Source organism: Camellia sinensis, chromosome 3, assembly GCF_055761805.1.
Source record: "Camellia sinensis isolate YWXY chromosome 3, ASM5576180v1, whole genome shotgun sequence".
In the NCBI taxonomy this organism is placed as follows: domain Eukaryota; kingdom Viridiplantae; phylum Streptophyta; class Magnoliopsida; order Ericales; family Theaceae; genus Camellia; species Camellia sinensis.
Genome location: NC_138963.1, coordinates 70,614,995 through 70,687,083, shown reverse-complemented (window position 1 = coordinate 70,687,083; position 72,089 = coordinate 70,614,995). Strand labels below are relative to the sequence as shown.

General features: G+C 37.0%; 2 protein-coding genes and 2 non-coding genes across 6 annotated transcripts; 3 read left to right on the top strand and 1 right to left on the bottom strand.

The window, feature by feature from the left end:
- The first annotated feature begins 32,756 nt into the window (after positions 1-32,756).
- UBA1 (ubiquitin-activating enzyme 1) lies at positions 32,757-44,863 on the top strand. Of its 2 annotated transcripts, none has more exons than XM_082919988.1 (7): positions 32,757-33,032; positions 33,274-33,659; positions 34,474-34,691; positions 40,958-41,752; positions 41,995-42,863; positions 42,948-43,380; positions 44,084-44,863. In XM_082919988.1, exons 2-7 carry the CDS (start codon positions 33,287-33,289, stop codon positions 44,678-44,680), a joined length of 3,285 nt encoding a protein of 1,094 aa, XP_082776114.1. In that variant the 5' UTR covers positions 32,757-33,032; positions 33,274-33,286; the 3' UTR covers positions 44,681-44,863. The 2 variants fall into 2 exon arrangements, with proteins under 2 accessions (XP_082776114.1, XP_028073934.2); XM_028218133.2 differs by having other exon boundaries at positions 32,797-33,032; positions 33,271-33,659.
- Positions 44,864-45,555: 692 nt separating this feature from the next.
- On the bottom strand, positions 45,556-57,763 carry LOC114276345 (LRR/ubiquitin-like domain protein). 2 transcript variants are annotated; one of them, XM_082919989.1, is made up of 10 exons: positions 57,545-57,763; positions 56,068-56,574; positions 55,682-55,849; positions 55,426-55,536; positions 55,222-55,322; positions 54,072-54,209; positions 53,579-53,627; positions 53,365-53,430; positions 46,050-46,169; positions 45,556-45,966 (listed from the first exon to the last, which is right to left on the bottom strand). In XM_082919989.1, the coding sequence occupies exons 2-10, from the start codon at positions 56,311-56,313 to the stop codon at positions 45,850-45,852; spliced, it is 1,116 nt and encodes a 371-aa protein (XP_082776115.1). In that variant the 5' UTR covers positions 56,314-56,574; positions 57,545-57,763; the 3' UTR covers positions 45,556-45,849. The 2 variants fall into 2 exon arrangements, with proteins under 2 accessions (XP_082776115.1, XP_082776116.1); XM_082919990.1 differs by lacking the exon at positions 57,545-57,763 and adding an exon at positions 56,993-57,505.
- Positions 57,764-63,679: 5,916 nt separating this feature from the next.
- LOC145823166 (small nucleolar RNA R12) lies at positions 63,680-63,766 on the top strand. Its single transcript, XR_014365402.1, has one exon. It is a non-coding gene; the product is annotated as a small nucleolar RNA R12 (small nucleolar RNA).
- A 108-nt stretch (positions 63,767-63,874) lies between these two features.
- Positions 63,875-63,969, top strand: LOC145823164 (small nucleolar RNA SNORD24). The gene has a single exon (XR_014365399.1). It is a non-coding gene; the product is annotated as a small nucleolar RNA SNORD24 (small nucleolar RNA).
- Positions 63,970-72,089: the final 8,120 nt, after the last annotated feature.

Below are 72,089 nucleotides of genomic sequence, written 5' to 3'. Positions count from 1 at the left end.
TTACCACTATTGACCACTACAAAAAATTAAGATTTTAGAAATCAAAATTTAGAGACAAAATTATTTGTTAAGGACTAAATATTTTTGTTGCGAAAAGTGTCATTATATTTTTGGCAACGAAAATCAAACATTAGTGATGAATTTTTATCCTTTTGAGACCAAATTTTTAGTCTAAAAAATAAACCATTTTGAAACCGAATTATTTTATCCCTAAAAGTCTATTTATTAGTGATATTTTTAAAATTTTATCGCTAAAAGCCTTATTTTTTATTTTTCGAGACGACTTTTTAATCTCATGACGATAGAAATTGGTCTCTAAATATCTTTTGCAACAAAATTATCTCTTTTAGAGATTAAAATATTTAATTTTTAAAACTCTTATATGTTGTAATGAACACAATCACCACCACCCTATACAACACTCTAAAACTTGCATGAGTATAAGTAGGGGTGTGCATAATACCGCCGAAACCGCACTGAGCCGCACCGCCAAGGCAAATTCGTTATTATTTGCCAATCGAACCGTCGATTTTTTGTAAGAAAAATGGCAAATTCTAGTGACACTTTTATCAATCCGCCGGTTTCTATTTTTCTTCCAAACCGCACTGACCCGCACCGCTATGAAATCATGTTTTATAAGATTCTAAAAATTCTTTTTTACTTAAGTTTGTTTGTTGTTCTATACCTTACAATATAGTATTACATTACTGCTCGAGGGGAATTCAAGATGTCAATAATCCAAAATAAAGTTGGATTCCAATTCACTTTTCAATTTTTTTTTTTTTTTTTTCTGGCCATGTTGTAAACTTGCATCAGCTCACTTTTCAATCTAAATACTTTTCAACAGTAAACATTTTCAATATATTGTAAACCCTGAATGATATTAATTTTATATATTGTATTTGATTATTGTAGCTTCCACAGATGCTTGTAATGAACTGATGGCATAGTCGTTGATATTATCATGTTGTTGCTTCACTTGCTGCATCAGAAGAAAGCTTCGCAAGATGTTTAACATCATGGTATCTCTCGTCTTTTTTTTACTCTTTGATTTAAGTTTTATAATTTGAATTATATTTTTTATAAACCGCCAATCCGCTCGAACTGTCAAGGTAAATCTGTCATTATTTGCCAACTGAACTGTCGATTTTTTATAAGAAAAATGACAAATTCTAGTGACACTTTTATCAATCCGCCACCCGTCATACGGTTTCTATTTTTCTCTCAAACCGCACCGACCCGCACCGCGCACATCCCTAAGTATAAGACTCCGACTGATGTTAAGAGTAATCTTAGCCAATGGAGCTTCCTTAAAATTTATAAGATAAACTAGTCGAATTAATAGATGAGAAGTTCACTTCAAATTTATGAAGTATTAGGTATAATGTCAAGTTTGAGTTTTATTGTTGCAAGCACAGTACAGCTACTCTTATCCTATTCTTCTTTGAAAATTGTTTGAGGGCTCGAAATCGTTGGCTTGAAATTGGCTTGAAACCCAAAACAACGTCATTTTAGTTTTTTTTTCTTCTTCTTCTTTTTTTCTCTTTTTCTTCCTTTTCTTGCTTTTTTTTTTTTTCTTCGTGTTTTTGAACACAGACAGACAGAGGCGAGAGAGAGAGAAAGGAGAGAAGAAAAGAGAAGAGAAGAGGAAGACAGAAGAAGGAGAAAAGATGGGGAGAAGGAGGAGGAAGAGAAGAAGACGGTGATGGTGGTGATGGCGGAAGAGGAAGATCAACAGTGATGGCGATGATCGGAGATTTAGATCTGAATCTTTTTTTTTTTTTTTTTGGTGATGATGATGTGTTGATGATGATGATGTTGATGAAGATGTTGTTGTTGATGATGATGATGATGAAGATGTTGTTGATATATATATATATATATATTTCCTTTTTTTTTCTAGTGAATCTGAGCTGAAGATGATGATGTGTTGATGATGTTGATGAAGATGTTGTTGTTGATGATGTGTTGACGAAGATGTTGATGTTCTTCTTCTTCTTCCTCTTCTCTTTTCTTCTTTTTCTTCTTCTGTTCTCTTTTCATCTTCAAAAGAGAAAATTCCAAAACGAAAGAAAAAAAAAAGAAAAAAAAATCCAATACGACATCGTTTTAGATTCGAGGCAAATTCGAGCCTGAAAATTTTGGGCCTTGTAGCAGCTCTGTTCTTCTTTTACCGATTGTTTAAAAATAATAAAAAGATTAAAAAAAGAAAGAAGAGCTGATGTTAAGAGACTCTTTGCTACTGACATCGGTGTGCAACATAAAATGGGCTAGGTAATGAAATTTCTAAGTTCCAAAAATTTACTTGAAGAAAGAATCCCATGAAATTTCCAATTTTTTTTTGGGTACAACTTTTGCTTGACTCATTAAGTATTTCAAATACATGCTCAACACGACTTAATTACATAAGCCAAACTATAACTTGATATTTTAAGCTGATTAAGATTTTAAAAAGAGAAGAATATAAACGATTGCTCAGTATTAATAAACCTTATCAATTAAATCTGTAAATTTAGACAAACACCAAATACAAATAAAATTATAAAAATATAAACGATTTGTTTACTTCACTAAACGAACAAAAATCAAACAAACTTTAAATGAGTCAAACTTGAACTATTCATAAACAACTCGCTTTATTTGCAATCCTAAACAAATCGGAATGTAGAATTATTGTGTACATATATAATAATATTATTGGGCAAACTTCACTTTACCCCTTGTGGTTTTGGTCATATGTGATTTACCCCCTTAACATTTAGAAATGGTCATATAACCCCTACGTGATTTGTAGACTGAAATGCACTATTAGGCCTGTTAACGATTTAATGAAAAAGACCAAAATATCCATGTATTTTCATCACTTGTTTGGAAGGCAATGTGCACTTTAACCCCATATGCGATTTACCCCCCTTAAAATTTGAAAATGAGCCTGTAATCCTTTAATGTCTGTCACGTGTTTGACACTTACTATTAAGTTGAACAAAATGTTTAACGATGTTTAATGATGCACTTTAGTCTACAAACTATGTAAGAGTTATGTGGTCATTTCTAAATATTAAGGAAAATGTCTCGTAGCTCAAATTTTGTGGCTCAAAAGTGGTTCAAATGGCCAAAACAACGTCGTTTTTGCCATTTTTATGTTGTTCTGTACTCAAAACGACGTCGTTTTGGCCATTTGAGCCACTTTTGAGCCACAAAATTTGAGTTACGTAGCATTGTCGAAATATTAAAAGGGTAAACCGCACATGACTCAAACCATAAAGGGTTAAAGTGAAGTTTGCCTATAATATTTCATATTATAGCTGAGCTTTACTACCAAGTGGAGCTTATTTCAGCTCAAACTCAGCCCATTTATTAATCCAGCTCAAATTTGGGCCAAGCTTGGCCTTTGATGAACCTGCTTGGGCCGCCTCTTCATTCCGGCAGATTTTAACTATATTGGACCAAGCTGGGCCATTTCGTGTGTGGACATGCTTTGAGCGCTCCTTTCTCCTTCCGGATTGTAATTGGCTTCTAAAAATGAAAAATGCTTAAGACTTTTCAAAAAAAATTGCAACTTAATTTTAATGGTGTGGTATGATAAATGTCTAATGGAGTAGTGTGGACATGAATACTAATCATTGACCACTCAACCACAAATCATGATGGAGTAAGAGTATTTTGGTATTTTCATACTTGTGTCATGTTACCTTAATTTTATGGTTGAGGGGTGACGACTCTCTTGATATCTCTTGTGATTCCTTTCTTATAGTGAAAATCGCAATAGCCATGAAACGTAGGAAGAAGGGTCACTGTTGTGCGGCTTGTACATAAGTGATTGTTATGCGACTCATGGAAATTATTTCGGACTTTATTTTCATCATCCGAGCCGTTTAATTTTTAAAGAATATCAAGTAGAATATACCTATAAAAAAATCAAGTTGATCAGATATCGATAGACCCTTCATCAATTCACATTTTTATTCAGTTTAATACTTATATATTTATTTTTTATATATACAAATTCGAGTTGATAAAAGGTCTATTGATATCCGATCAACTTGATTGTTTACAGGTATATTCTACTCGATATTCTTTAAAAATTGAATGGCTCAAATGATGAAAATAAAGTCCGCAATAATTTCCATGAGTTGCACAGCATGTCACTGCTGTCTTTCTGAAACGTAACCCTAGTTTTGAGGTGAACCACGTAAATTTATGTGTGCTTGTTTTGTTTTTTGTTGTTTTCTTTTCTTTTCTTTTCTTTTTCTTTCTTTTTTTTTCTGGTGTTTCGTATCTCACTGATCCAAGTTTAAGTGTATCAATTCCTACCAGTGTCAACTTTTGATTTGTTATACATTCATTGTGAATAAATTTGAAATAAAAATTGTGAATTTATAACATTTTGTTTTAAAAAATTGCATGAGCCATTCGTGTGAGAATTTAACCTACTCTAACCTGCCTCTTACAATTAGCATATAATTACTAGGGATGTAAAAATGTCTCGTGGGCAACCCGAAATTCGTTTGTGGCACAGGGTGGGCCAGGCTTGATTAGGCCCGAGCCTGAACCCAGTCAAGGACCATGGGCTTGGGCCTAGATCGTTATTTTGAAACCCGACCCGACTAAATTTAATATAGATAGATATAAATTTTAAAATTAAAATTATTTTTTAAAAGACCATGAGTTCAGAAAATTTAAAAATATTATTATACTGATGAATAACTCAACAATGATATTTTTTTTTTTTTGAATTTTGAAAAGTTAAAATATTTAACTTAATTGCTATATATATTGAATGTTTTAAAAGAGTTAAGATAAAATATCAATTTTAATACTACCATATTGATTGAATTAACAATGTTTTAAAGGAGGTAAGATTAAATGTCTAATATATTACCATATTGATTAAATGTCTAATAATTTCATGACATGTGTATTTTTGTATTTTTAAAATTAAAAAAAATACATAGATACAACGTTTTTTCTTAAATAATAGTATATATTTTAAATTAAATGAGGTAGATAAATCAATACTTTAAAATTTATAATTAGTATTTTGGGTATCTCTTAATTTTTTCTTTTGAATTTTATGAGAGAGAATAGATTTGGGTAAATAGGAAGGAGATTATTTTATCTTTCCTTCTGAAAAATATAAATTTGGAATCATTGTTATTTTTATAATTATTGGTTTAATGGGTTAGTCAACAGTGTTTTTTAAATTATTTTTAATTAAAAAAATTCACAAATTTAATTAGAAGTGTTATAGTTTTTACAAGACTTTTCGCGAAAAGTCTTTTTTGTTTAATATATAGTACAAATATATAGATGGATAGATAAATTTAAAAATTTACTATATTTGATGGTTAAAGATTAATGTATGAAATATAGAAAATTTATTAATTTTGTAATAAATACATTTTAGATTTTGCGACAACTGTATAATTAGAAAATAAAAGTTTAAAAAATTACTGTACTTGATGTGCAAAGGTTATTATTATTTGTAATAGTAAGGTTAGTGTATGATATATGAAATATTTATTAAATTTGTAATACATAGATTTTTTATTTTATAATGCAAATGTATTATCTATTTTTCATTTATAACTCTAGATTATGTTTGGAAATTTTAAAATATTTTCATATAAGTGACATGATGTTTATATATATTAATACTAAATTTGAAGACTTTAAAGATCTCATTTACCAAATCTTAAAAAATAGATCTCATTTACTTTCATAAATTTGAGCTAATTAAAATATATTGTCTTGAAAATCAAACAATCAATAACATTGCAACATGTGTATTTTTATATTTAAAAAATTCAAAATTATGAGAAATAAGAATTGAAGCTTTAAATTTCAAACACTCTATAACATTTTTACTTATATTATATAATTATACAATCGGGTGAAACAAATACAATCGGGTGGAGCAATTTCTCCATTTCTACGTGTGCGGCAGGATTCTTCTACATGATTTCTAGTCATGCCCAATAACCACTCTAGCACGCCCACCTAATTTAGATTTATGAAGTTTACTTTTTTTTTTATTTTTTATTTTTTAATATTAGACTATAAAACAATAGTATGATGATTATTTAAAGGGTAAACTATACCTATTATTCTTATATTTTTATCAAAATTTTGTTTTAGCCTTTTTATTTTCAATTATAACGTCGTCTCTTTTCATTTTAAGTCAAGTTTTAATCTTACTATTTCGTCCATCTACCATTAATAAAGCTAACTGAAATTGAAAATTAAGAGACTAAAATGAGATTTTGATGAAAGTGTAAGGATACTAATGAGATAACAAAAAATCACAAGTTCCAAATGACAGATTCTATCAACTTTGTTAATGGTAAATAAATGACAAGGTGCGTTTATAACTTGATTTAAAGCGCAAAGGATTGACCATTACAATTGAAAATAAATATATTAAAAATAAAATTTTAATGAAAATTTAGAGATATTTTTTGGACGATTTGTCTGATTTGTTAATTCAAAAGGTGTTTTTTTAGTTTAATTATAATTTCTTGGATAAATCACACTTACACCCTGGGTGTATTTGTTTGAACGGACTGAATAAGGGGGGATTATAATCCATTGGACTATTAGTCCTGGGATACATTGTCCCGGGACTATTTGGTTAGACTAAATTTGTATCATATGTTTGTTTAGTCATGGGATTAAATGTCTGGATTGGACTATTTTTAGTTTTTCAATGTTTGTTTGGGATATTATGGAGAAGGATAAATACTCAAATGACTATTTTATCATTTTCAATTATTTACTAAGTAATAGCAATATTAAACATAGCTTTAATATTTTAATTATTTTTAGCTAGATTAAATAAAAATTTGTTTTATTTTATTTTTTGCACAATATTTTAATTATTTTAATTTATTATTTTCAATTAAATTAAATTTATAATTTATAATTTATATTTTTTATTTAATATATAATTTTAAATTAACGACAATAAAAAATAATTTTATTTAATATATAAATTAAATTTTCAACAACACTAAAAAAATTTAATTTATAAGGCCATAATTTATAATTTATTATTTTTAAATAAATTTAATTTATAATTTATATTTTTTATTTAATATATAATTTTAAATTAACAACACTAAAAAAATAATTTAATTTAATATGTAAATTTAATTTTTTAACAACACTAAAAAAAAATTAATTTATAAGGCCATAATTTATTATTTTTAATTAAATTTAATTTATAATTTATAATTTATAATTCAAAATTTTTTACTTAATATATAATTTTAAATTAACAACACTAAAAAAATAATTTATAAATGTTCAAAAGACTATTTTATCATTTTCTAATTATTTGCTAAGTAATAACATGGAGGGTAAAATGGACATTTTACAAAATAATCCCATGGGATACCAATCCCATGATTTCTATCACACCCCCCATGGGATAGGATAGTCTCATATTTGTGAGACGGAAAATGATTTTCCCCCCGAATTTTGTCCCTCCGAATCCCCCAACCTCCCAAAACGACGTCGTTTTGGACAGTTTTTTTCTTTTTTTTTTCTTTTTTTTTTCTCCTTATGCAGTCTGAAGGTCTAAAACAGAAGAAGAGAGAAAGAGGGAGAGAAGAGAGAAGAAGAGAAGAGAAGAGAAAGAGGAGGGGAAGAGGAAATGGAGGGGAAGAGGGAATGGAGAGAGAGAGAGAGCTCCTCCGGTTCCGCCGATCGATTGCAGATCGCCCGGTTGATCGTCGTAGCTCGTCGACCGATCGTCGCAGCCCCGTCTCCGCCTCTGCCTCTGCCCGCCATCGCCTCCGCCTCTGCCTCTTTCTACTTCTTCTCTTCTTCTTCTTTGTTCTTCTCTTCTTCTTTCTTTCTTATTCTTCTTATTTTCTGATTGAAAAAAAAAATTCAAAATGACGAAACGACGTCGTTTTGAGTTCAGGGGATTTGGAAGAAGAAAGGATTCGAGCTACGTAGCATAATTGTTTGTGGGACTAATAGTTCGGGGGGACTATTAGTCCGGAACAAAAAAAATGAAACAAACAATGGACTATTAATCCGGTGGGACTAATAGTTCAATCCCACCCCCCTAATCCTTCAAAACAAACACACCCTATGAGATTTGGATTTAATACATATTATCCCATGACGTTTGAAAAATTACACAAATCCCCTGTCATTGTAATTATTTAGACGAAATGAAAATATTGAACTCATATACTCCCTATTTTCTTACTTTGCTTTACTTCCTTTGTTTTTTTTGTTTTTTTTCCTTTCCTTTGCTTTCCTTTTTTTCCCCCCAATATAATCTCCTTTATTTTTTTATTAAGAATTGTTGCTTTTTATATAAACAGGAGATTTGTGAAATGAGACTATTAACGACAGGATGGGAATGTAATTTCCAAAACGTCAGGAAATGGGATGTAATTGGACCAAATCTTAGGGAGTTTTAGTGTAATTTACCCTAATTTCTTTTACTTGAATGAACACCCATCTAAGGAGCAATTAATGCTTTCATTTTGTTAACAATGAAGTCTCGTTTGACATGCGAGTGTTTTAGGTTAAAAGTCAAAAAATTACTAAAAAAAATAAGAAACTTATAGCATATATCAAAAAATAAAAGATTCTTTTTACTTTTTACACATCTTTTCATAAAAAATCAAAAAATTATTCCAAACATATTAATTTTTTTTATCTCATATTTTAGTCAAAAAAAACTTAAAAAATTACTAAAATACCCTATTCTCAAATGAGGCAGGTGTTTTGTTCTCCGTGGACCCCTATTAATGATGGGTGATGCTATTGTTGAGTTGGAACCCCCAAGTGTGCTTTTGCAATTTGAACTTGTGTTTCTGGTTTTTTGGGCAAGGGTGTTTTTATGTGAAATTTACAACATACACACAATCTGTAATTTTGTACAAATTTTACCCTCGTGTATAACGTCTATAAAAATATTGTTAGGTTTCATTGCTCAATATTGTTAGGTTTAATTTTTGATTTGTTATTAATGAGAATCTCGCAAATAAGTGGGTTGGTGTTTTGTATAGTGGTGGTGGTGGCAATAATTGATTATGATAAGAGATAGAGAGGTGGCAAAGAGTGGTAGTATTAAAAGATAAATTATGAGAATGTTTTAATAATTAGACTTAATTTTCATTAAAGTTCTATTGAAAGTTAGTCTTAATAAAATTATTACTAAAAATAATTTTTTGTTATGACTTTTTACACATACTAAAAATTGATAATTAATAATTGAGTAGTGCTGGAGATCCCAAATATTCTACCAAAAATTTTACCAAATGTCTCACATGGGTGTGGGACCCACACAATGTGGGTCTCATGTGAGTCCCACACCCATGTGAGACATTTGGTAAAACTTTTGGTAGAATTTTTGGGACCTCTAGCATTTTTGTTAATAATTTTTTTAATAATATTTAATAAAAAACACTATCGATTGTTATAGAATTTATGAGATAATAAATCCATCTATTAAGACTTACATTTAAATCTCCCAATTATAAATAGATCAGGATTGGATGACAGTGGAAAAGTGTGCTAGCGAAAGGTAGGGGTAAATGCGAAAGAAAGAGGTAGGAATGTTTGGTTTTAATGTTAATTAATGGATCCAGATTGTTTGGTTACAAGGATATAAAGTACCACATTGCGTTTGGTGATTGGTATTATGATTGGTTAAATATTTTTTTGTTTGTGTTTCTAATTATAAGGTGTTTTTGTCATTTGATTGTAACATTTAACATCTTCACATACTTAGCTTGTTTTGGGTATGATTTAAAAAATGATTTTTTTTACTTAGTATAAAAAGATGTACAAAAAAATAAAAATATGATGTGATCTAAATAAGCCAATAAATCAATATATATATATATATATATTTTTTTTTGTTATACCCAAAAGAGGCCAAGCTGGTTTGAGAATTATTTTTTTTAGACCCCTTTTGAATACACAAGAAAAGTCAACTTATTAACTTATTTGGATCACATAACTTTTTTACTTCTTTGCATGTCTTTTTGTAATAAGTAAAAAACTCAACTTATAAGCTATACACAAAACAACCCTTAATGACTTTTTAATTTTTTATAAAAAATCGTACAAAAAAATAGAGAATTGGTTGATTTTTTGTATTGATTTTTGAGGTGTGTAGGTTTAAATAGGTAGAATTATTATCTAATAGGTTCTTGTGGGAGCTGAATAATTCTGGATCAACAGAAGTGGACCAGTCCGGTCCAGAACATGACCTCTACTCGGTTTTAACTCTATTCAATTGAAGGGCCGAATAGATTAGCCGGCATTCCTATCAGTGAAACAAGGGCCGAGTTGTAACAACCCTCATACTGTTTACTGATTAATGACTGATTGATTACCGATAATCACCGATTACTGTTAAACGGAACTGATAATGACTGATAACTGACTGAGAATGGAACTGATTAAAGTACTGAACTGACTGACCGAAATTGAAACTGAATTGAGTGAATATATCTGTTTGAATTGCATTTTATCTGTTGACTGTTTGTTTGATCTGTTCGTGTTTTATGTTTAAACTATTAATTGAAGGCCTTATCGGCGGCCGAACCGGAAATGGGTTAGTGTATTATGATCGTCATATTTAATATGATTTTATGGTATAATTATCTGAAAACTGATTAAGTATGATTAAATTAGATTAAATATTGATCAATTGCAGAGTTGGCCTTATTTACCGAACTACCCCTAGTGGACCACTATCTCACACACACACTTGAGCCTTATACATTGAATCAAACATTTCTTTAGCCTATTTGTGAGATCCTTGGCCGACCATAGAGAGAGAGAGACTTGAGGAGTTGAGTTCATCTCATTATTGCTTAGAATTTGAAGAGAATTGAAGTGTAGATTGCTAAACTGAGCTCATAGTCTTCTAATTCAAGACCTAAGGTAGAGTAATTACCCTCTTGTTTATGAATTGAGCTTGTTCTTGCATGATTCATGTCAAATTAAGGAGCTAAGTCTTGTTTTAGTTCATACATGTTGAAATAGAACATAATTTATGCATGCATGTTTGAATTGTTGGATTTTGAGTTGAATTCGTGGCAAATTGTCACATGCATGTCCATAATTTTGTAATGGTCCATGTTTTCATCTTGTTTGTGAATCAATTGGCTCACTAGAGCATGTTTTGAAGCTTGAAAGTTATTTAAAGATCATGCATGTCATGTTTGAAGATTGTTCTTGAAAATGATTTGAAATTGAGCTTGAATTAAACACCCTTGGGCTTTGATTTCTCAAAATTGAGCTTTGAACCATGTTATACTATGTGTTTATAAATGTTTTCTAGAAAATGGGCCCAAGAGGATTGGTTTTGATGCATTTGAGTGTGAGTTGGAGCTTGGAGGTGCAATCTGGAATTCCCAGATTTTGCACTTACGCTCGAGCGGGGAAAGTGGCGCTCGAGCGTGGAATCCGAGCATCCAGCATCTCTCTGCACTGTTTTGCAGTCCGCTCGAGCGGAGGATTGGGCGCTCGAGCGGAGTCATGTCTCACGCTCGAGCGGGCGTCGAGCGGAGATTTCACCCATCCAGTACTTTTACAGTACACTCGAGCGGGAAAGTTTACGCTCGAGCGTGTACCTTTGTTGCATTACCGCTCGAGCGGGGAAACCTGAGCTCGAGCGGAACTCTGTTTTTCTTAAAATGCTTTTAAATGTGCATCTTTGCATCCTCATCCCATTCTAGGCATTCTTAGGCCTAGTTGTAGACATCTTGTTGAGGATATAGATGTAGAACACACCGAGGCATTAGGGATTAAGTTATTATCTTTCCCAGCTGTGTAGCTTAGTGTGTTCAATCTGTTAATTGTGTAGGGTTGGCGACTGGAGAGGCACGCTCTAGCATACTGTAGCCTGAACTCTGTGAGTAACGAATGTGTAAAGATATGTTCACAAATGATTATTTTCTGAACAACTGAACTGTACTGTTTTCTGAACTGATTACTGTTAACTGAATGAATGTATGTCCTATATTCTGAACTGTATTGTGGCATCCTTGGCACCTACTGCTTACTGTTACTGTGACAGAATTCTCTGTCGGTTCCCTCGTTGGAACCACTACTGTTTACTGATTGATGGCCATCATTACTGTTCGGTCTTTTAAGACCTACTGTTACTGTTATGCTAATGGATGTACCACATATGACTGTTTACTGTACTGAGCAACTGAAATACTGATTGAAATGAACTGTTTTCATTACTGTAAGGACATTCATTCTAAACCCCTTTACGCTTTATGTTATTCACTGGGCTTTAGCTCACCGCTCATATATATATGTAGGTGTACAGGCACCGGATTGAAGCTAGAGGCGTCAGGGTTACTCCTGTTTTGTCCAGCCAGCCTTTGTGCCTCACTGCGAGGTTCCGAGCCTAACGTGTTAGGGCTTAGGGGTGTTTTACAATTCCCCCTTTTGTACCGTTTCACTGTTTTGTATAGACTGGATGTTTACCGTACTGTTATCTAGGGTTGAGTCCCTAGTCTGAATAATTGTAATTATTGTGCATACCGTTCTGTACTGTTTACGTATAAATGTATGAAAAATCTTTTCATATAGACTATCGCAGCTCATTGGGCATTGTTTATTTACTGTTTTGGCTTCCGCCAGGCCTTGTACTCTGTTTTACTGTATTACTGTTCAGCAGGCCTTCGGTAATCTCGGATTACTGGCCGGTTACGGTGCCAAACCCATAGGGCCGGGTTTGGGTCGTGACACGAGTAGATATACATGTAAAGGACTAGGGTTGGGTCAGGCCCCAAGGCCCAAATAGAGTACTATAAATACAAGATCTTCAGTTCTAGAAAAGTATATGAGAACTATTATGCTTAGCTTAGAATATAAGTAATCCAGAGTGAGTAGAGACTGACTTGTCTGTCGGAGTGCTAATTCCGGCACCCCCAACCAGAGTGTTCATTTCATTTTCAGGTGACTAGCAGAGGATCATTAGCGTTCCCCATGATCAGAAAAGTATTTCCAAACCACTTTTCTACAATTGACGCCGTCTGTGGGAATACTCAAATACATCCATGGCGGGCGTAACGGAAGACCCTCCGATAGTCACTGATGAAACCATGCAGAGAGACGACCTCACTCCGGCAAACATGCATGGACCGGAGACTATCCCCGTAAGACGCGCTTTGAACTTTGCCTCACCCTCGACTTCAGAACATGAGGCAATGCAAGCGATCATGGAACAAGTAAAGCAAAACCAACAAAGGTTGGAGAACATGATCGCTGAAAATGAATGTCTCCGTCAGGATTTGGCCTTGGAGGTGGCGAAATCCAAACAAGCTGTACGCCAAGATCCGGAACGACCTGTGAGGGCAGGAGGTCGATGATCTCAAACCCGACAACAAGACACTGATAGTGACTGTTGGAACAATCTTCTGTGTAAATAAAATAAATTGAAATAAAATCAAACAAATAAATAAATAACGTACCGAATTTATTTATTGAACCGAATTAGAAGAAAATTCAAAGACCAAGTCGAATGTGTGACACTCTGTCCTTAAGACAGATTCGCCCCGCTACGGTACTTACGGTTGAGTGGCATCTATCTCCCAGCATACAATGATCTTCACAAATTGTAGTAGTACTTCAAACAATTTGTTCGGCGAACCAAACCTGTGGTCTAACTCTCTGAAATTTATACTAACTAATATGAAGAATAATGAAAAAAATGCAGAATTTAGGACAGCAAAAAGACAATCATCAGACTGAATTTCGGAGTTTTTGGATTGTTGGATTTAAGGCTATATATAGGCAAAAAACTCTGCCCCGAACAGGTTCAAAAAAGTAGTGAAAAGGTGTGCAATAAATTTGAGCCGTTGCTTGAACTCTTTTTTCAAAAAGTTTGAAAAAAGGTACCATTGGTAAGAACAAATTTTCAACCAATTTGAAAAGTGATCCGTTGGAGAACAATTAAAATAACTGTTGGACCTTTATTATTTAAACCATTTGAAATATATATATATATATATATATTAAACTATTTGAATATATATATATATATATATATATTAAACTATTAGAATAGTTTAATAAATAAAGGAAGATGTACAAACTTTAGGAAACCACTTAGGAATCTAAAATTTGAATTTAGAATTAAATTAAATTCCCATAATTACAAATTTTAGGAAACCACTCAGGAACCCAAAATTTGAATTTAGAATTAAATTAAATTCCCACAATAAATGTTAGACCCGAAAACGACGTCAACTTCCCATTCACTCATAAATGGTTTTGACGTTCCGTCTTCACCGTGTGACTTGCCACGCGGCAAGGAACACTTCACCTCTTCAGACCCACCCAAAAAGATGTTTGGGGCCCAATCAAATTTGGGCTAAAAAATATGCCTATATTAAACCATTTTTCCAACAGTGACTTCGACTTATTATCCCCGAAACCCAAGAAGAAGGGACGATCTGAAACTTCCAGTTCCTCTGAAGAGAGTCCACGCATAAGGCATAAGCGCAGACGAAACAGCTCAGATGAAGAAGACCGGCATGATCCCTTCGTACGACGGATTGCGAAGGTAGTGCTACCCAAGAAATTCAAAGCACCGTCGTTCACCTTGTAAGACGGTAAATCAGACCCCACCGATCATATCCATCATTACAAGCAAGCCATGACACTGCATGCAGATGACGAGGCTTTGATGTGCAGAATATTTTCGAGCAGTTTGGGACCACTAGCTGTCAGGTGGTGTTATAAACTAAAGCCGGCTTCGATTAAAACCTTCCACCAACTCCAAAAATCCTTCAGGGCAAGGTTTATCACTAATGAGGTCCAACCAAAGCAAGCCGATTCCCTCTAGGCAATGCAGATTCAACCGAGGAAAACCCTTCGTGCCTACTCAGTGAGGTATTGGAAATGTTTCAATCTGGTAGACGATGCTTGCAATGACTCCATGGCCATCACCACCTTCAAGATGGGGCTGCATCCCGACAGTGCCGTCCATAACTCTTTGACTAGACGGCCCCCTAAAACAATTTGGTCATTGATGAAGAAGGTTGAAGAATATTGTAAAGTGGAAGATGATGCCTTGAGGGTTAAAGCCGGAAATGTGACCAACAAGATGGCTCCTGCTGAAACTGCTCAGCCGTTAAATTCTGTAGCACCCCAAAGCCCTGAACCACGGCATCAGGCCAAACGGGACAAGAGACGGGATTCCCGCCGATCAAGCGACCAATGCTCTCACCGAGAAAATGAATAGCTGCAAGTTGACAGCAGGCGCATGAGGCGCACCGACAAGAAATATACGGAGTTGACAGAGCCGATCAGTACGGTTATGTCCAAAATCCAATACCTTCCGTTCTTCAAATGGCCGTCGAAAATGGTGGGACCTCCTGACACGAGAAGATGAGATAGACGATGTGAGTATCACAAGGACCATGGCCATGATACTGATAGCTGTTATGCATTGAATGATCTCTTGGAGGAATTGGTACAAGATGGCCGGCTCTAACAGTACGTCTGAAAAGGTAACCCAACCAAAGCAATAGTCTTAAGACAGGATTCACCTCCGCTCGGCGTAATCCACATGATATATAGTCTACCAATTTCATCCGCAGTGCATACTATTCAGTCGAATCCCGACCCCCAAAATTAACTTACTCCGGCTAAACGACCCCATGAAGCCGCAAGCATTTCTTTTGATGATTCGGATCTGGTCGGAGTGACACTTCCTCACATCGATCCCTTGGTAATTGAGTTACGCGTAAACCAATTTACCGTTGAGCGCGTACTCATTGATCCGGGGAGCACATAAGAGGTTATGTATTACAAGACATTTACCAAACTCGGGTTCTCAGAATCAGATCTCTCTCCGGCTCTTTTTCCATTATTCGGATTCAATGCCAATCCAGAATACCCATTGGGGAAAATCACACTACCAGTAGATGTGGAATTCTTGGTCGTCATGCTGCCATCGCCGTATAATCTCATCATGGGGCGATCCTGGTTGCATGTTATACAAGCCGTGCCAAGCACCTATCATTAGCTGTTACGCTTCCCCACAGACGCGGCATTGAACAAATCTGTGGCTCTCAGAAATCGGCACAAGCATGTTATCTCTTTGCTCAAAAGACGCCAAAGGAGTTGCGAGTGAACTCTATTGAGATAACAGATCGCGAGGGCCTCGACGACGTTGGGCGGCTCCCAAATGAAAAGGCCATGGAAAACCTAGATCGAATTGAAATCAACAGTAACCCAGACAGGTTCTTCATGGTCGGCGCCTCCCTCAATCAAGCCGACTGACAGAAGCTAATTTCCTTCCTGCTCAGCAACCTTGATATATTTGCGTGGAATCCATATGAGATGTCGGGTGTAGATCCGTCTGTTTCGCAAGACCGCTTAAATGTTGACCTTAAATGCAAGCCAATCATCCAGAAAAGTCGGCGATCAGCCATAGAGCACACTGTCGCAGTTGTTGAAGAGGTTGACCGGTTGCTGGATGCTGGGGCAATCAGGGAAGTCACCTACCCTACATGGCTCTCTAATACTGTGGTTGTGAAGAAGAAGGATGGGACCTGGCGAGTCTGCGTTGATTTCACAGACCTAAACAAAGCTTGCCCCAAAGACTGTTTTCCTCTCTCAATGATAGACCAACCAGTAGATGTTACAGCACGTCATCAGCGCATGAGCTTCCTCAATGCCTACAGAGGCTACCATCAAATTGCCTTGCATCTAGAAGACCAAGACAAGACTGCATTCCTCACCCCAAGAGGAACCTACTGCTACAAGGTTATGCCTTTTGGGCTGAAGAATGTAGGGGCAACTTACCAGAGACTAGTCACCACCATGTTCAAAGAGCAACTCAGCCACACTATGGAAGTATACATTGATGACATGGTGGTCAAATCCAAGAAAGAGCAGAATTATATAGCCGATCTGGAGGAGATATTCGGCATTCTACGCAAATACAAAATGAAGTTGAATGCTTCCAAATGTGCGTTCGGGATCGGCTTTGGCAAGTTCTTGGGTTACATTGTCAACCACTGAGGAATCGAGGCCAACCCGAGGCAAATCACAGCAATCTTGGAACTCGGCTCCCCTCGTTCGGTAAAAGAGGTTCAAAAGTTGATGGGGATGGTCGCCGCACTCAACAGGTTCATTAGTCGGTCTACAGATTGTTGCCGACAATTCTTTCATACACTATGGCAGGGCAAGGCTTTTGAATGGTCCGTCGAATGCGAAGTCGCTTTCAACGGGCTCAAGACCTACCTCCGCTCAGTACCACTCTTGACAACATTTGCTGCTGGTGATCTGCTCATTTTGTATCTGGCAGTTTCCAACAGGGCCGTCAGCGCCGTACTGATAAAGGAAGAGCTGGGGGAGCAGCGGCCAGTGTATTATGTGAGCAAGGCAATGGTTGACGCCGAAACACGCTACCTTCCGCTGGAAAAACTCATCCTAGCCCTAGTCATGGCAGCAAGAAAACTGAGGCATTACTTCCAAGAACATAGCATTGGGGTGTTAACAGATTATCCCTTCCGATCAGTACTACGAAGTACAGAAGCATCAGGACGTGTTTCAAAGTGGGCTCTTGAACTCGGCTAGTACGACATTCAGTTTCTACCTAGAACCTCAATCAAGGGACATGTGCTTGCTGACTTTGTTGCTGAATTCACTGGGGGTCTCGCCGATTTCAAGTCCCATAAGATTCGACCGGAGCCGAATTGGAGAATTTATGTTGGGGACATTTGGCAATTGTATTGTGATGGATCATCCATTCAGTGAGGCAGCGGAGCCGGAGTTGTAATCATGGCTCCCGACGGCGCAATAATTGAGCAGGCCGTCAAGCTCGACTTCGAAGCGTCAAATAACGAAGCCGAATATAATGCCCTTCTAGCCGGTTTGCGGAATGCACATCTTCTAGGTGCTCGGCGTTTGCTTGTATTTTGCGATTCAAAACTAGTGATTAATTAGCTAAAGGGGGAGTACGCGGCAAGAAATGACCGCATGGCGACTTACATGAAAGCGACCAACTCCTTGCTAGCAAAATTTGACCATCATGAATTGAACCAGATAACACGTGATTAGAACACACATGCAGATGCCCTTGCTTGTCTAGCCTCCACCATTAACTCAGAGATTAAACGAACCATCGAAGTAGGTTTCATCCCGGAGCCAAGCATTGGCCCTTCGGAGGAAGTCCAGGTCAGTGTTATAGAATCTGGACCAAGTTGGATGGATCCCATTGCTACATTCCTGTCTTCTGAACAGCTCCCAAAGAACAAGAAAGAGGCGCATAAGTTGCGAAACAAAGCCCTGCGATACTAGTTGGATCCGCAATGAAGGCTTTATAAAAAATCCCTCTCTGGTCCATATTTGGAATGTGTGCATCCGGACAAAATCAAGGAGTTTTTAACTGAAATACATGAAGGTAGTTGTAACGCCCATTTTGGCGGGCGGTCCTTGGCTCATCGAGCCGTGACACAGGGGTATTACTGGCCGACAATGAGAGCAGATACCGAATGCTACGTGAAAAAGTATGAACAGTGCCAGAAGTTCTCTCTTTTGACCCACTTGCCTGCTGAAGAGCTAAGCTCCATAACCAGTCCTTGGCTGTTCGCCCAATGGGGACTTGACATCGTCGGACCACTGCCTCGTGCCCCGGGTAACAAGCGATTTTTTATTGTCACGACAGATTATTTTACAAAATGGATAGAAGCGAAGGCACTAACCTACATTCGAGATACCGACGTGAAGCGTTTTGTTTGGAGAAACATCATAACACGGTTCGACATTCCAAGAGCACTTATCTTAGACAACGGCACCTAGTTCGATTGTGGCGTCTACCGAGAGTTGTGCAGCAAGTATGGTATACGGCCTTACTTTTTCACGCCGGCTTATCCACAAAGCAATGGTCAGGCTGAAGCCTCTAACAAATCTATCATGGACGGCATCAAGAAGAGGCTGGAGAAAGCTAAAGGCAAGTGGGTCGAAGAATTGCCGAGTATCTTGTGGGCTCATCGAACTACACCGAGGCGGTCTACTGGGAAAACGCCGTTTGCTCTATGCTTTGGAACCCAGGCAATCATACCCCTGAAGATCGGCCTTCCAACCTTGAAATCGACAGTTTTTGATATGGGTCAAAATGACATGATGCTGGCCTTGGATTTGGTTCTGATTGAAGAACGAAGAGACCGTGCCCTCGCATCTATGGCGCGATATCAACAGCAGCTTGCTAAGTCGTATAATCAACGTGTTCAGCTGCGCCATTACACACCAGGAGAGTTGGTCCTGAAGAAGGTACTTCCAGCTGCCAAGAAACCGGCTGATGAAAAATTGGGTCCTAACTGGGACGACCCTTATCAGATTGATTCGATTGCAGGAGTAGGGGCATATCGACTCAAAGACATGTCAGGAAGGAGTCTACCATGGCCTTGGAATTCCACGCATTTATGCAAATTTTATCATTGACCCGACTTGTGGGACATGATGCTTGTTCTGAACTGTTCACTATGTACATCTCATTTTTTGTAATACAAAGATCCGTATTTACTCACTACAAATTCCAGTTCAGCAGTGTTCCAAAAAAGCCTCCGGATTCGGAGCGCCCTTCGTGGATATCACGATTGGCCAAATAAAGTCTCCAGATTTAGAGCCCCGTCGGCGCATGACGTCTTTGGGCTGAAAAAGCCTCTGGATTCGGAGCGCCCTTCGTGGATATCATGATTGGCCAAATAAAGTCTCTGGATTCGGAGCCCCATCGGCGCATGATGTCTTTGGGCCGAAAAAGCCTCCGGATTCGGAGCGCCCTTCGTAGGTATCTGTAGACTCCCATTTTTGACCGTCCTCGAGACTTGGTTGTGCTTGCAGGTACACCCAACAACTAGCTCGACTGCTCGCCGAGTACTCGACTGTCGCGGCAGAACGTCACCGGTTCGAGCTTCCCGGACCTTGTATCATTTCTGCCCCATTTTTTTGGACCTTGGCTAGGTCCTTTCAAAGTGACCCTTTTGGTGCACTGCCGGCCATTGCTTTGCTCCTGCCGGCCACTGGTGAAGCCCTGCCGGCCATCAGCGAGCCACTGCCGGCCATTGATGATGGCCGGCACCCCCCTGTCTCAGCTGGTTTTCCTCCAGATCTTTTGAGCCAGCTAGTTTTTTGTTTGTTCCCCATCATACACGTGTATGGAGGGATGAAGCCCTTGTAAAGCTTCTTGAAGAAGCTTTGGCTTTACATTCCTCTATATAAGCAAGAGGGTTCCCTCTTTGCCAGAGGTTCTGAGTTTTGGAGAGCAAAAACTCCCTTTCTCTCTATATTGTTTGTATTTTGTGCTTAGAAATTGGATTTCCTTGCATTTTTACACTACAACACTTAGATATACACCACCACCATTGAACCAAGCTTCTTGGGAGGTCTTCTTGAGGTCTGAAAGCAAGCTTCCACCCCCTGAAATTGCTGGTTTCGAAGAGGGCCTTCAAGGGTGAGCATTTCCCCCATTTTTGTACTTTTTTGCACCTTGCTTTATCCCTCTTTTCATATTGATTTAGGCTTTGCTTATAACTAGAAAAAGTCTTGTTTTTAAGTTCTTTTTAAGTTTGGTTAAGGTCATTTTTCTGTTTGGGGCGTGTAGCCCCCTTGCATGCTTTGTTTGGCTTTGTTTTAAGCCGTATCTTGAGGCCTCCGAGCTAGCCTGGGTTTGGCCTTCCTACCACTGAAATCCAGTGGGATTTTGGTGGTAGAGGTATGGTTTTGAGGTTCTAAATCAAAGGGGGTAGCCCCCTTCTCTTTGTGTTCCTCTTTGCTTGCATTTTTGGCCTTCCAAAGGACCATCCCTCCATATATTTTTGAGGCTTGGTTCAGGCCTATTTTTGTGACTTTTAGGACCTTCCTTGGCCCTGTCCATGGTTGGTTTGGTCATATTTTTCATGCATATAGTATGTGTAGTGTAACTCCATCCATAGCTCATCAAAGTAGCATGTGTGCATAGTCTTTGTTGAGTCCATTTCAGTCCATTTTTGGTGATGTTTTACCATGCCATGAACCTGTTTTGGGTCGGTTTTGTCACTCCATGCTTGCATGATATACTTGTAATGTAAATCTCCTAAACTAGCTTCATATGCTCCATGCCATGCCATGTCATTTTAGCTTGTTTGGTTTACATTCCAGCATATATTTGGTCATCATTTGGCATGTTATAACCCTATCCATAGTTGGTTTGATCATCCTTTGCATGCTCCATATAGGTGTAGAACAAATCATGTTTACTAGCCCTTTGTGCATGATGTTTTGACTCATCATACTAGCATATTTTGGCTTCGCTCAAACTTGATTTTATGCTTATTTTAAAGTGTTCTAGGACTATTTTGGGCTGCCATGGCCATATCACTCATGCTTTGTATAGCTATAGTGTAAATGCTTAGGCTAGTCTTGGGTTTTGAGGCCCCTACCATGCCATACATGTGATGTTTGCATGCTTTGCCCTCATTCCATATGCTATTTCAGTCCATGAAATGTTGTCATACACTTGCATTTGACGTGCCTTGAATGTTTTGTATAGCTTGTGCTTTATGCCCCAAGAACGAGCTTTTGTGCATGCCATTAAGCCTAAGCCTTTGGCTCATCATTTCAGTACATTTTGGGTCCTAATATACCATGATGTAACTCTGTTTTTGGTTTCCCAAGTCATGCCATGATTGGTTCTCATAGGTGTAGTGCATTGCCTCTTTTGTAGCCTTTCATGTCCTATGTTTTAGCATTGTATGCTAGCTTGCTTTGGCTTACTTCCATGCATGTTTTAGTCTCATATCAACATGTACTAGGACTGTTTTGGGTTGCCCTTGCCATATCCTTCATGCTTCGTATAGCTGTAGTGTAATTGGCCTTGCAAGCTTCGTGTTTCGGTGATTCGCGCATGCTATCCTTGAGCTATTTAAATGATTTGGCATCATTTATCATCTCATTTCAGTGCATATAGTGTTGTTACACTTGCACATTTGTCACTTCTTAGGCACTTTTGAAAGTTGCCCTTTTAGGCCCATTTGATGAACCTTTCGCATTTTGCATGCTTGAGTGTATTGTGTGGCTTAATTCATCGCTTTGGCTACTGATTTGGACCTAGTTGAGAGCCATCCATCTTTGGTGTAAGCCCATCTTACCATGTTATCACATGCTTGTTTCATTTCGTATGTTGTCGCATACTTGTTTAGCTGTGCATACCTTGCATGCTCACATGTTTATGTTGCATTTTGTCATGTTGTCCAAGGTCATCACCTCACATCATGCTTATATGCTTGTTGCATGCTTGGTTTAGTTGCATGTTTGCACATTTAGGTCATGTTGCATGTTTGCCATGCTTATGTGTTGCATTGCTTGGATTAAGTGTTAATCCGAGCACGAGGAACGAGGGACGTTTCATACTTCGAGTGATGGAACGTGTCTCAATTCTCGGTCGTCAAAGCTCTTGATGATTCATAATAGAGTTCTAGGTTTTACTTGCTTTATTTGTGCATTCATTTTCATATTGATTTGCACAAGTTAGATCTTTGGCCATCATGCATCGGGATGCGTGATTGATGGTCGTGGATCCGACTAGGCCTCTCCCTTGATGTCTTGAGGTGATTTGGAGTGCCATGGTGCATACATGTCTTTGGGAGACCCTCCATTTCCTCTATTTTGTGCTTCGTTGCAGTTTGGTGTCACAACACCAGTGGCCGGCAGCCTGACACTGACGGCCGGCAGTGTGCCACCCTTGGCCGGCAATGGACCATATTTGGCTGGCAGTGATCCTTCCATGGCCGGCAGGCCACTGGCGACTTCCCCTGCAGTGTTTTGGTAAGGTCTAGCAACAGGCATTGGAAGACACCCTGCAAACAGAGCCTCTAAAGAGCAACCGGAAGGCGTTTCGAGCCGAAGAATCGAAGCAAGCATGCATGCCTCCTTTCTTCAAACAGAGCTGGAATAGCACCGTTTACTGCTTTCCCTACCTGCTTGTTGTCATTCATTAATTAGTTAATTAATTTGTTAATTAATTAAGTTGTGTAATAATTAGTTATAGCTAGTTATTCAATTTGGCTCTGTAATAATTAATTAGCTTGTGAGTTAGTTAATTAGGTGGCTTGTATTATTTATTCGGTCTCCCCGAGTGAGGGCAAATTTGTAATAAGTGTGGGTGCGTGTGTGTATGTCTTCCAACCCCATTTCTTTCTCCCTTTTATTTAACTGCTTATAATGGTTAGATTTAGGGCATATTTTAATTAGCATACCTTATGCTATGCATGCGTGCATTCATTCATCTGTATTGCATGCACCAGGCTCGGCACATCATACTAACTGCATAGTATTTCAAATCTAACTTGAATACATGTTATCTGTTGCATTTCACATGCCGTCCTAGGATTAGCTGAGCCTATTCTAGACTACATTTTGTATGCGATACATTAGCCATTCTAACATGGACTTGGATCATGCATGATTGCTAACGAGTTCTCTGTTTTGGCGCAGAGTACACTGTAAGTATTTATGCTTTAGCATCTCGCATGAATGTGATTGTTAACATGACATGATGCTTACCATGTGGCTATATGCTTATGTGATAAACTGCCTGAATGCCTGTGGGTGAAGGTTGGATTACTTGAATTGGGATAATTCATTGAAATCCGCATTTTAGCCTACTTGCGAGTAGCAAACTTCAAACATTTCCAAACAAACGGATATGCAATGCTTTGTTCCAAATTAGGCGATCTAGTCTATACTTGTTTTGCTGTGCGCATCACATAGTAATTCTAGCTAATTAATTGAAATAAGAACGCATAATGTTTTCAAAACTCGATATCGTGGTTAGTAGAGGCCAATCTTTGATCGGGCGAGCGGGAGTGCTCACGAAGTGACCTTCCCTAAACGTACCCAAGTTCCCGAGTCGAGGCAACTTTGGTGATGACAGACACATGGCCTTAGGCAACAAGTCAGGGTTTCCTAAATTTTTCAAAACAAAATATTTAGGTGGCGACTCTGTATCTGGCAAAGTAGTCCATGTTTGGCACTTCTTTCTAAAAATCAGTTTTTCAAAACGATTTGCCGGATTTGGACTCTTTGATGATTCATCGGTCTTGCATTGCACTCTGCGAGATTAGATACAGGATCGTGACATTGAGTCCTGAACTGTAGTGAGCCCAAATGAACAAAATGGAATTTCCCTCCCGGGACGTTCGGGGACGTCTACAGTATCACGATTGGTCAAATAGTCTCCGGATTCGGAGCCCCATCAGTGCATGACGTTCTTGGACCGAAAAAGCCTCCGGATTTGGAGCGCCCTTCGTGGATATTACGATTCAGAGCCCCATCGGCGCATGATGTCCTTGGGCCGAAAAAGCCTCCGGATTCGGAGCGCCCTTCGTGGATATCCCGATTGGCCAAATAAAGTCTCTGGATTCGGAGCCCTATCGGCGCATGACGTCTTTGGGCCGAAAAAGCCTCCGGATTCGGAACGCCCTTCGTGGATAGCACGATTGGCCAAATAGTCTCTGGATTCGGAGCCCCATCGGCGCATGACGTTCTTGGGCTAAAAAAGCCTCCGGATTCAGGCACCCTTCGTGGATATCACGATTCGGAACCCCATCAGCGCATGACGTCCTTGTGCCGAAAAAACCTCTGGATTCAGAGCGCCCTTCGTGGATGTCACGATTCGGAGCCCCCGTGCATAACATAATTATGCCGATTAAATACTTAATGTAGAATGCTCTCATATCGAGTCGGCAAAAACCCGTTTATCTCGGGCCGGTCAAACACGTGTGTGCCGAATGAAAATTACAACGAAACACATTTAAAATAGAACATTTTATTCAATCAGGCGATGATTACATAGTTTTGAATGCGATCTGCGTTTAAACATCACAATGAGTATTTTTATATATATATATGGCGTTGCCGAATCAACGCTTACATTGGATGAGCAGCGAAGCCGAATCAACGACCGACGCTCGGAGATCTGCCGCGTCTTTCGGCCGATAAAGCTTCCGGATTTGGATTCGGAGCCCCATCAGCGCATAATGTCCTTGGGCCGATTAAAGTATGGTATTCGTACAGACCGTATAAACAAAAGCCAAAAAATGCAAATTTTCAAAATGAGATTGTTCACATCGCATACACATAATCTAAAACGTGCGAACATTCAAAATAAAATGTGTACCAATATAATACGCTACAAATTGAAAACTAAGCGTTCTTATTAAAAATCAGAAAAATAAATACATAATTTCACTTAAAGTGAGCATTACAAGGTTTTCTTCTATTTGACGGCTCCTTCATCATCACTTTTCTCAATTTCAAAAGCGGAGTAGAGGAAATCATTCTATTGGTACAACGGCAACGCCGACTCCAACCCTGCTACCTGGAGAGCCTCAGCTTGCTGAAGTGCCTTGATCCAGCCGTGCTTAAATCCACGGTTTTCACACCGGCAAACTTCTTCGGCGAGTTTCTCCTTGGTCTTCTGAATTCTGACCTTTCGGCCGTCGTGGAAGCCTTTTTCATAGGCCGCGGCCCTCGCAGTCTCGATTACGAACATGCTAACCGTGTTCCGATCGGCGATCGCATCACTAATTAGCCTTTGAGTAACCGTCTCTTCAACAACTGGGTTGGGGTGGCTGGTTGATTGAAGCTCGGCAGACCTGATTTTCCTTAGCTCCCGCTCAGCCTTCTCGGTGCGAGCTTCTAACTTCCAAATCCGTTCATCTCTCTGTTCTATGTCGCGGCGAGCGGTGCGGAGACGCATGCCGATCTTATAAGCCGTGTACAGTCCCCTCACTGCTCCATGAACGCCTTCACGAAACACTTCGAAGTCCTGCTGACCTACCATCGACTGCTGAACTTCGGGTGGAAAAATCTGTTGAGCAAACTCGACTGCCACATTTGGATCTCGAACGATTGAATCCGCCTCTGTCATTAGTCTATTACCCACGAAGACTGCAAAACTCAATGGGCAAGGAGTCGCGTTGGATTCCCTTCCAAGAACGGGTTGAGGAGACTTACGTTGTGACTATTTGTCCCTCCTGGTCGACCTACTGCGACGAGGAGGAGATTGGTGCCTCTCCCGATCCCTCGACGTCCTACTGCCCGTGTGTGAAGGTTCACCGCTTCGACTCATGGCTCCTCCTAGCTCAGCTAGCGTCTTCGCTTCACCTCTGCTATTGAAGAAAAGTTTATTCGACATTCGCACTTGTTTGATCTTCCTCAAAGAGCTGGACTAAGTTGCTGACTGAGCACATAAATAGGAGCCTCGTTCATGAAGTACACGCCCATTTATTCCCTACGAGGGCAGCACCTCCGAGGCATTCTCATTAAATATTGAAGAGTCAACAGCCCGCTGCCGACTGAGTCATATGCCCCAATCGCCCCATGAACCACTGATATTCATAAGTAACGTGTTGTTCAGCGTTCTACGATCATGAACCAGCTGGGGCAAAGGCAGATTAATCAATCTAGTCGGCTTGAGTGCCCCAGCCGTTCCACGAATCGATTCATCAGTACAAGTTTCACAAGTAATGAGTTATTCGACGCTCTATGATCATGAACCAGCTGGGGCAAGGGCAGATTAATCAATCTAGTCGGCTTGAGTGCCCTAGCCATTCCATGAATCGATTCATCAGTACAAGTTTCATAAGTAACGAGTTGTTCGGCGCTCTATGATCATGAACCAGCTGGGGCAAGGGCAGATTAATCAATCTAGTCGGCTTGAGTGCCCCAGCCGTTCCACGAATCAATTCATCAGTACAAGTTTCACAAGTAATGTGTTATTCGGCGCTCTATGATCATGAACCAACTGGGGCAAGGGCAGATTAATCAATCTAGTTGGCTTGAGTGCCCCAGCCGTTCCACGAATCGATTCATCAGTACAAGCTTCACAAGTAACGTGTTATTCGGCGTTCTACGATCATGAACCGGCTGGGGCAAGGGCAGATTGATCAATCTAGTCGGCTTGAGTGCCCCAGCCGTTCCACCAATCGATTCATCAGTGCAAGTTTCATAAGTAACGTGTTTTTCGGCGTTCTATGATCATGGACCAGCTGGGGCAAGAACAGATTAATCAATCTAGTCGGCTCGAGTGCCCCAGTCGTTCCATAAATCGATTCATCAGTACAAGTTTCTTAAGTAACGAGTTATTCGGCGTCTAATGTTCATAAACCAACCGCCCCATGAACCGATTTACTAGTACATTACCCATGAACTAATCTTATTCGGCACCACGAGTTCACTGGCTGGGCCAAGGGCATACGACGGCGCCGAATGGATTTACTTATTCGGATTTACACCGTTATCTAATCGGCAACTATGCAATGGGATATTTAATTTACTCAACCCATGATCCCACTTCCTATCAGATCGATAATTAACAAGCACAACATACAATGATCATTTTATCTAAAGTAGTGAAAAGCAAAAGCAAAACTCTTCGTTAATATCAAAAACTGCGTACAATGAATTATGAAATGAAAAGGAAATTTTCATTAATAAATTAAGCGCAGGTAGTAACTAATTTATACATGAAAATTACCTCGAACTAATAGAAATCTACTAAACAAAAACATACATTGAAATTGAGAAAAACCTAACAAAACTAGAATGTCTCCCAAATCAAGTCTCAGGGTCAGACTCAAGCGGCTCAACGTCCACTTGCTCGTATGGAATTGGTGTGGCCAATGTAACTTCAGCGGCAGCAAGGGCTTTGAGCCAGCCGTGTCTGAATCCCCGATTCTCGAATTTGGGGACTTCTTCTACATAGTCATTAAGGGTGGAGCTCTTTCCAGCCTCGAACGCCACCGAAGCCTCAGAGTCGGCTTTCTCCTTAGCCTGCTTCAACTCTCCCAACTCGGTCTCCAGCTTGGCAAACGCCTCCTTGGCTAACTTGAGCGATTCCTCGCTCGCGTTTGCCTTCTCCTCGGCGTCAGATCTAAGTTGATCAGCAGTCCTGGCCCTTTCCTTCTCAGCCTCGGCCCGCGCAGTTTCCATCGTGGCTTTCATTACCTCAAACTCTGTCCTACTCCTTTGACCCTCGACTTCAAATTACAAATAGCCAATCCTTTCAACAGCGTCATGCTGGCGGCGACCCAATTCGGTGATCCTTCCAATCGTCTGCAAAACAAAGGATCGTCACTTGCCAAGAAACACCGAATGCAAACCAAACCAAAGAGTTAGTCACGTACCAGAAGAGTCGACTGGGCGGCTAATGCTATTGTCACCAAATCCGGCTCGGTACGAAAGGTCGCCTTGTCAGCCAGTAAGGAGACCGAGGCAGCCAAGCTCAGTGCCACAGCTGGATCTTTCAAAGCCGACGCTTTGGAAGAGATTAGCATGTTTTTCATCTTTGGCTCAATAACGAAAGGAGCAACCACAGTCGACTCCTCTAAGCGTGGCCATTTTTCAATGGGGCCCTCTTCGGAGCCGTCCTCGCCCTCAGCGCTTCGTTTTTCGCCCCGATCCTCCGAAATTGGCCGAACTTTTGTAATCGGGCGCTCGACCTCCTTTTCTGTCTCGGCCATGACAATGTGAGCCGTTTCCTCCACAACAGTAGGGGCAACAGATTCAGTTGGGACAAGTCCGGAACGGATGGCTACGGCCTTTTGTCGAGCGGCCATGCGTTCAGCGTTTCTTTTTCGTGCCATCTGCGTAAGATTTTTCCCAACCATATCCTCAGAAAAATCGCTGGGAAGGTCTCCCAAGTTTGTAAAAATATCCTCGAAGGCGTCCCCTCGGCCTGTTATAGACGGAGGGTCAGAAGAGTTCAATCCGGCTTCCTCGAAAGCCGAATTAATAGCTTTGTCAACTTCTGCGGCCAATCGGTCCGGGTCCTCGGCGATTGGTTCAGCCACTTGTTCTTCCATGTGTTTAGAATCAGATGATTCTAAGCCGATCTGTCTCAAGTTTTTGAAGCTGGGGAAGATGAGGGCTGTAAGACGATTGTCGCCTCGCGCGATCGAAATATTGTTTGCCGCCGAGAACGTTGTGTAAGTTGGCTCGTACCGTAGGAGAATATGGACTGCCCTCCTTTGTTTTTGAAGGTCTGGACGGCCGACGAACTGTAGCGCGGTTTTAATTTCTGCGAGTACAACGTCGTCGTCTGAAACCAACACTCTCTTCAAGTCGCTGCCTGCATAAACAAAACGATTAGATGAGCTTAGTGCCAAATACATACATATGTAAATAACAGAAACAGTGATTTGATCGGCCACCTGGTTCGCCTTGGCACAGGGTTTAGGCGATCTTCACTTTCGCCGAATTCCCAATTACCGCAGACAACGACCATCATGTCATCGATACGCTTGCCAAAGCTGGCAAGCATGGTCACTAAGTGATGATCAGTATCCAAGAAGTTCACATTGGGCTAGGAAGGGATGAGACCCCAGTACCGAAGAATGACCCTCAAAAGTGGATGGAGAGGGAAACGGACGCCGCCCTCAACAATTGATAGGAGAAGAAATACGATTGTGCTCTCATCTTTCCTCACCATATCAGTGGTGTTGTCTGCCAAAAGTGACAGATAGATGTCGTCGGAGATGGAAAAATGACGTCGAAAGCTGGAGATTCGATCCGCAGAAAGGAGCTCCTTTAGATGTTTTGCCATTTTGGCCAACCCAAGGATTATGGAAAACTAAAAACAGGTAAAGAAGGGGGATCAAAAATGAAGGAGAAGAAAACTTACAGGAGACAAAGGAGGGAGCGAGAAACAAGGGTTTGTAGAAGTCGCGGAATGTAGGAGTTGCACTAGAAGGCGAGCCAGATATCTTTGAGTATTCAAAACATACATTCAAAAAGACAAATTCAAATCGCATTAAATGGAGGCAGTGTACGAAGGGGCGAGAAAGCATTACAATGACCAAAAAGCATGTACGCGTTCTGACACGCATCGGGAAGAGGAGTAACCGCCGAATTTTTAACCTCCAGACTAGAAGCCAAACACGCCGACTAACTAATGCTAGTGGGGTGTTTGGGGGGCAATTGTGGGAGCCGAATAATTCTGGATCAACAGGAGTGGACCAGTCCGGTCCAGAACATGATCTCTACTCGGTTTTAACCCTATTCAATTAAAGGGCCGAATAGATTAGTTGGCATTTCTATTAGTGAAACAAAGGCCGAATAGATGTACATGTAAATGACTAAGGTTGAGCTAGGCCCCAAGGCCCAAAGAGAGTACTATAAATACAAGATCTTCAATTCTAGAAAGGTATGTGAGAACTATTGTGCTTAGCTTAGAATACAAGTAATCCAGAGTGAGTAGAGACTGACTTGTCCGTCGGATTGCTAATTCCGGTACCCCCGACCGGAGTGTTCATTTCCTTTTCAGGTGACTAGCAGAGGATTATTAGCGTCCCCCAGGATCAAAAGAGTATTTCCAAATCACTTCTTCACAGTTCTATAATAATTAATGACGTTTTTCATCAAATAATATTAAAAAGTGTCACTAATTGTTAATTTTTAGCAACAATTTGACAATTTTGTCATAAAAAATGCTACTAATTATAAGTTTTAGCAACAGTTTAAAAAAATAGTAAAAAAAAAGATCACTAATTTTCAACTTTCAATGACAAATTGAAAAATTCGTCATAAAAAAGTCATTAATTATTAATTTTTAGCGACATATGCAAAAAAAGGTCATAAAAAATTATGTTTAGTGACGATTTTATTGGAACTTACATTTAATAGGATTTGATTGGAATTAAATCCAACTATTAATACCTATTGATAGTTTACCCTTGATTTTTTAAAACTTTTTTTGACTAAAAATCTTACTTTCCAAACAAGGCCTAAGTTAACTGAGAAGAATTTAAGGGTGCAAATTTGGCCCGACCAGGGCTTGGGGTGGTCCATTGTCGGGTAGTGCGGGCTCCCATCAAAATTTGGGTCAGGTCCTGTGAAAAAAGATTTAGGCCCAGATCCAAGCCCATGCCTACTCAAAATAGGGTCATGGGCTTGGGTTCGGCCCTGGCGGGCCTTATTTTTTTGAGAAAAATAATTGATAGATATTATATATAGATTATTTATGAGGGATAAAAACAAAAGAAAAATTGTATTATAGTATTTTAGTTATGATTAATGAGATATTTCATTATGTTTCATGTGGTATTTAGTTGTGACTTATGTTTTTTTAGTTATGATTAAAAAGTATGAAATTATGTTATTTTTTTCTTTAGTTATGAGGCACGTATATAGTCTTTTAAAAAATAAAATAAAATGAAATAAATAATTTAATATATATCAAAATGAAACGAAATATTACAATCATTAAATTAAATAGATAAATGTTTAATGAATAACTTTTATTTCAAAATAAAATAAAATATTACAAAAAGTTTACAAAAAAATTCGAGCCAATCGGATAGAACTCATAGGTCAGGCTTGGCGGGTCGAACTTCTAAACAAATTGTTCAAACCTAGAATCAGGGTTTCAGTTTGGGTTTGGGCCACGACCTGGCCGGGTCGCACCGGATCACGGGGCGGTCAGCGAGATTTACACCCCTTGTTATCAATTAAAGTGAAAAAGTTTGATATAATTTTAAAAATGAAAGTGAAAATATGTGTAGTTGTAAGAACAATCCAGGACATCTAAATAATTGAGAGAAAAAAATATAGGAGTAATACTATCTATTGAAAAATTTCATTCAAAATTTTACTTAAATTGATTAATGCACAATTCCTTAATATACCAATTGAATTCCAATCACATTTAAAAATTAAGAAAAAAACATCATTCAGTGTATTTTTAAAAAAATAATTACACATTCATTGAAAATTTTATGATTTTAATAATTAATATTGATAAAATTTACTATTGATATATAATTAATTTTGTAAAAATCTACTAGAAAATTTCGAGCAAAAATTATGGTCACTTTTTTTTTTTTGTTTTTGAGAAAAGTAGATTTAGGCCAAGTTTGGTATCTCTTGAAAAAGATAAAAAGTCAAAAAGTCACTATCCTATTTAAGTCATATCATCTTATTTAAGTCACATTATCTCTCTAACAAATCACTTCAAACCCAACTCATATTTTATAAAAAGTCAAAAAATACACTAAATCATCCCAAACAACCCCTTACTTAAAAATATAAAGCAAAGGCCAAAATGCTTATATGGGGTCCATTAATTGCGGGTCTACCACGCCCAACTCTGTTCAATTTGGACCCGTCAGGTGTTAGTAGGTCACCGCATAGAGAATCAAGTTCTCCGAGTTGTTCTGGGCAAGTACGAATTTTTTTTTTAATTATTATTTATTTTCATATAAATATTTTTAAGAAAATATCATTTAAATAAATCAATACGTTAATTTTAAGAATTTGGATTGTCACTCCTTATATCCTTATTTATGACGGTGGAAATCCATCTTTAAATATTCAGATTCGGATCATTAAATCATTTTAAGATATATTTTCACGATTATAAATAGGGAGATAAAGAAAGAGATTAAGAAGAGGATCTAAACTCTAATTTTAACACTATATATTTCAAATAAATCCACGTTGATACTGTTTAGTCCAGTTTATTTTAAGTTAAAAGTTGATAATCAGAAAATAGAAATTAAAAGCACTCATTCTCTAACTTTTAAATAATTCAAAATTTTTAATTTATTTAAGTTATTTCTACTTAAAAAACTATAAGCTGTCATAAATTTTTAAATTAAAATAAGATATAATTATTCCTATAATCCTCACCAAACACCCCCCTTATTTGTCCAAACCCGACGTCGTTTCACGACATTTACACGTCCCATGACGTCGTTCCTTGCCACATCCTGTCATTAGCTTCTCGTGATTGTTCTCTCCACAGGCCCACAAAACCCTAGAAATCACAAATCCACAAGGATACGGATACCCCCCTTCACCTGTCTCTCTGAACTCTCTCTCTCTCTCTACAAATGACCGCAAAACACGCTTGAAAAAAATTCTCTCAAAAACGTAAAAACACCGTTCGATCAATGCCAAAACCAAAAGCTAAACACTGTTGTCTCCATCTCCCAATCTCTCTCTCTCAGATTCCATTCCTTTCCGCGCCAGAGCTCCAATCGGTACGTTCTTTAATCCCTCTCTTCTAATCATCCTTTCTCTCTCTTGATTAATCTTCCTTTCTTCCCAACTCTCCTCTCGAATCGATTTCAATATGACACTATTTAGGAGGTTAGGGTTAGGGTTTGTAGTCACAGCACCGATCGCTTTTGGATTGGTGTATAACCACTGTTTTGATCTTAATTTGTTCAATTCATTTCTGTTTTTGATCGTATCGATGGGGTTTTGTGGGGCTTTTAGCAGTTTGTTGCACTTTATGCTTCCTAGAAAGAGACCTGTTCAAGAAGGCGACTCTAGTGACGGAGAAAACTTGCTCAAGAAGCATTGTGTCGGTTGTTTCATCTCTTCATCGGAATCCTCCACCGGAAAATCAACAGCCACCGAAGCTAATACGACGCCCAAGGACTGTAACAAGAGCGATAGCAGCGTTATCGGGAGCAGCAGCAGTAACCTAAGCAGCGCTAGTATTAGAGTATTGCCGGATATGGCTTTTGGTAATGGGAATCCGATGGATATCGATGAAGATCTGCACAGCAGACAGCTAGCTGTGTACGGACGCGAGACTATGAGGCGGCTCTTCGCCTCTAACGTCCTTGTCTCCGGGATGCAAGGCCTCGGTGTCGAAATTGGTACGACTTTTGAACCTTGCTGGTTGTTAATTTTGTGTAATTTTAGTGATTAACACAATAGGATGGATTGTGTGATTTTGAACCTAGAGTAGTTTTTGACATCTGATTACGGAGTTGCAAATTCTTAACTTATGCATCAGATTTGTTTTGTTCTTCATTTATAGTTTATTTTGCTATTTATTCTCCGCTACAAAATATTGCTTGATTGCTTGCTTGTTTTTGTTGCATCTTGTTGGCTATGGTTAGGGAGATCCTAGTTTTGTATTGTATAATAATTCACTAGAAGGAAAATTTATCATGTATAGCATAAAGTAGGGCACACTACCAAGACAAACAACTGACTCTCAGCTGCGAAACAGCTAAAAACTACTAGATGCACAATCTGCTCCAATTCACTGAACTTAATAATAGCAATTAATCCACATGCTAGTCACCTGAAGCATCTGAATTTCTAAAGCATTCTAAAATCTCGATCGATGCTTCATGATATCATTTGAGATGTTCCACTCCGAACATCTTTACCAATTAACTAAAGTATTCTTCACTTTCTTCTAAGAGCAGATACTGGATATATAACATTTTAACTGTCTCTTTTTGAGAGAAGATTTTTTACCCTGCCATTTCCCAATAGCACTGATAATGTTTGTAGCTTCATTTCTTCTTTGACTGTACACTGTCTAGTTGTTAACGATTATTCTTGACGAGTTCTGACTAGTGGGACAGATCCGTAATCTAGAAATGAATTTTTAGTACTTCATGTGTTTAAACAGGATTTTATCATATGGCCGTGTAATGTTTTGTGTTTCACATGCAGCGAAGAACCTTGTACTTGCTGGTGTCAAGTCTGTCACATTGCATGATGAGGGGACAGTGGAGTTGTGGGATTTGTCCAGCAATTTTATTTTTTCAGAGAATGATGTTGGTAAGAACAGGGCCCTTGCATCTGTTCAAAAGTTGCAGGAGCTCAACAATGCTGTGGCCATTTCTACGTTAACCTCAAAATTGATGAAAGAACAACTTTCTGATTTCCAGGTAATTTACTGTGTATTTATCTCACTGATTGATCTAAACTTGCTCAGATTTTTTTTTTATATTGTTTTATGTTCTGTTCCACCAACCCCCCCCCCCCCCCCCCCCCCCCGGGCCAAAAACTTTCTGATTGTCATTTCTTGCCCCTTAGTATGCAACAATTGTTTCCATAGTTTCTATAGTTACGTAATAGGTTTATTATTTTGTAGGCCATCTGATCTGCTTGTGACCTGTAAGTACTGAACTGATATAGTGTGCATTTTGTGATATTTGTTGCTACACGAGTTGCTGAAAGCTCTTTTTTTTTTTTTTTTTAAAGTTCTGGGAAGGATCTTGAACCACCATGTTTTCTGGAATTAACTGCCTTGGTCTATTAAAATGATCCATGTTTCTAGAGGGATAATTTTCTTGTTTTATGCTATTTTATTTTGTGAGCAATCAAAATACTGCCTCAGTGCTTGTCTGTTGAAACTTTAAAGCTGATGCCTCAACTATTGATCAGCATGTGGAAAAATTATGATAGATACTGTTTCACATATTGAGTCTCATGGCCTAACATATTATGTATCCGAGGATTTTCCACATAGTGGTAATAGTGGGCCATGGTAGACCAGAAAGGTTGTGCCATTATGACTTGACCGTCATGAGTTCAAAACACAAAAACTGTCTCTCCGCATACTGGGGTAATACTGTAGATCTAACTGGTTCCATATCCTGCAGTGGTGGGAGCCTCGTGCATTGGATTGCCTTTATACTTTTCTACAAAGTGGTGCCTAATTTGTAATTTGCAAGAATCTTTTCATTGTCCAAGTTGAATGGGGTCTCAAAATAGTTTCTATATTGATAATTTTTCTTTTTGATTGGCCAAAATCTTTTACTTAAAGGAAACTAGGTCTCCTAGAGTTATAATGAATAATTGACCATACATTCCTTACCTTGCTAACAAATTAATCCTTGTTTACCAACATGGCATTGTCTAACCGACCCCATCCCATTGATACAATCCTATTTTAAGAAAAGATAATGTGAATTCTTCCCTTCGTCACTTCAATAAAGAGTTTCCTTGATATTATGGTTTGGTATGATCTCAAACCATTAACCTGCCAAGGCACATGACAATATGCTGTTTTGATCATCATTTACAGGAGTTTGTTAGTGGGTAGATATTTATCCAGGCAGCATAGTAAACTCTATTTTATTGAGGTTTGGGCCATATATGGACTTATGGAGGCAATACGATATTCCAATGCCCTGCCAAATCAAAAGCTATATATTGCTTTGCAAGTCACAAGAGCTTTGTGAATATTGAAATTCGAAATATGTTTTTGCCTCAATAGATGGATGTTCAATGCTTTGTTTCAAGCTAAGAAGCACGGACACTTGTTCTGAGGAAGCGTGTTGTGTTTGACACTCGTATCGGACACTGACGCTTTTTTGGACACTCATAAAAGCATGGCAACGCGTCTAAAATAAAAAATCAAATTCATAATATTGGATACTTATTGACATTTCAATGGCGCATTTCTTAAATACTCCGAACACATCATAGGTGATGAGTCCCATTATAATAACAATATTATGCATTATTCAGAACACAATTTATTCACTCTAAATATGTTTTGAAATATTTATAAGATGAATATATCATATGTATTGCATTGTTTGATAATTGTTTTGCATTTTTTATAATGTGATTATTACGTGAATTTGTTATGAAATATATAGCTTTTAAATATAATTAGTGTCATGTTACATATTTTTTATTATCTTTGAATAAATTTTATTATATATATGACATATAATAAATTTGTAAAAACATAAAATTTTAATGTGTCCCAAGTGTGTTGTGTCCATTTTTTGAAAATTAACGTGTCTACGCATCTGTATCATGTTGGGTGTTTCTACTACCTAGGTTTCACGTATCATTTTGCTTAGTTAAATGAAATGGTTCGTGAATCATGTGACTTTGATACAGTCATGTTTCCTCAATAGGTATCTTTCTTTGGGTCATGTTTTCTTAATTCATGTTATGTACAGCGGTGGAAAATTGTTCTCGTAAATCATGTTGACTTCCATGTGGAGTTCTTGATGTTAAATTCGGTTCATATTACCCATGATAGTGGCTCAACTCATATTCCCCTCGACATGTATTCTATGGGATTTTGAATTTTCTTGTTGCATTAGAAGACTACCATAGTACCTTATGATGAGAATATGTGGAACTCAAACATGGTGTCGTTATGTGGTTGCTTCAATGCATGGAAGTTGCGTTTTGGCCTCAATCGTTGTTGTTTGAACTTTTTTGATAACTCAGGGTGTCCGGGCCAGTTTGCGCGCACCTCGACTAATCCCTGGGGGACCAATCCTACCGTCCACTAGCGGGGGGCTCATTTAAAGCCAAAGCCAGAGCAGAGCTGCGTATGGACTGGCCCAACACAAGAGTTGATAGCATCTAAGAGATTTTGAACTTGAGACCTAGAGAGGAGCAAACTCCTAAGTCCCAAGCCTCCACCACTAGGCCAACTCGTGGGGGTTGTTGTTGTTTGAACTTTGAAGTCAATGATTATTGCAAATTGATTGGTGCTTCCACATCTAAAAACCATGTTGCCTTGATCTATTCCCCTAAATTATCTGTGCTACTTGGATGCGATTTTTCCTATGTAATGGCTACATAGTCACCCTTACGTAAACTAAAATCTTTTTAAACTGGTGAAGATGATTTTTTGATTATGTTTCCTGAAGTGGTAGTTACTAATAATTAATGGCTGCCTCTATTTTCGAAATAACAAATGTGGTCTTGTGAGCTTTAAAATTCCATGTTGCTTTTAAAATGATCATGTTACCTTGATACATATTTTCCTTGCTTTGTGGAGGCTACTTTGTTTAGGAAAAAAAAAAAAAAAAATGTTAATGCCTGAGTAGTTAGTGGTAATTTGAAATTGCTGATTCAGTGATTTGGCCCAAGTCATTAATCCTATTAATGAATTTTAAGTTGCCTAATAATTTTTAAGTCCAAAAGCATACAATTCATGAAAGATGTGAAGTACAAGACTCAAGGCGGTAGGAATTACTACCCCTTACACTGTTCACCTAACTTTGTCAAGTCTAATGCAATTTCTCCTTGCACTTGTTCTCCACTTCTCTTGGTTTTGATCCTTTGTGTCTTCTGATTCAAAAGTGCTCCACGAAACTTCTAACTCGGATTTCTATATCCAATGACTTTGTTACCAATGGCCAAAGGTTTAATGAGATAATGCAATGCAAATGTGAGTTTTTGTGTAAAAGACTCGTTCTAGAACTTGTGTGTAAATGAAAAAATGAAAATTCTTGAAAATAATGTGTAGAAAGTAAGGCCTTGTTTGGGGGTAAACTAAAAAAGCCAAAAAGTTACTAAAAAAGCTACAAAGTTTATACTATTCAAGAGTAGCTTGTGAGGGAAGCCACTAGGGAAAAATTATTATTTTGCCTTTTGAATTCAACTATCCGAAAGTCAAAAAGGGTAAAATTGTAATTTTGATTTTATTACAATATTTTATTACACATCTTTTCGTAAAAAGTCAAAAGGTTATCCCAAACATACATATTTTTTTTTTCAATTTTTTAAATCAAAAGTCAAAAAGTACACTTGTATAGCACATCCCAAACAATGTGTAATTCTCAAAGAGCTCTCTATGATGCACCGAGGTTGCTAATCTTGTGTCTTTTTAATTCTAGATAAATAAAAGAGAGTTAATAAAGGTTTAAGAGTTGAAATCTGAACAAGAAACAAATTGCACCAACTTTCGCTTGTTCACTCCATTTGAGCTGGTAGTGAATATAGCTCTTTGTATTTGCGAGTTCATAGTTGGCGCATGTGTCTGCTCGAACTCTTTATGGAGTGGACCTCTTTGGATCTCTACAGAATTAGCTTTATAGCAAACATTGTTCAATGCACACGACTTATTTCATATAAATAATGGAATACCCACCATTTGAATTCAATAAAAATATCGAAACAATTAAATTCCAAAATAGAGAAGAAAAACAAATCAACTCTCTCATCCAAGAACAAAATTCGAGTATCTGTGGAGTGGCTAAAAGTAACTTCTCAAGTATAAGGGTATTTATCCCAATTTAAGATGTTCTAGGTCCTATTTTGTAACCCCACATTACAAATATGCAAAGAGAGTAATAATGCGATATCCAAATACAAGAATTTTGATGTTTTATATGAGCACATTCTCTCACTTTTTTATTTATATATATATATATATTTTTTTTATAATCCTTTCATAGTTCCTCACTGAAAATAAGTGTTGAATATTTGACTTTCACTTGAGTCCCAATGTCTTGTTAACTAATGCAATATGTTCATGCAATTGTACATGATTTTGAACCAGGGTACACAATCCATTAATGTTGGACATCTCGACTCTTTAGCGGTTGGACACATAGACCTCTGCACCTAGCCTAGATGCTTGGCACATGTTTTGTCCATGGAAATTGTCAACACACTAAATCCTAAACCTTCTAACATGATTGATAATTGTTTCTTGTGCGAATTTTACAGGTTGCATCCCTTTGGTAACAGGATCACACGGGACCTTTACAATATTTTGTTGCCTAGTTAATTTTCCATGTTACCTTAGGCTCCATTTGGGAATTGGCTATTTTAGTTGGTTTTTTGAATTTTAATGAAAATATGTGCAGAAAAGTAGAGAGAGTGATGTGACAATTTGTAGTGGTTTTTTTGGCTAAAAACCTTAATATGAGAACCGTAAACTATCACGTTTCCATTCTTTGTTATTGCCTAGATGGATAGAAAGTATGATTGCCTCAGACATTATTGAAGTAATATGGAAAATATTCTTTTTTGCGGTCTTGATGGTATATGTAATATAGGAACTTGCCATTTTGTCTAGGTAGATATTCCTTATGTTTTTCTGTTCCATTCTTTTAATAAGTCTGGTGGCTACATATTACATTTTGAAGTTGCCATGTTACCTTGATGTATGGACCTTTAAATTACCCATTGCAATTGTAATGTAATGGCCTTGCAGCATGGAAATTGTTGTGCTTGAATAGATAATGGATGGATTGTTTTTGCCTGAAGTGATGGTTGAATGTATTGGCTGCCTCTATGTGGAACTTGCCATTTTGTCTAGATAGATATTCCTTCTGTTTTTCTCTTTCCCCCATTCTTTTAATAAGTCTGGTGGCTACATATTACATCTTGAAGTTGCCATGTTACCTTGATATATGGACCTTTAAATTACCCGTTGCTTGTAATATAATTGCCTTGCAGCATGGAAACTGTTGTGCTTGAATAGATAATGGATGTGTTGTTTTTGCCTGAAGTGATGGTTGAATGTATTGGCTGCCTCTATGTGGAAAGTAAAATATTCACTTCATTAATATTCCATTAGATGTGATATTGTGGGGCCTGAACTTCCATGCTTCCTTGTGGGAGTAAGTTAATACCTCTGGATGTGAACTTCAATGTATTATGTTGCTTGTTATATATTTGCTTTGATGTATGCATTGATTGTCTCAATTATTGTTGCCTGAAGTAGTGTTACTTTCAATCTTCTAATGGCGGTGACGTTCTATGTGGGAGTTTTCCTGTTCTTAATGTATCACTTTGATTGTGTTTTGAGCCCCTTGTTATCGCCTTTGAGTTCATGATGGCAAATCTATTTTATTTTATTTTTGTGTAACTGAGGGTTTTCTTGCTGGTTGAAGAGTTTAATCTCTAGTGTTGTTTTTGCATTGTTGTTGCTGTTTGAACCTTGATTTGAATATTTTGTTTGCACCTTTGATTTCTTAAGTACCTTTTTTTTCTTTTTGGATAACTTGTTATCCAGTTCATTGGACTGACTAATTCTGCCCATTTGATAACTTTTTTTCTTAAGTACCTTAACAAATGTTATTTCCTATGCAAGCCAGGGATGGCTGCTGCCTGCATCTATATGATCATGGGAATGTTGCTATTATTAAAACTCCTATGTGTGAACCCCGATGGAAAATGCATTGTTTTTTTTTTCTACAAGTTCTTTAAGTGCAGCTTTGCAAAATTTCAGAAGCTATTTATTTTTCTCTTATTTAAAAGGGAAAAAAATAATCATACTATGAAAGGGTTGCTGGTGTAGCCGTCTTTGTTCTCCCTGTCATGATATAGATGCACTTCTAGCGTATGTATGCATGTTTGCAATTTATGTTCTGTTTTTCTTTCTTTATTTGTCGGATTTTATTGCTAAAAGGTCAACCTTCTATATTTTCTGGTGATGCAGGCTGTGGTTTTTACTGACATTAACCAAGAGAAAGCCATTGAGTTCAATGATTACTGCCGTAATCACCAGCCTCCTATTGCATTCGTCAAGGCTGAAGTTAGAGGCCTTTTTGGAAGTGTGTTTTGTGATTTTGGACCTGAGTTTACAGTTGTTGATGTTGATGGCGAGGAACCACACACGGGTATTATTGCTTCCATCAGTAATGATAACCCTGCATTTGTGTCATGTGTTGATGATGAAAGGCTTGAGTTCCAGGATGGAGATCTTGTTGTGTTTTCTGAAGTCAAGGGAATGGCAGAACTCAATGACGGAAAGCCAAGAAAAATCAAAAGTGCAAGGCCATACTCGTTCATTCTTGAGGACGACACTACAATTTTTGGTACTTATGAGAAAGGTGGTATTGTAACACAGGTGAAGCAGCCCAAGGTGTTGAACTTTAAGTCATTGAGAGAATCACTCAAAGATCCTGGTGATTTTCTTCTGAGTGATTTCTCCAAGTTTGACCGCCCACCTCTACTGCACTTGGCATTCCAAGCGCTGGATAAGTTTGTTTCTGAACTGGGACGCTTCCCTGTTGCTGGCTCAGAAGAGGATGCTCAGAAGCTGATATCTATGGTCAGTGATATCAATGAAAGCTCTGGAGATGGGAAAGTGGAAGATATTAACCCGAAACTTTTGCGGCACTTGGCGTTCGGTGCCCGAGCAGTTTTGAATCCCATGGCTGCCATGTTTGGTGGTATCGTTGGACAGGAGGTCATGAAGGCATGCTCTGGAAAGTTCCATCCACTTTTCCAGGTGACTAATTTTACTAAAATGTTGGATTAACAAGTGTAAATTTTGTTTCCCTTGTATGTGTGCGTGCGCGTGTATGTGGATTTTCCCATTCTATTTAGAATTAACATTTTTTTTTTATTTTTAAATCCCTCTTGGAGACATAAATTTTATCGGTGTTAGTGAGTCTGACATTTTCTGTACTCGTTGAATTTGATGTCTTATCATGGTAACCTAAAACTATTTATTTCACCATGTTTCTACAGTTCTTTTACTTCGACTCAGTTGAATCACTTCCCACGGAACCTCTAGAACCCAGCGATCTCAGACCATTGAATAGCCGTTACGATGCACAGATTTCAGTTTTTGGGTCGAAACTCCAGAAGAAACTTGAGGATGCTCAGGTGTTTGTTGTGGGATCTGGCGCACTGGGCTGCGAGTTTCTGAAGAATTTAGCTCTGATGGGAGTTTCCTGCAACAGCCAAGGAAAGATGACAATTACTGACGATGATGTCATTGAGAAGAGTAATCTCAGCAGGCAGTTTCTCTTTCGTGATTGGAACATTGGGCAGGCAAAATCTACTGTTGCTGCTTCTGCTGTATCATTAATAAATCCTCGTCTCTATATAGAAGCTTTGCAGAACCGTGTGGGCCCCGAGACTGAGAATGTTTTTGATGATACCTTCTGGGAGAATCTAAATGTTGTTATTAATGCCCTCGATAACGTCAATGCCAGGCTTTATGTTGATCAGAGATGTTTATATTTCCAAAAGCCCCTTCTTGAGTCGGGAACCCTAGGTGCAAAGTGTAACACTCAGATGGTCATTCCTCACCTGACCGAAAACTATGGTGCCTCAAGAGATCCCCCAGAGAAACAAGCACCCATGTGCACTGTTCACTCATTCCCACACAACATTGATCACTGCTTGACATGGGCTCGATCAGAATTTGAAGGCTGGCTCGAGAAAACACCAGCAGAAGTGAATGCTTTTCTTTCAAATCCGAGCGAGTATGCATCTGCAATGGGGAATGCTGGTGATGCTCAGGCCAGGGATAATCTCGAACGTGTTCTGGAGTGCCTTGACAGTGAAAGATGCGAAACATTCCAAGATTGCATTACCTGGGCCCGTCTAAAGTAACTTGATTATTGATCATCTTGTTTTCTCCTTCCATTAGTATGATAGGTCTTTTTCTGACACTTCTACCCTTGTGTCTGTAGGTTTGAAGATTATTTTGCTAGCCGTGTGAAACAGTTGATTTTTACTTTCCCTGAAGATGCCGCAACCAGTACAGGGGCTCCATTTTGGTCCGCCCCTAAGCGCTTCCCCCAGCCACTGCAATTCTCCGTTGCCGATCTCAGCCACCTGCAATTTATTCTGGCAGGATCGATACTACGGGCGGAGACATTTGGCATCCCAATTCCGGATTGGGCCAAGAACCCTAGGAAGTTGGCTGAAGCTCTTGATAAAGTGATGGTCCCTGAATTTCAACCGAAGAAAGATGTGAAAATTGTGACCGATGAGAAGGCTACCAGCCTTTCCACTGCATCTATAGATGATGCAGCAGTCATCAATGAACTAATCATGAAGCTAGAACAGTGCCGGAAGAATCTGCCACCTGAGTTCAGGATGAAACCAATTCAATTTGAGAAGGTTTTTCTCATTTCCTCTCTCTTTAAATTTTAAACATATGCATATTTACTGTTCCTAATCGTTAAAGCTATTTGGTCCAAAGCTATGTTACCTAGAATGTGGATTGTTCTAGTACGGGGAATGAGAAAGGGAAGATGGTATGCATATGTTCTAAAAAGGGATATATATAGATTACACTATAAGAATTTAAGTTACTTTTGAAGTAAATTTCTTTTTAACCATTAAGCATCCGATAATATGTAATTTTTTTCCCAAATTAATCATGTAGCAGTATATTTTTAGGAGCATTATAACCGATTCTTGAAGTTTTGTTCTCACTTCTGATTTTTGTACATTATATTTGATTTTTTTCCTTCCTGGGGATAACTTTAGGTTATGTTCATTCACATTTTCCGTCTCTTACTCTTTTTTCTTCACAGATCCAATATCCAAACACGATTTTAAGAAAATATATTGAATTTTTTTTTTGAGATTGCTTTGGATTGCTAAATTTACTGTTTTGAAGCGAAAGTGTATCATGGTTTAGTATGTGCATCCCAAAATGTAATTCACTAGGGTATTGTTTTTTGGTAACACTAATCCAAAGTATGGGAGTGGTAAGGATGGATGCTTTGCATTTCCATTTTGAAAAACACAGGATTGGTGACGATTCAGATCTCTTCTCAGAATTTTAGGTTCCTAATCTTGTCGCGGGTATGTGCAGGATGATGACACGAACTACCATATGGATTTCATAGCCGGGCTTGCGAATATGAGGGCGAGGAATTACAGTATTCCTGAAGTTGATAAACTGAAAGCCAAATTCATAGCTGGAAGGATTATACCCGCAATTGCAACCTCCACGGCAATGGCCACTGGTCTCGTTTGTCTGGAGCTGTACAAGGTTCTAGATGGAGGACACAAAGTAGAGGACTATCGCAACACATTTGCCAACCTAGCACTCCCTCTGTTCTCCATGGCTGAGCCAGTCCCGCCTAAAGTCATAAAGCACCGAGACATGAGCTGGACTATTTGGGACCGTTGGATTGTTAAAGACAATCCAACTTTGAGGCAACTTCTCCAATGGCTCGAAGACAAGGGGCTGAATGCATATAGTATTTCATGTGGAAGTTGCCTGCTCTACAATAGCATGTTCCCTCGTCACAGAGAAAGGATGGACAAGAAGATGGTGGATTTGGCTAGGGAGGTGGCTAAGGTGGAACTGCCGCCGTACCGTCGGCACTTGGATGTGGTGGTGGCTTGTGAGGATGATGAAGATAATGATATCGACATCCCGCAGATTTCCATATACTACCGTTAAGGTTTGTTGTTTGAATAATCATGAAAGTGTGTTAAAGCTAGAGACTCTAGGTTGAGAATACTGTATTCACATTTGTCTTTCAATTCTGGTGTTCCAGTCGAGGATGAGCACACGAAATTGATAAAATTTACTATATTAGCTGCACATTACATATATAATCTCTGAGAGTTAAAACATTGAATACCTGTGATTTGTTTTGGCTTTTCTGTTTGCTTGTTTAATTATTTTTTCGTATCTGTTTTAGAGGGCATTATCTGATGTCTAGGTTTTATCTTAGTTACTTGCTGAGTCATAGCTTAGGTGGTTTTGAGATGTAAGGCCATGTTTGTTTGGGCAGATTGGATTAACATTTCCATGACTAATAGTCTTAGGACTACGAATCGGTTGGATTATGTATCTTATCTTAACTAATAGTTAAGTTTAAAATAATTAGTCTGTACTTCAATTGTTTAACTAAACATCGGATTAATAATTTTATTGGATTATTAGTCCAATCTCAAGCTCATGTCTACCCAAACAAATATGGCCTAACTGTATTTGTTATAAGAGCCTTATTCGCAGGAAGTAGACAACGAGCATCTGAAGTGAGCTGTTACCTTTCCAATTGTGCCTAATAGTGTATTATCTTTTGAGGATGCAACGCTTTTGTGGTTAATTATCTTTTAATGTTATATTTGGTTGCAGGATTTAGAGAGGAATTTGAAAAGGAAAAGAGAAATGAAAAAAGTGTGTAAAATTAAGTAAAATATAAATATGTTTTTATTCACATTTCACTTGTCTTTCTCATTTTCTTTTTCAAATTTTTATTCAAATCTCCTAATTAAACACAACATAAGAATGTCGTGTGGATCAAATTGACAACAGGCATCTACAAATTCTCAACAAGTCGAACTTTCATACCACATGCTCTACCTCACAAATGTATGACAAATCTGTAATTGTTTACCATTCATTATTTGCCAGTAATATAGTGAAAATTCCCCGTAAAGCAATAGAGAGAACAATTCTGTAATCCACTCCACAAAAATGAATAACATTGGACAATGCTAGGTAATGTCCAAAGGCAAATTTCTTGCTTCATCAAATCAATGCGGATCAATTTTTCTTTCACAGCTAATTTGCACAGATAAAACAGCTCTCTATCATCAGCTTTTTTAAGCACCGAACTGTCAAAAACTTTTATCAGCACCCTCATCGAACTTGGTAGATCCTCCCCCAACTCTGAAATCCAGTTGCTTCTGATGTTTTAAGCGGCGCCGCTCATCAAAATCTTCCCATCCTTCAAACTATTAATAAAATTGTTGATACCATAGCCTCGAAATAAAATATAAGCATAGTGGACCAGTCAATGTATAAGATTAGTTGATACCTGGCGGAGAACATCCATTGTTATTTGTGTGCCATGGAGATCCAGTGTTGAGAGCTGGATGCACATTTTGAACAGGGTTGATGGGAGGGATTCGAGTCCATTGTTACTTAGATACAAAGCCTGAACAACAGTTGGAAACATGACTACATTACCAGTATGCGCAGCACATGTGCCCGTAGGTATAGATACTCTTACATTGACCCATTGCATGGGCTAGCACTGCCTATACATTCTATTTAGGCAGCAGAAAACTTATTTAGGACAACCACACGGATAAATTTCAAGAGTACACACAGACGATGCATTGGATACTTGATTTTTGGAGAGAATTATTAATGACAATAAGCCATCTCATGGGATCTGTGACAGTTTGGGTGACTTAACAGTGAAAACCAAGTGCAATTAACATTAGCTAGGGAGCACGTACACGGAGATACAACTCAACATGACACAATCACCCCCAACACATCAATTTTCAAAAAACATAGGACACCACATGCTTTGTATTCATTAACATTTTATATTTTTACAAATTTATTATGTCATACATATGAATAATTTATTTAAAAATATTGAAAAGTATGTAACATAACACTAATTATATTAAAAAACTATATATTTCATTAAAATCAAGATAACATTATAATTACATTAACACTAGTTATAAAAAGCTATATATTTCATAACTTAAACATCAAGATATCATTATAATTACATTGAGAAAAATTTGGCCATAAATCCCTCTTAACTTCCTTTTCTTATTAAAATGACAGAAAAAAAATTTAGAACTTTCAAAACCCCTTTATAATAGTCCCCCTATTTATATCCTACCCCCTATGTAAGATTGAATAGTCCATTATATGTGAGATACCATATCCAGATGAATTGTTAGTCTGTACTTTAATTTTTTAACCAAACATCGGATTAATAATTTTATTGGACTATTAATCCAATTTCAATAGAGATGGCAATCGGAACCCGACCTGACGGGGACCCGATCCCGAATTGAGTGATTATTCCCTGAAAAATATCCCCGACGGGCCGGGGGTGGTATTAAAAATTAAATCCCCGATGGTATTCGGGCCGGGGACGGGGATACATGTTTCAGTCCCGGACCCGGCCCGACCCCGGCCTCGATCCCCGGCCCGGTTGCCCCCCGATATAAATTACTATTTTATCCCTGTTTATATATATAATATATGATGCCCGACCCCGGTTTTTGAACACAGTCTCATTCACACACACAAATTTCTCTCATTCTCTCATTTCTTATCATCATTATCATCATCCAAAATAGATCTGAACAGATCCGTCGAATCGATCCTCCACCACCACCGCCATGGCTTCCTCTTCGACTCCCGAACGCCTCCGCCTCCCCAACATCGATCCTCCACCACCACCGCAGCAGATCCGCAGCAGATCACTTCCTCTTCGACATCACTCATCGCCTCCTCCGTCGTAGATCTGCCGATCCTCCACCACCACCGTCCTCCGCCGCAGATCTCGACAATTTTAGATCTTTTTTTTTTTGTAAGTTGTTGATGATGATGATGATAGATACATATATATATATATATATATGTGTGTGTGTGTGTGTGTGTGTGTGTGTGTGTGTGTGTGTTGTAGAACAATTTCAGATCTGTTCTTTTTTTTTTTTGTTTAAGTTGTTGATGATGATGCGTGTGTGCTGTTGAACAATTTCAGATCTTTTTTTTTTTTTTTTAAGTTGATGATGATGATGATAGATACACACACACACACATACATATATATATATATATATATGTATATGTATGTGTGTATTGAACAATTTCAGATTATTATTATTATTATTTTTAAGTTGATTGTTGTTGATAATGATGATGAAACATTGAAAACAGATTTTTCTGTTTTTTATTTTTTATTTTTATTATTATTATGTTTAACAGAATTATATATATAAAAAAATTGGGGATTTTTCGGGGTCGGGGAAACTCGATCCCCGTTGAGAATCGGGGGCGGGGGGGGTGATGGTGTCCCCGTCGGGGGTCGGAGGCGGGGACGGGGATTTTTTTGCCTTCGGGGATCGGGGACGGGGAATGTAATCCCCGGCCCGGCCCGTTGCCATTCCTAAATCCCAAGCACATATCCACCCAAACAAATATAGCCTGAGGGGTCTATCACCAAATCCCTCTTACATTTAAGGTACAAAATAATAATAAAACATTGCAATACATATGATATATTCATCTTATAAGTGTTTCAAAGCATATTTAAAGTGCAAAAATTGCATTTTGAAGAATGCATGTGTAAGAAATAGATGTATTATTGATTGATATATGTTGTATGTTATAAATTACAAATGGTGAGAGGTTCCTTATATAGGAGATGTAGTGGAGTAGGTGATAGTAGGTGGTAGTGGTAGGTGTGTAGTAGGTGGTAGTAGGTGGTGGTAGGTGTAGTAGGTGGAGTAGGTGATGGTAGATTTTAACAGCCCCCGCAAACTCAAGGGGGATAGGAACTAACCAACTTGAGTTTGGAGAGAGTAACAAAGCAAGAAAATAATCTGAAAAATAAAAAATGGATAGGAGACACTGTATGGTCGTGTCTGACCGTTGTAGAAGACTGTATGGTTATGGCAGACCGATGTAGAAGACACTGGCTCGTGTTGGACCGATGTAGAAGACAGTTTATGGGGTCATGTCGGACCGTTGTAGCAGACAATGTTGTGACAGTTGTTGTGACAGTTTACGGAGTCTTGCTGGACCCTTGTAGAAACTAACCGGAATCAATGTCGGGACAGTTTACAGAGTCTTGTCGGACCCATGAAGGAGCTAACCGGAATCAATGTCGGGACAGTTTACTGAGTCTTGTCGGACCCATGAAGGAGCTAACCGGAATCAATGTCGGGACAGTTTACAGAGTCTTGTCGGACCCCTAAAAAGTCGCACCCTCAAAAAGTGTGCCCAATCTTTCAAAAGGCGTGCCATCAAAAGGCGTGCCCAATCCATAAAAAGGCGTACCGGACATGATGGCGAGGTGCGTGATTACCTTGGCTTGCGCGCCCGTTTTGTCGTCTGGCGTCAAGTGGCGCGCGATGCGCGGATCGGCCCTGGCTATTTAAACCAAGGTTGAGGCGGAGGCTGTGCAAACCAGTCTGAAACCGCTGAACATTTTCATTCTGAAATATCTGAATATTTGCATTCTGAAACATCTGAACAATGGCCTCTTCTTCCCGTTCAGCTACCCAGAATATGGCCTCTTCGTCCCGTGGTCTACTCACTCTCTTTCCCGACCTCAACGAGTCAACAAGAGAGATAACCAGTACGGTGGCCAGTGAACCTCAACCAAACACCTCTGGTTTTGCTCCGTTGAACTTTCCGATGCGGTCTGTGGAGCAAAAAATGGCGGTGCAAACTGATATTGAGGCCAATCAGTATACTTTGAAGTCATGCGTGGAAACCATGACTGCGGTCACAAACTTGTCGCACCGGCTGCAGAGTAGGACAAATGAGGTGCAGCAGTTAAACGCCCAACTGGCTCTGCTCCAGCGCATGTATAAGGATGCGCGAGCAGAGATAAGTGTGCTAAAGGCAGAAAACAAGGAGCTGAAGGCGAAGGCCACCGTGATGTTCCGATTTGGAGGGCCGCCATATGCTGTAGTGGAGGAGCAGGGAGGAGGCAACTTGCTTGGTGGTCTAGGAAGCATGGAGGCTGGGCAGTCACGGGACAATCAAGAGAAAAGCAAGAAGAAGAGACCCGCAGCAGAGTAGAGAAGAAAAATCCCACTGTGGGTGCGGTTGTTTTGTTTTTTGTTTTTTGTTTGTTTTTTTTTTTTTTGATGTAAAATGGTGATCGGGGTGAGCCCCGATATGAATAAAATGAGTTTGGTGTGCAGTCCGTCGGCGTCTGTTGTTGTTGTTGTTTTTTTTTTTTTTTTTTTTTTTTTTTTTTTTTTTTTTTTTTTTTGCAACTTTGAATATCAGAACAAAGAAAAAACAATGGAGAGTGTTTGGTTTGGAAGGGTAATCAAAATATATTTGGGGGTGTGTGTAAGGGTGGATAAAAAGGGTCAAAGAGCACATGGAGTCTGAGTGTGTGCATAATAAAAATAATAAAAGGAATGAGTGGAGAGTGGGTGTTATGTTTAAAGAAAAGAAGAGTGGTGGAATTGTTAGAGCTTTTGCAACCCAGTCGGCTGCCATGTTTTTGTGTCTGCTCGTCCAAGAAAAGGAGAGGTGATGCTGTGCTGCAAATTCACGAATATCCAAAAGAGGGTTTGGTGGGAGAATAGTTTAGAATAAAAAAAGATAGATAATATAGTTCGCTCTGTCCTGAAGAGAAAAAAGCTGAAAAAGAGGGAGGTGGTGATGAACGTGGACGTAGCACAACTTTTCGAACTGGACGCGTTACAAGATTGGGACTACACGTTCATGCCCACGTGTGGGACAGTTGGTGATTTCAGGTTTTGAGTAAAGTGGGTCTAGGGAGAGAAAGTAGAGAGAGAGAGAGGAACAAAGTAGTCATGATCTCTGCTCTTCTTCGTTCTGCAACATACGAACAAAATGCTGAAAATCACAAGGATCGCAACACCACCTATGGCAATCCCAACGACAAGCCCTGTCGATACACTCGATGATGAGCTCGACGGCGTCGATGGGGTGGTCGATGATGACGGCGGCGACGGAGAACTCGAGGACGACGGAGGTGGCGGCGATGGGGTCGTGGAGGTCCCAGTAGGCGGAGGCGGGCTCGGAGTCGTGGAGGCGGACGGTGAGGTAGCTGCGGGCGGCGGCAGTAACCCTTGTCTTTTGTTTCTCTGTCTAGATCGGCGAACACGCCGTAGTCCACGGATCTACGGCGGTGGCCGCCTCTATCGATCTCTACACTTACGCCTCTCTCAGCTTTCCGACTCATTCTGATAATGATGATAAATTAAAGCTCCATTTGAAGGATATGGCCTTAGAATTTGCTTGGCCAGTCGGAATCTGTGAATCTTGATTTTGGTCATCAAGGTTGGTTAATGTTTGGAGAAAATGAGCTGGAATTGGTGAACAAATGGGCTTTTGAAGGTGAAAAAATAATCCATGGGAAGCCGTCTGGTATTGACAACACAGTGAGGTGCCGAGAGGGAGAGGGAGAGGGAGGTTTGAATTGGTTGAGATTCGGCGGGCGGTCAAGGCAAGGTTGCCGCCCGCCGGAAGGCGAAGAACACCAAGATCTTTAACCTATAGCTCTGATACCATGTAAGAAATAGATGTATTATTGATTGATATATGTTGTATGTTATAAATTACAAATGGTGAGGGGTTCCTTATATAGGAGATGTAGTGGAGTAGGTGGTAGTAGGTGGTAGTGGTAGGTGTGTAGTAGGTGGTGGTAGGTGTAGTAGGTGGAGTAGGTGATGGTAGATTTTAACAGCATGACATTATTATTATGAAAGGATTCATCACATAGGACGTATTTGGAGGGTTCAAGAAATGTCACCGAAGCGTTCACAAATTGTCGGTAAAGTGTCCGATATTATGTATTCGATTTTTTAATTAAGCCACAATGAAGAAGTGTTAGACAAGCTTTAGAAATGTTCGACGAGTATCAGTGTCCAACATGGGTGTCGGACATGACATAATTCCTTCATAGAAGTGTCTATGCTTCTTAGGACATAATAATGCATACAAAATGTTTAAAAAGCTAAAATGAATCTACCCTTCCGCCAAGGTTCTAGGAAGCATAATAATGCAAACAGAAACACATGCTTCATCAAAGAATAGAACTGCAAGAAGCAACCTTTTCATCGTAAAGTTAAAAAAGGCAACATTGCGAACTTTAGAATGGAAAAGTTCAATCAAATGTGTGCCATTATCAAAAACCAATATGCTACAACTCCAAACACTGCATTCCTCTTCTAGTTGGCATGCGAAGTTGATGTTTTACCCTACTATTCTGCCATTGATATTTGCAGCAGAATTAAGATGTTGCTTGTATCTTGATGCAACCAAAAAACAAGCAACTGTTACTTTCTAACATTTAAATTTAGTTTTAACATTTCATTTAAGTTAGGTACATGTATCAATTATGCCCTGAAGTCCAACGTCTTACAGAATTCATTGGAACGTATCTTGATTTTACCCTCTTCATTCCCATATGGTAAGATGAGGTTGGCTCCTAGGGTAAAGAGGAAGTAAGATTGAATGTAGGGTATCATGGAACAGAGGCATGAAAGAGAATATAAAAAATATTTGTTGAGACGAAGTCCTTGTCTTGTGCCAAAATATGCATCGTCAAGTTCCTCCCATGGTGGTTACTTCTAGGTCCTGTGGTTGCTTTCACCATAGAAATCTCCAAGGTTCCTTGTCAGAGGGTAAATATCAAATGTAGTAAGACTTTCAGACAGAGAGATAATCAATTCACGTGGCAGCCAGCCACATTGTGGAAGCAGGAATTTCCAGCTACCTTTCTTTTTTTTTGAACAGAGAAAAAAGGATGTTTTGTTGTGTCGTCGCCGCATCTGTCAGCCCTGGCCCCAAGGTAACCAGTTGCCGGCCAGATTTAACCCAACCCATAGGAAAAGACCCATCATCGAGGCACCAATGGAGTTCAACCACACACCACAGAGAGCCCAGGGTTGATCGGAGTACAGTACGAGGTCTTAAAAAAAGCCAGCTAGGAAATTTATCCATTTCCCACTCCCCAGGATTCGAACCTAGATCACCCTTGTGGAGAGAATTGCTTTCTCCACTAGGCCACCACCCCCGGTGTTGAATTTCCAGCTACCTGGGCAGCAAGAAATCTTCATCCTAGATGTAATTCATTATGGATAAAATAGTCTTTTTCTAAGGCCTATCATAGTTTTGAAACCTAATCCTCGGAGGCCTTTGCTAATCTCTACCTCTAAGGGCTATCATAATCCTAAGGGACTATAAATCTCCTTCCCTATTTTGTAAACAAATACTATTATAATAGATCTCACATCTATCCTAATCTAATTCTGTCCACTGTCATCCAAAACAAACGGACCCATAGTATCTAATGCAGTTTATAGTGAAGATTACTATTTGTGTTCCAGTATAGCTAGATATATTTGGGTGTCCCTGAATGCTTCAAGTTCCTTTCTCAAACACAGCCAGTCTATATGCTTAATCCTCTCAAATTAATATGCTTAATTCTCTCAAATTAGTTTGTCACTCATGATTTCTCATGCATATATGACTTTCTTCCGCTTGCTTTATCTTGACACTAGGCTAAATACAGAGAACACAAGTGCTCCTTTTCCTCTTTTCTTTGTAAGGAAGAAAAGCAAAATAAGAGAAGAAATAAGAAAGTACAGAAGGTGGACCTTCAAATTTTGTAGATTGCCAAATGTCTCTGGCAAGTCCGCCAAGAGATTTGATGAAAGGTCTACCTGCACTACATCAAAACCACGTCCAGAATATCACCAGAGTAAAAAAAAAAAAAATTTATTCTCCAATCTCGAGTGAAAAACCTGGATTATTCATCACAAATAAAATTTGTAAGAATTAGATTTCGTGACAAAAGAACTAGAATCTTACCTCAGCAAGAGAAGTACATTCTCCTATACAAGTTGGGACAGTGGATATCCTGTGAAGTGATAAAAATGTAACAAGAAAAGTTCAGAACACAACTACTGGGAACTACAGGATATCATGCATAACATTTTTTAAATTAATTCAAACTAATATCCACAACATAAAAGGTCATCACACTTGGCATTTAGCAGGATCCAGTAAAATCTATAAAATTCTATGGGATGCGAAATGCCAATAAAACATGAAGTTAGGAAGCACTGCAATAGTTCACGCCCCAATGTCCCAAAAAAGAAAACAGAAATTAACATTAGGAAGACAAATCATTAGCACTTAGTCATTTATGCCAAACTAAAAGAGAAGGCAGGCAAGGGGAAATGGAATACGAAGTTAAGCCCAATAAGAAAAGCAACAAAATTATACCCCACCATAGAGTAATTACATTTTAAGTGCAAAAGTACCTTTTTTTTTTTTTTTGATAAATTAAGTGCAAAAGTACCTATTATTGTTTGCTATCAAAACTTCAAGTTGAGTCAGGCATCCTATTTCAGTCGGGAGACATGTCAGCTTGTTGTTCGCAATATGAAGTTGCCTCAGACAAGTCAAAGCACCCATGGCAGAAGGCAAAGCTGTTAAACTGCACAAGTCACATAATGAAATTCTGAAACACAAATGATAAAAAAAGTACAGGCCTCAGTAATTAAACCTGGTAGGATAATATACCTCAGTCATCTAACTACTACATGTGTGTGCCTAACACAACCATACAAAGTGCCTACATTTCTAGGGTCATAAAACTTAATACAGAGATCAAATAGATGTTTAAATTGGTCAAATAAGAGGTAAATTGAAGGAGGTCATCCATATGAGCATAAGCTATCCATGAAAATAATTTAATTATTAATGAACAAAATGTCTTTCAAAGTAGAACAAAAATCGCAATGGTAAAGCCAGAAGGTAGTTCCTTTTGTCCTTAGTATGTTATACAAAATAATACATAAAATGACCATTGTCTAGCCTCAAGAAAAATAGGAATTATATCAAATTTTTGAGTTTTGTGTGGGGGCTGGGTGCTTGTTATGCCTTAACATGAATAGCTTAGGTAAGGTAAAGCATGTTCTTTTTGAGTGATGGTGGTGGTTTGATAGCAAATGGTTGAGATCTAGTTGTTGGGTCCTGGAGAGAAAAAGTATTTTTATTTTTATTTTGAACAACTGTATTATTTACATGAAATGATATTTTTGACAGGATATTAAGGTTAATTCATGCCTCTAGTTAACAGCGTTTTTTGACACAGACTGACGGGAACTCAATGCAATTTCTGATACCACTGGGGTAAGGAGTTAATATTACCAAAACCTTAGGGGTCCGTTAATTTAAGATTTACCCCCAAAAAAACAAGTACGAACAACAAATAGGCCCAATAACCATCACTAGTTGCAGACACAAAAACGACAGTGCATACATTTGACTCTTTAGCTGTAACACCAGCATATTCAAGTTTCTGTTATAAAATTTCTGATCATATCTTGGAAGGAACATATTAAAGAAAGACTTGAGTTAAAAAACTTCAATAGTTTGAGCTCCTACTGAATATGACAATTAAAACAATAACCAAGCAAATAACATGAAGAACACTGATGACATACTGGTTTTGGTTTAGTGACAAAACAGTCAGAGACTTTAGAGATGTTACTCCTTCCCAGCTAATGGATTCGACCAATAGTTCATTTGCATTCAGGAGCAGCTTCTACAAAATAAACAAAAAACTAAAAATGTCGAAAATTCTCTAGAGAGAATAGATCAGGTAGCTTGATTACAACAACTAAAAGAGATATAAGGCATCCTGTCACCTGCAAAGCACGCAAACTGCCAATTGCAGCTGGCATGTCTTTTATAGAGTTGTGGCTGAGATCAAGTACCCTCGCAGAAGGTCCACAAGTCCATACTTCATCAGGTATAGCCTTGAAGTTCCAAAAAAGAATAATTACAGTGTGATCTTTCTGACCCAAAATATAAAATTATATAATGATACCCAGATTTGTTTCAGTGTTTCATGGATTTAACTCATGGAAGAATTGATCAAACACAAGGACTAGTAGTGTATACCCTCAAGTTGCATTCAGACAATGCTATAACCCCAGTAGCTTTCCAACGCTCAAACTGGCTCTTTTCAACAGCAGCAACATCATCCCTTTTCCCCTCCTTGCCTCGATTTGCATCGGCCATCCGCCTCAAATTCGATGAAGCCGGTGCTTCCTTCCTAATGGGACCATCCTGTGTGAATAAATTCAGCAATAATTAGCTAATTCACAGAGATTCAGAAACGCTTACACAGCCAGTTTGGATTGACTGATTTGATAACAAATAACGAGAGACAAATCTATCTTGTTACGTCCCTTTCATTTATCATATCACCCAATAAAGAAAGAAAGAAAGAAAGAGAGAAATAAAATTGGTGAGATTTAAAGGAAGAAAGAGTAGTAGTACGGTACCCCTTGGTGTAAACCTTGGGAAGCCATGAGCATGATCTTAGCCCCATCGGTGACCTGGGACGACCTCAAAGTGAGTTCATCCAGCAGAACTTTCCCTTTGAAGATGAGCTTCTGACCGCGAGGGAGGACATTGGTGAGGGGTTGGAGTATAGATTTGAGGTCTCTGACGCTGGAATCAAGAGAGAGGGACACAGGTATGGATCCTCCGCCGAACTTTATGTTCACCTTCACAACTGCCTCCTCCATTCGCCCCTCTCCCTCGTCTTTCTCTTTCGGTCGTATCTATCTGCTGATTTGCTCCCGCACGCATTAGGAATCCGGATCCTCCGTCGCCCTTTCCTGCGGCGCGTCCCTGTCGGCCTCCAAAACGACGTCGTTTTGGAGGGTTTTTTTTTTCTTCTTCTCTTTCCTTCTTCTTCTCACTGAGCCTACCTCTGTCCTGGATACCATCCGAAGCCCAAGCCCTCCTACTTCAACCTCAACCCTGTCTTCTTCTTTGGGCGGCGGCTATGTACATATATAAAAAAAAAACTTGAGGATCATAGATTCAGAATCAATCAGCAAACCATTAATACAAGTAAATTTTTTTTTTCTTTTTTCTGCAGATTTTTCATCAACACATTTTTTCTTTTTTCTCTTCATCATCTTCTGCAGATCCACAGATTTTTCATGATGAAAACAAATCTTCTGCAGATCCACAGATTTTTCACCAAAAATTTGAAAAAAAACAAATTTAGATCAACAATTTTTTTTTTTCTTTTTTCTGCGTTTTTCTGCAGATTTTTCATCAACAAATTTTTTCTTTTTTCTCTTCATCATCTTCTGCAGATCCACAGATTTTTCATGATGAAAACAAATCTTATGCAGATCCACAGATTTTTCACCAAAAATTTGAAAAAAAACAAATTTAGATCAACAAATTTACCATTTTTTTCCAGATATGGAAACCTGATTTTTACAGATTTGGAAACCTGATTCAAACATATCTACAAATCTAATTCAGAAAGATTAGCATAGCTGTTTACCATAACTGTAAAATCAAATCTACACAGATTACTTGTATTATTTTTCCGAAAAATGCTTGGGAGCATTAATTAGTGTTCCCACTAATTAGGTGGCAGTGGGTCCTGCAATTAATGATGTGATGTTTTGGTCTTGGAGTTGTATTTTTTTTTTTTTTTTACTTTTTCAATGCATTAGTGCTATTAGTGGTGATATTTTTAGTGGGATGAATCATTGTTGTATTTTTTCAAATCTGAAAAAATCCAAATAGAAATATTAATATATATATATATATATATATATATATTTTGAAAGATTTGGCGATTTTGGGGTTTTAGATCAAGGTTTTGGGTTAGACATGGTTTCAAGTGTTGGGAATTTTATGGGTTCTATTAAGAATAAGAAACTTTCACTCCCCCCAAACACACCAATTCTCACAAATTACAAGCTTCCAAACCCTCAAATTATAACTCACCGCAGCAATGTCAACAACAGCAGCCACCACTTGAATGCTCAGATGTGAAGCCTCAGATTTTCAATCCACCATTGCTAATCAATCACCACCAAGCTCACCATACCCAAAACCATGACTTGGGCACTGAGAACCGACTGAGAGAGAGAGAGAGAGAGAGAGTTATCAGTGAGAAGAAAAAGAAAAGAAAAGAAAAGGCAAGGCAAAAAAAAAAAAAAAAAAACTTCCAAAACGACGTCGTTTTGAAGGGCGACAGGGATGCCCCGCAAGAAAGGGCGACGGAGGATCCGGATTCCACGCGTTAGACTCTTTTCCCATCCGCACCTGCTACGGCCCACGTGTAAAATACTGCCTAATTCGTTATTACGGTGTCAATTCGTAGATTCGGATTAATTCGCATCGCTCAACCGATTAATCGTGGTTTAAATTTTAAAATTTATAATTTTTTTTTAAAATTATTTTACGCTGTTATAATTAATATATATATATTTTTTCAATTTATAATAAAATATTAAAGTAAAAATATGTGTGAATAATATTTTATATATAAAATTTATTATAAATTAATAGTTATATATATAAAAAATATTATATAAATTAATGTTATATATTATGTAAAAATTTGATAGTTTGTGAAAATGTCTTTCAATTCTTTAATCCGTCCAAAACTATTCAAACCATAATTTACCAATTTACCAATTTATTAATTCGCTATTTAATTTATAATTTTCCTTTCGTACCGTTCAAAACTCACCGCCACACCCCATCTACTACTCCCCTCCCCTCATTGCAAAGGAAAATGCGGGGGACCCCAGTAAGGGGTGACCCCCAGCCCACGTGGCTGTGGGTGATTGGCCGAAAAGAAAAAAAAAGAAAAGAAAGAAAATTGGCGAATGGCGTTTCGCCACGTCACTGGGGGTCGACCCCCAGTGGGGGTCTGTAGCAGGATTACATTGCAAAATGCTTAATCCCAAGATTAAAAAATAAAAAATTAAAATAAACTACAAACACACTCTTTCATATTTGTTAAAATAGGAATTATTTTGTATAATTTAAAAAATTATAAATATAATATTTTTTTATAAATAAAATTAATTGAAAAAATAATTTTTTTAATTTTTCTTTTATATAATATTAAAATAATAATGCTAGGTGTATCAATTTTTTTACTAAAAAATTCTACCAAATCAATCACATGAGTGATTTGATAGATTTTTTTAATAATTTATTTTATATCCCTACCATTTTTTATAATAAAATTACTTAAATTATTAATTAAAATATATTTATGATATTAATAAAAAAGTTAATTGAATTGATTATTTATTACTAAAATAGACCATTTGTTATGAAATTAAAAATTTTAAGAAATGAAATGTAATTTTTAAAACCATATAAAGTAATTCATATTTTAAATGAATTTTTGAAGATGAATTTGTAATTTATCCTTAAAAATAGGAGTTTGGATCTTGAATCTTAAATTTGTGCAGGGCTGGAAAAAAAACTAAGATAGTGTTTGGTTTAATTTTTAAATTAATATTTGAATCAAAAAATTAAAAAAATATATTTGATTAACAATTTTTCAAAACTATTTTCAAAATCTCTTCTCTCTCCTTCTCTTTTTTTTATTAATAAATTAATCAATCTTTTTTTTTCTCTCCCCTCTCCCTTCTCTCATTTCTTCTCTCTCATTCTCTCACATTCTACACATCAATCAATCAAATTTTCTTTCACACTCATCTATTTAATTACACAAAAAAAAAAAAAATTCCAAAATTAATTTCAAAACTCATAATCAAATAAATTTTTAATTTTCAAACATCTTTTTAACTACTTATCTTTCAAAATAGAACTCAAAACTCAATTTTTTTTTTTTCAAAAACTAAACCAAATAGAACCCTGGTTACTTGTGCTATATGTACACCATAGATTTCGTTTGAATAATTCAAACAATTAATTGTAGGGCCCTCAGTATATATTATTTATGAAAAAATTAGATCAATTCGATACATGTAGACGTCTATTTTATTTTATTTTATTTATAGACAAATATGATAAAATGATAATCGTAACAATTTTATTTTTATTGCGTTTCTCTCAAAAAAAATGAATGTCTATGATTATCAAATCAACTTAGGCATCATTTGAGAACATATTATTTTAGTAACTTTTTGAATTTTTGGGTAAAATATGAGATAAAAAAAACTAGTATGTTTGGAATAACTTTTAATTTTTTACAAAAAGATGTGCAAAAAGTAGAGAGAAAATGAAATCTTTAACTTTTTGGTATAGGTTATAGACTTTTTAATTTTTTTCGTATTTTTTGACTTTTAGGCTAAAACAGACACTTGCCAAACGAGGCCTTAGGGTTCGTTTGGGAAGAACTTTTTTAGCCTTACTTTTTAATTTTTTGGCTAATTTAACCTGGTTAAATTAGCTCCGTTTGGGAAGAATTTTTTTTTTACTTTTTTGCTTTTTTATGAGAAAAAAAGTAAAATGATTATGATTTGGATGTAACATTTTATCTTATCGATTTATGTAGCCTATATTTTATTTTTGTATTTTTTTAGTTCCAACCTAAACCTGACTCACTTGCCAAATGAGAACTTAATTTTTTTTTATGAATCATTTATATATAAAAAGTGTTACAAAATAAACGATTCGGATCATTAAAATGAGACTCATAAAAATAAGTTTCATAAACCTCTCAAGTTTTAGCAATTGTCTCTTAAAAAAATATTTATGAAAAATGAATAAAAGAAAAGGTTAATTAAATTTTTTATCTCTATATTTTTATCAAAATTTTATTTTAATTTTTCTAATTTCAATTGTGGTAGTCAAATACTTACATTTTAATTTGTAGTGTTATTCTTTCATCCATTTATTGTTAATGAGGGGAAATTCAATGATCAAAGTAACTATTTTAGCAAAAGCGCAAATAGATTTTTTAGACAATAAAAATATCACATATGACTAATATCATTTTCATTAGTCTCATTAATATTAGATAGATGAAATAATGACATTATAAGTTGTAACTTGAATTAACATATAAAGAATTGATTGTCACAATCAAAAGTAAAAGAAAAAATTCAAATTTTAGTGAAAATACATAAAATTTGAATTTAAATAATAGGGTAAGCTTGTTTCGCTCTGATTCAATTTAAGATGAAATCAAAGACCAAACCACTATCTATAGTTTTAAATAAATAAATAAAATAAAATAAAATTATCCAAATTTTTTTTTATTTTTTTTTTTATGGAAATCTGGTAATCAAATTAGACCAAACTAATGAAAAGTGATTTGTTTCAGTTTGAAATCACATTTTCTACAAATTTATCATCGTTCACAATATCTTTACAAAATATTGTTCACACTCTATTTAAACATTAAGCAATATGATTATTTTTTTTCAAACAAATTCTTTAGATGATTGTTTAAAATTAATTCCACTACTTTATAATGACATGTTTGTAGGTGCAAGCTCACTTCTATTTTATTGAATTTAGATGATTTTAGGTAGCAAAAAGTGCACAAATTAGTTTTATGATTTAAAGAACTTTTGAAGTGATGAAGTAATGTTACATATATTGTGTTGATAATCAGCAACTAAATGAGATCAGGGATTCAAAGCGATAGAGCACAGAGAACAATAAGATGTTAGAGTTGACAATTTATCTATGTAAATGGCTCATTTCTCATAAATGGGGTATTAATCAAAGGGCAATTCAGCTGGGGTAATTCAACTTTTACACTACACATTTAGGCCCCGTTTGTTTTGGAAGAGAGAGGGGGGATTGTGATTGAGATATGGGTGAGACCTACTAATATTGTGTTTATTTTGAGAGATGGAAAGGGATTCATAATATCTTCCGGATTAGAATGGGTCTTGAGGAGGGAATTATGATGGAGGTTTAGGATTTGGTATTAGAAAATAGGGATTATTTTTTTATTTATTTTTTATTTTTTACATGTTAGGCATTTTTTTTGAACATTAATGTTTAATTTTTTTGTATTTTTTGTTAAGTAAAAATCATAGTTTTATTTGTTTTATTTTATTTTATATTTTTTACATGTTGGGCATTTTTTTTGAATATTAATGTTTAATGTTTTTGTATTTTTTATTTGTTTTATTATTTTATATTTATTTTATATAAAAATAATTTAACAATCCTTACACCAACAACTATCATCAAAACAAACACAATTTTAATCTTCCCACTAACAATCCCTCGCTATTAATCCCCTCACTACAAATCCTCTTCATTCTACTTCTAAAAACAAACAAATCATTATATTTCTAATTACACCGCTTTCTAAAATTTAAAATACATTATTTATTTCATTACACACTCCATAATTCTCAACATATCCCAATCCCTACCAATTCACCTTCTTTTTAAACACTATATTTCTTAACACCCTTCACCACACTTTGTCTTAGTAAATATCGTTTGGATATTGAATAAAATACAAATATCCAAATATTTATTTTTGAATAAAATATAAATGTTCGAATATCAATTATTGAATGAGATTTTTGTTCGAACAATTAGTTTTTATTCAAAAGTTAATATTCAAACATTTTATTTTTATTTAAAAATTAATATCCGAACTACACAAATAATATATTAAGAAAAAATATGACATGCGAATAATATACTCCATTTTGTATGGTTTTATCAAATAGTAGAAAGTTTCAAATGGAATGGGATATGATAGAAACTTATCTCCCCATGTTATATATATATATATATAGTAAAAATATTGTTTGGCCTATCAAAATATCACTTAAAAATCAATTCATTCCCAATTCTTTTAGGGGTATTTTTTTTAAGGTCCCTGATATTATGATTTTACATTATAAAGGACATCAAATATTTTCATGATGTCTAAGGTCCCTCAACATCAATCCAGAGAAAATTGGTCCAAAGAAAATTGGTCCAGAGAAAATTCAAGTCAGAGAAAATTGGTCCAGAGAAAATTCAAATCAGAGAAAATTGGTCAAGAGAAAATTCAAGTTAGAGAAAATTGGTCTGGAGAAATTTTGAAAATTTCTTCGGACTTCCCTAAACTTTCTAAATTTCTCTGCTCTTTTTTTTTTTGAATATAGGAATTCCCCTACCTCAACTCACTTCCTTACTTCTCAAAGGTGAGAAAGAAAGGCAACTTCTCAAAAAAAATTTCCAGAGAAATTCTGGACTGCATAGAGAAATTCACTGAAAACCAGAGAAATTCTCATCTCCAATCCAGAGAAATTCACTTAACCCAGAGAAATTCTCCATTTCCAACCCAAACTAGAGAAATTCTTCCTCTCCAATCCAGAGAAATTTCCCTTCTCTCTAGAGAAAAATGAAATTTATCTGAACAAAATTGTTTGTTTTTGTATAGGATCTTTTCTCTATGAAATCAGAGAAAATTCAAATCCTTTACCAGAGAAAATCCAAAATCTTGACAAACTGAACTGTATTATATTAACAAAAATACAAGACTTGAATTTTTGGATATATATGTATATAAAAGAAACATGAATATGGGTTTCTATTGGACACCTTCTTAGCTTTTAGGTTTTCTCTAATGGGTATTTTTGTTACCTGTCAACACAGGTGTGAAAACTATGAACTGCAAGTCGGCACAGAGAAAATTCATACGTCCAGAGAAAATTCACACATCTGGAAAAAATTCATAGTCCAGAGAAAAATCACACATCAAGAGAAAAATCACACAATCCAAAGAAAATCATTAGGTAGGGTTTCTTTTCGCAAACCCGCCGTCACCTCCTCCTATATATATATATATATATAATAGATATAGATATTCAAAAAATGCAACCAAGGGCGGTGGGTTTAGGGTAGAGTACGTAGTCCTGCGGAGAGAGAGAGAGCATCCTCAGCTGATTGTTGATGACACTTGATTGGTTGCAGAGATATGTAATCTTCTACTGCGCCTAATATTGCAATTCCTTGATTGGATTCCAATAATTTTGAGTGAATCAAAGGATCTATCGTTGGGCCATATTCAATACTTTATATGCATATACAGAATGAGAATTTATCGGTGGTGACAAGGTAGATACATACATTCACAGTTTTATTTATACCTACATTTTTTTTATAAAACTTTGGTGGCCGTGATGTTGTAGGATGATGAAATAAATCAGACGGATTCCCAATGATTTCTCTTATTTTAAAAAAAGATGATATCACAATCTGCTGCTGACTTTTCATCATGTGCCCCAATCTCTATTTATTTGTAAAGATTATAGTATTATACATTTCAATTAGTCTTCTTAATATTTATTCCGACTTTGATTCGAAGAATAAGAAAGGAAAGGCCGGTGATGTGATTACAAATATTTGCTACTCTTGAGTGAGTTTTGTTTCAAAACTCCCCCTGATGATTCCTATCCACCAAGATCTCTGTGGCCTTTTTTCTTCTATATCAGTATTTATTTTGTTATATATATATATTTTTTTGTTAGCACTAGTGTGTGATTTGGAAATCATAAGAGTCAAATAGTTGCAAAAGTGGCAGTATTTGAGTTGTTTGAAACTGTCGGGTCCTCAGTGTAGCCATCATATTGTCCAACAACAACCTCAAAATGAACTTGAGATTATGAAAAAGCAGGAGAGACTCGATGGCCACCACAGAGAGAGAGAGATGAAGCAGGTTCTGGAAAATTTTAGAAGCAGACTGTTTATAATAATGGGGAAGAAAGAAAGAAGGTTGAGTTTGGGGATTTGGAGGAGTGGAAGAGAGTAGCGAGATTCTGGCGGTGGTGGTGGTGGTGGTGGTGAGAGTGGTGTGAGATGGGTGAGTTTAGGAGTGGGAATGGGGTGAGGGACCTTAGACTACAAAAGAACAGATTGTGGACCTAATCTATTACTAAAAGTTGGATAGGGACCTTAGACCGATTTCCCCATTCTTTTAATACTATCAATTTTATACTTAACTATTTGATTTTGTATCAATTTTACTCCTATTGTCAATTGTTGTCTATAATCAAACAAAAGTTACTGATGTAGCATTCAAATTTCATTTATCTCCAAACTATCTCCAAACTATCAATTAGACCTTGAATAAGGTGAAATTTGAGGGTTAATTGATGTTTTAAAGATAGTTTGGTAGGTAAAATGAAATTTCAATGACACGTCACTTTGTTTGATTATAAACAGAAGTTAATTGTGGGGATAAAATTGATATAAAATTAAATAGTTTAGGTGTAAAATTAATATTATTAAAAAAAATAAAATTTAATTGATTTTGAATGATAATTTAAGGAACAACATGATATTTCCTTATATACATTAATACTATCTACTGCCTAATCAACCAAATGATCTTTGTTTGTTCTTGTTCGAAGATTTTCATTCGTTTTGTTTGGTTTTGGTTTCCAAAAAACACTTTTCAAAAAATTTTACTTTTTCATTTTTCGTATTTTTTTGTTTTCAATAAATTTTTTTTTCAATATTTTAAGTTTTTTTTTTTAGACACACCTAACATAAATACACTTAAAAAGTGTAATATTTGTGAAAGAAATCTTTAAAAAATTCAGTAAATACCAAAAATATAAAAAAAATACGAAAATGTAATACATTTTTCGTATTTTTGTGTATTTATTAATTTTTTAAAATATTTTTTTTAAAATATTTTTCTATTTAGATACATCTAAGTAAGGTGCATCTAAAAAAGTAAAAAAATTGCTTAAATTTTTTAAAATATTCACTAAAAACATGAAAAACAAAAAACTTAATTGTCAGAAAACTGAAACTAAACACACTATTTTGATTGAGAAAAGAGAAAGCTTTATTGAATATAAAAAGGTACAGAATACTCGACATACATCTATAAAGTGGAAAAGAGCAAAAGTATCATAGCTAAGCTAGATGATCCCAATTAAATTGACGCCGAATAGGAAGTACAAATGTGTGCTAGCTACCCAGGATGGTGAAAAACCAACCAAATTACAGGAAAAAAAAACCCAGCCCTCATCCAAGCAGCCAACACAGCAGCAGCCCACACTCTAGCAGCCAACAAATAGGCCTTCGCACTACTAAAAAGCAGGGCTTTTGAGTCGGCAGCTTGCCGTCGCAAATAGCGGATTTGCCGACGCAAAAACTTTTTGCGACGGCGTTTCGACGGCAACTCAAGGGACGAAAATGGTGGGGTCGCAAAAAGTTTTTGAGTCGGCAATCTGCCGACGCAAAAAGTTTTAATTTTTTGAGACGGTAGATTGCCGACTCAAAAAGTGGTTAAATGTTTTAAAAAATTTAACTCATAATTTTCTCACTGAGGCTCCCAAGGTTCGAACACACACCCATTTGGACAAGTTGACCCAAGGTCAACGCACTACACCCACTTCACCACCACACCTCTTTCAGATATTAAACGAGATATATATTATTTATAGTATATACACTCAATATTAATATAAAAGTATATGTATAAATAAATATATTTATTAAATATAATCAAGTAAATAAATATATATCTTGGTTATAAATTTTTTTTTTTTGCTACGGCATCAGTTGCCGACACAAAAAGGTCTAATTTTTTGCGTCGGCACAAATTTGCCGACGCAAAAGGTCTATGCCGACTCAAAAGGTCTAATTTTTTGCGTCGGCACAAATTTACCGACGCAAAAGGTCTATGCCGACTCAAAAGGTCTATCTTTTGCGTCGGTAAATTCAACCGACTCAAATAATACTATCAAATATTAATTTTTTGTGTCGGCCAATGGTGCCGACACTAAAGGTTTGGTATTTGAGTCGGTAACTCTGTGCCGTCTCAAAAAGGCTACCTTTTGCGACGGTAAAATTTGCCGACTCAAAAAACCGACTCAAAAGACCCTTTCTTTAGTAGTGTCGGTAGTCCTGGGGGGTGCCCAAAACTCTGCCACTCTCACAATACTTGACTTGGTTCAGGTTTGTGACTATATCCACAATAGCAGCTTCTAGCTGAAGATTCAACAAAGCAAAAACAATCACTCCAATCCCATGTGTATCAGAGCACCAATTTGCAGCCTTGCTTGTTCACTTCCCAATCACTCTGTGGCCAAGACAGTTTTGTTTGCTGAAGATTTGTTTCAAAGTCATCAATTGAGTAGGAATTCCCAAAAGAGCGAGCTTTATCCACATAGCAACCCTTACCTTTATGAGATCACATAATTCAGACTAGTCTGGACTGGTTTCATTGAAAATGTAGTCATTTCTAAATGGCAATCCCACTACTAAGGGGATAGCTTTCCAGAGCTGCAATTCAATCTTTTTGAATTTGAAACCAGTACCACCATTTGAGTAGCAGATCAACTGAGCCTGGGATTGCCATTGGAGACCCCACCAATTAATTATACCTGACCAGACCTTCCACACAAAAGGGGCAGGACATCATTACATGCCTCAGTGATTCAGGTTCATTTTTACAAAGAACACGTGCGATCTTAGTTTCCGTTAAACACTCTATTACACCAAATATCTATAAATCTAAATTCCTTATAAGGATACATTCAACCATCATCGGACCTTCTTTCAATAATGTGTAAATAAATTTTATGGTGTTATCTATATAACAATTTTCATAATTCAAAATCGTGAACTATCATGATTTTCACAAATAATAACATAATGCAGAAAATAAATAACATACCCGGATCAATTATGCGAAACCTTCAAGTGACTCAATATTGATTGAATATAAACCTAATAATAATATTAGTGGAAAAAGGTTTCTCTCTCTTAACCCTCTTAAAAATACATTGAACTCAGAATTATTTGATGGGTAGTCTGAATGTCATTTTATAGGTGGACAGAGGTAGAGATGGCAATTTTAAACCGACCCGACGGGGACCCGCCTCGACCCTGATTAGAGCAGTTTTTTCCCGAAAAATATCCCCGATGGGGAAGGGATGGTTTTCGAAAATCAATGCCCGATCAGTTTCGAGTCGGAGACGGTGATAAATGTCCAAGCCCTGGCCCCAGCCCCGGCCCGGCCCGAACTTGTCCCCGGCCTCGTTTGTCCCCGAAGTAAAATTACCATTTTACCCCTCTCTCTCTCTCTATATATGTGTGTGCGTGTGTGTGTGTCAGTTAGGGTTCACACTCATAGAACACAAACACTGTCTCACTCTCTTCCCTCTACTCTCTCTCTTCTCTCTTCAGCGAGCAACGTAGTCACCGCCGTCGCCTCCTCCTCCTCCACACCACCTCCTCTGCGCCACCTCTACTCTCTCTCACTCTCTCTCTTCACTCCGCAGTGACACCATCTTCAGTGTCATCTCGTTCTTTGACCAGTAGCGACAGCGATGAAGACGAATTTGAGTTGGACTTGCCTGGATTTGAACTTGAACCTGACCATCATCACTGATGTTTGTCTCTGTTTCTTTATCTTTAGATCTGTGTTGAACGGATTTTTTTATTTATATTGTTTTTGTTTATCTATTTTTGTGTTTGAACAAATCACAAAAATCTCACTGTCTCTTTCATATCTCTCAGATCTATTTGATGATGTTGTTGAATTTGTCGATGATGTTGATCTGTTGATGATCTGTTGTTGATGATTTTGGTAGTTGATTTGTTTTGTTTTTGTTTTTTTTTTTTGGGCCATAGAATTTTCGGGGTCAAGGAAACTCGATCCCTGTTAAGGGACAGGGACGGGATGGGGACGGGGACAATGATAGGTTCCTCATCAGGGATCGGCGCTGGTGACGAAGAAATTTTCACCATCGGGGATTGGGGATAGGGAGTGTGATCCCCAACCCTGCCCCGACCCGTTGCCATTCCTAGAGAGAGGACTAGTTTCCTTACTCAACAATGATTCCACTTTCCTATCAAAGTAGGATACTTGAAAAATACTCTTCTTTATTTATCAATTAATTGTACCAAAAAAATATGGAATCATAATCTAACCAAATCTCTAATTCATATTACCATATCATGTAGGTCAACATAATGACTAAATAATTAATTTAGTCTTACATTCTCCCACTTGGCCCATATAATAAACCATATTCAATATTACATTTAATTTGGTTATCATCATAATACTATAATTAAATAGTTCACTAATGTGAGTCATGGCGGTTCTCCACCAATAGTGCGATATAGTCCCTTCTATGTACTACAACACTAGTAACTAGTTTAATATAGACCTTTAAGTGAAGAGTATAAAGAGGTCCAACGATAATGTCTTTTTATGAAAGACTATTCATGTTATCATTCATTCATTCTCATATATGTAGGAAATATATTAGAAACACAATTAATGAGATCTCAATATGTCAAATAACACAATCAATCATAGACAACAGTTATAGATTACATTTAAGACCCAATTGGCAAGTTTCTTAATTGTCTTTAAGAGTAAGCACTTCATCAATAGATCTGCACTTAAAAGTTATGTACTTATTTGTTTTATTGACATTTTCTATTTCTGAAATTCTTCTTTAACGACAAAGTATTTCATTTCTATGTGTTTACCATAATTAGAATACTTATCATTATAAGAAAATAAAACAATTGCGAAATTATTACAATAAATTCTCAACGACTTGGTAACAAAAGTTGACAATCCTAAGTCCTGAGATAAAGTTCCGCAATAACAATTCATGAATTGTGGTCTCAAAACACACCACAAATTCAACTTTCATAGAGGATATACTTATGATAGTTCGTTTTACACTTTTCTTAATATTGCTCCTCCACATAATATAAACAAAGAACCAAAAGTGAATTTTCTACTATCAATATATCATATAAAGTTTGAATCTAAGTAGCCAATCAATTCAAGATTATCAAACCTCATAAATGTGAGCAAGTAATTTTTTATTCTTTATGATAACCTTATCATGTCCTTATTTGAACATTAAGCTTCTTACAATAAATGTATAAATAATTGTTTCCATTCCAATTGATTTTACAAAAAAAAAAATTGCATAAGACTGGACTTATTTCCTTTCGGAACATGGATAACTTTATGTGAATATTCTTTCATTTTGAATCTCTATAGAACTTTTAATATATACCTTCTGAGACAATCTCAACAATTCATGTGATTATCACATAGGCTGTCTTACTAATATATTTCATTTCAAAGTTCTTAAAAGAAATTTCTTAACTCGTGCAATAAATCACATACATTATTGACAAGCAAACTATCATCAACATACAAAATCATAAATATAAACTTGCTACCGTTGATCTTTGGATATATACACTAATAAAAAAAAAAAAATTTCTTTAAATCCAAAGGAAAAATAGTATCATAAAACTTAAGATGCAATTTTTAGAAAGCTTATTTAAATCTATAAATTGATTTCTTAAGTTTACAAGTCACATTTTCATCTTCCTTAGTAGAGAAACCTTTGAGTTGATTTACACAAAATTCTTCATCTAAACTCTCTTTTAGAAAATTAATTTTCACATACATTTAATGCAACTCAATATCATAATGAGTTACTAATGCCACAATGCCCTTTGAGATACGAGTGAAAAAAGAATATCTCATTATAATCAATGTCTACTTTTTGAGTAAAATCTTTAACCACACATCTAGTATATTGCCCTTAGAACAATAAATATTTTGTATTCTTAGGAAATTCAATGAAATCCCAAATTTCATTCTAGTCCATTGATTTTAACTTATCATTCATGACATCAATTCATTTAGTAGAATCAATACTTTGTGACAACAAAACCGAGTCTTTACTTATCCTGATATTATAATAAGATTGTTAATCATTTGAAATGACAAATCTCTTTATCTTATGAGATCTTCTTAATATTATTTCTTGTGATTTTTCTACAACTTTTTATTGGTGATAATTATATTATGGAGTAATTGATTATTCATATGTTGTTCGAGGACATTAAGTTGTTTAACAACTATAGGAACTACAATTTCCTTCAAATTATGGGTAATGATACTTGTATCCAAACTTGTTGAATAATCACATTTCATGATTTATCACTCCCACTGATTTCACTATTCTTATTAAATTTGATATTATCAATTTCTGCAATTCTTGTATTATGGCCAAGATAGTAAAACTAATACCCTTTGAATTTTCAAGATAATCAACAAAATAACCGTTGATTACTCTAAAATCCAATTTCTTTTCATGTGGATTAATGATTCTAAATTTGCAGACAACCCCAAACATGTAGGTGTCTTAAGTTCGATTTCCTTTCGGTTCACAGTTCAAAGTTAGTGTTTGGAACTGCCTTACTAGGAACCTTCTATATGAAAACAATAGATCATAACTATCACAACCCAAACCTGCCCCTAAAAGTTTAGGTCATGACTGGCCCATACATAAGCCTCAAAACAACATTAAATAATATAATTTACTCGTTAATGGGGCCTAAAACGGAAGCAATCAAATAATAGAACGTCCATTGGGCAGTGTCTACGTACTAAGAACATTATACATCTTCTTGTAGATGGATTAGTTTACGTGCATTGTTCAAATATAAATACAATCCATGCATGTGCATATACAAAGAGTTAAGAACCCTAAAAGCTACATAATCACCCAATGTGTAACAAAAGCCACCAAGAACTTAACAAAAATGTGGCATAGAACTCCTTAAGAGACAAAAGACTTCAACGTAGGACTTCAAAAAAATATCCACAAAAGGTTCCTGAAGCTGACCTAGGGCTGGCCTCCAAGTTGACCACCTAAAAAAATACATGAATAAGGAATGAGCCAGGCTCAGTGAATAATAATAACGTATGAAGGTATGTAAATAAGCATGTGTCTTGTAGAATGTATACGTATTGCATGTATGTCCTTTTCGTCAACACATTCCGGAACAGCCTTAGGCCCAATGATAACAAAACGGCCTGGGGTCCAATTCATATGTCATTGTGGTCAAATGTTCAACCAGGTTAACCAAAGCACAAGTTGTATAAACCATATCATTCATGGACAAAAATATAAAATTCGTAACTTGCAACATATTGTGACATTACTATTACTCACAGTGATTCGGTTGCGTAATGGTCTCTTCCGGCAAGTGACGTACACATGGCACACACACAACTTAATAAGCACTTAGTTCTTTTCTGAGTTTCTTTAATGAATTTTAATATGTTCCATTCATTCCTTCGTTTTCTCTCGTGTTTGTACAATACATAAGCACATGAGAATAGTTGGAAACAATGTAATTAGAGGCCCGGAAGTCAGAAAAAGGAAAGAAAACAAAATTGGAAAAATCAACCCTGTTGGCTGCATGTGCGGTGGCCTTGGCCGCATGAGCGGGCGAACTTTAGAATCGAAATTGTCCAAAACAGGGTTGGTTGCTCGTGTGGTGGGCCAGGCTGCACGAGCGGTCTGGGTTGAAAATTTCAGTCCAAAAATCTATATCAAGTTCAAGCTTTCCATATGCACTATCAAGGCTCAATCCAAGCAATTTCACCTCAAAAACATGATATATGAGCATAATAAACATGAAATCCAACCTCAAGTAGATCATAACTTATTTTAATTTGGCATATACAACTCTAATTTTTAATGCTTTTCTCATTTTCATGACATAGATATATATACAT

Excerpts from the sequence above, each read along its gene's own strand:
- UBA1 (XM_082919988.1), top strand. The coding sequence starts at position 33,287 with ATGCTTCCTAGAAAGAGACCTGTTCAAGAAGGCGACTCTAGTGACGGA. Across the intron at positions 33,660-34,473 it reads AGGCCTCGGTGTCGAAATTG|CGAAGAACCTTGTACTTGCT; the intron begins GTACGACTTTTG and ends TTTCACATGCAG. Across the intron at positions 41,753-41,994 it reads AGTTCCATCCACTTTTCCAG|TTCTTTTACTTCGACTCAGT; the intron begins GTGACTAATTTT and ends ATGTTTCTACAG.
- LOC114276345 (XM_082919989.1), bottom strand. The coding sequence starts at position 56,313 with ATGGAGGAGGCAGTTGTGAAGGTGAACATAAAGTTCGGCGGAGGATCC. Across the intron at positions 55,537-55,681 it reads TGTCTGAATGCAACTTGAGG|GCTATACCTGATGAAGTATG; the intron begins GTATACACTACT and ends TGGAACTTCAAG. Across the intron at positions 46,170-53,364 it reads GCAATCTACAAAATTTGAAG|GCTTTGTATCTAAGTAACAA; the intron begins GTCCACCTTCTG and ends ACTGTTGTTCAG.